This window comes from Helianthus annuus, chromosome 10 (genome assembly GCF_002127325.2).
Source record: "Helianthus annuus cultivar XRQ/B chromosome 10, HanXRQr2.0-SUNRISE, whole genome shotgun sequence".
NCBI classification, from domain to species: Eukaryota; Viridiplantae; Streptophyta; class Magnoliopsida; order Asterales; family Asteraceae; genus Helianthus; species Helianthus annuus.
In genome coordinates, this window is record NC_035442.2 from 94956228 (window position 1) to 95023964 (window position 67737).

Consider the following 67737-nt stretch of genomic DNA (forward strand, 5'->3'; position numbering starts at 1 on the left):
AAAAAGATGGCTAAGCAGGTGGTTAAGCCAAAAGAGAACATGAATGATATCTTTGTTGTTGGACCAAGTGTGGACAATGAAAAAGACTACATTTTTAGTAAAAAAGCCATTGACGATTTCAATGCAGCAAAAAAGCTGAAAGAAGAGACATTCAAATCAACTTTTGTCGAGTATGACAAAAGGGTTTGCTATCGATGTAATGAAATCGGGCACATGGCAAAACAATGCAAGAAAGTGTTTGAAAAACCCGTTTTTGTAAAACCTGTTGTTCAAAAACCTCGACCAAAGTCACCAATTGATACTAAATGTAAAAAAACCAATGGTTTCCCTGACTCGCATCTTAAAGAGAGGTGAATCTTTGAAGTCAGAAGAAAAGCCGAACTCGACCTTCGAGGTTGGCGAATCTTCTAAGTCTCCCAAGACTTCAAAGATTTATCCGAAAACAAAACTTTTTGAAAACCAATCATGGGTTGCTAAGTCGAAACCATCTGTCAAGGAAAGAAAGATAGAAAATATTCTGAAAAATGAAACAAAGGTTTTGAAAGATGATGTTCTCAAGTTTGAATTTGAACTTGATAAGTTTCTTGCTGAGTTCCCCCCAATTAACAACAAAGTAAAACCAATTGTGAAAAAAGATGTTCCTAATGTCACATTTAACTTCCCTAAAATTGATGTACCGTGTGATGTTGTGTTTGGGAGTGTTTCTAAGGTTAAGAAATCATGGGCGTCATTGTTTGAATGATTTGATATGACTGCAGGGGCTGCCCAGGTCGATCATTTCAAAGTGGATCATGGACAGTGGGGCATCGAGACATATGATAGGGATACTAGCTCTACTTTACGACGTCAAATCAATAAATGGAGGTTATGTGGGATTCGCCAGAAATCAAGGCGGCAGAATTGTTGGATAGGGAACACTGACGAATGGTGTCATTTCATTTGAGAAAGTGAACTACATTATAGAGTTGGAAAACAATTTACTTAGCATTTCTCAAATATGTGACAAATCTTTCACTGCACATTTCACAAAAAACGAATGTCTTGTTTTGAAACCGGGGTTTAAAATCCCTGATGATATGGTGCTGTTGCGCGCTCCACGGGAGAACGACTTGTATATTCTTGATATGAGCGTCGCAACACCAACAAATCATCAAAAACAATGTTTTGTGTCAAAATCGAAAGCAACAGAAAAGGAGTCAATTATGTGGCATCGTAAGATGGGCCACATTCATGTTCGAAAAATGAATTTTCTAGTACACAATGATTTAGTAGAAGGTTTCAACTTAAAGAATTTTCATTTGAATGATGATTGTGTAGCTTGTAAAAAAGGGAAGCAGACTCGGAAGTCACACCCACCGAAGATACTTAATTCGATCAGATTACCGCTTGAGAGACTCCACATGGATCTCTTCGGGCCAGTAAATGTAAAGAGCATCAGTGGAGATTTGTACTGCTTGGTAGTGACTGACGACTTTACAAGATTCTCGTGGGTCGTGTGCTTGGAAAGAAAGGATCAGACGTTTGAGTCGCTGATGGTTCTGTTCAAAAAGATGGAGACGCTGTATAAGCTGCCAATCCAAAGAATTCATAGTGATAATGGAACAGAATTCAAAAACAACAAAATGCTCGAGTTATGCAATGAAAAGGGGATTCTTCATGAATTCAGCGCGCCATACACACCACAACAGAACGGCGTTGCTGAAAGAAAGAATCAGACCCTAATAGAGACTGCTCGAACAATGTTAGCCGATTCCAAATTACCGATCTTTTTCAGGAGCGAAGTAGTGGCTGCAGCTTGTTACACCTGGAACCGCGTTCTTACCGTCAAGAAGTACAAGAAGACATGTTTTGAGTTGCTACACCGATACAAGCCAAATTTAGAGTTTCTAGAGCCATTTGGGTCTCTGTGTACGTTTATTGATGAAAATGGAAAATTCGGTGCTAAATCAAATGATGGTTTCTTTGTAGGTTACGCGAGCCCATTGAAGAGGGTGTTCGTACCGTGCCTGGGGAAAGTAATACAAGTTCAGCATGTGGATTGTCAGAAGCACACTGCTTCACCACAACTTCCCGAAAAAAGATTCCTGTTCGATTATGACAAGCTCTGGGAGTCATTTCAACTACCGGTTCTGCCGAGTGACGAGGAACTAGCACTTCTGTACCAGTACCAACAATCAATGTCACAGGAGCAAGTGCCTAGACCGCTAGTAGTTTCTCCACCCACCGAGGGTACTCACAATGATGAAGCCGGACCAAGTGGAACAGCTCACGAACCACCAGAGGAACCAGCTCCGACATTTGACAATTCTGATGACTCAGAGGCGAAACCCGCTCCAACCTTTGACGAGGAACTAAATGTTACTTCGACGGAAGCTGAGGATCAAACCGTTGATCTTGATATATCGAACTTGCAATCGGAAGTGAACGTGCCTGACACCATTATGCCTCGGACCTTGTCTTACCATCCGTCAGAGCAAATAATTGGCGACCTGCAAAGTGGTGTTAAAACTAGAGAACAAATCAACAGAGCTCTTACATGTTTTTATTCGTCTGTTGCACATTTACAGGAAGAGTTCTCATTGAAGTGTTTTATTTCGCAGATCGAGCCCAGAACTTATAAGGAAGCTTTAACTGAAGACAGCTGGGTGAATGCTATGCAGGAAGAGCTGCAACAATTCGAGAAACTGGGTGTTTGGAGACTAGTTGATCTGCCAGAGAATCAAAAGTTGATCAAAACGAAGTGGGTATTCAAGTGTAAGAGAGACGATAGAGGAGTCGTGGTTCGGAACAAAGCACGATTAGTGGTACAAGGATTCAGTCAGCAAGAAGGCATCGACTATGATGAGGTTTACGCGCCTGTTACTAGACTCGAGGCAATCCGGATCTTCCTGACGTTTGCGTCATGGAAAGACTTCAAAGTGTACCAGCTTGATGTAAAATCTGCATTCCTTTACGGAAAGATCAAAGAAGTAGTGTATGTGGGACAACCACGGGGGCTCACTGATCCACTGCACAAGAACAAGGTCTATCTGCTGGATAAGGCGCTCTACGGACTTCACCAGGCCCCGAGAGCCTTGTAAGAGACGCTTTCCCAATATCTGCTGGCCAACGGGTTCACCAGAGGGACAATCGATAGCACATTTTCACAAAGGAAGTTGCAGGCCAGTTGTTGATCGTGCAGATCTACGTTGATGATATCATTTTTAGTTCCACGAACGACGAGCTGTGTAAAGAGTTTGAGAAGGTTATGAGGAAAAAGTTTGAGATGAGTTCGATGGGGGAGATGAAGTTCTTCCTCGGGCTGCAGGTGGAGCAGATGCCCGATGGAATCTTCATTCACCAAACAAAATATGTAAATGACGTACTAGAAAAGTTTGATATGGTTTATTCCAGTCCAGCATCAACCCCCTAGCACAGAACCATGGTATTTGTCCTGACGAAAGTGGAGTGAAAGTGGACGAGACATTGTACCGGTCAATCATTGGATCTTTGATGTATCTCACTGCTTCTCGACCGGACATCATGTACCCGACATGTCTCTGTGCCAGATATCAGTCGAGCCCGAAACAGTCCCACCTGACGATTGTGAAACGTATCTTACGGTATTTGAAACGCTGCCCAAGCATCGGCTTGTGGTATCCTCGATCGGGTGACTTCTCTCTATCAGGTTTCGCTGATTCTGACTTTGGAAGCTGTAAACAGAATGCAAAGTCCACCACTGCTGGGTGTCAGTTCTTCGGAACTCGACTTGTTACCTGGCAGTGCAAGAAACAAACCGCAGTGGCGCTTTCTACGTGTGAGGCAGAATACGTTTCAGCCTCCAGCTGTTGCTCACAGATCCTTTGGATCCTACAGCAAATGCGCGACTTCGGTTTGCAATTCTTGGATACACCGATATATGTGGACAACGAAGCAGCTGTAAGCATAACTAAAAATCCGGTTCACCATTATAAAACAAAACATATCGAAATCCGTCACCACTTCATCCGTGATTGTCATGAGAAGAAGTTAATCCGGATTGAACACATACACACCGATGATCAGAAAGCTGATTTTTATACAAAACCCTTTGACAAAAAGAGATTTTATTATCTTTTAAAATTGAATGGGATGAAAAATTGGCATTTTGGGAGGGTAGTAGAATGTGAAGCCGAGGAGGGCGGCGATCAGATGTGAACCATGTCGTGTTGTCAACTTTCTGTGTAGTTTGTTTTCTGCTTTTCGATAAAAACAAAAACACAAAAATATGTTTTTCTTTTTAGGGGGAGAAATTTACAGAAAATACAAAAAACATGATAAAATTGAAAAAATCCAAAAACATTAGAAAACTTGAAAAAGAGTTTGTGTATAATAGGGGAAATGATAGTACATCAGCTAGACATACACAGTACGCTAAAGAAATGTAATGTTTAAAATGCGTTAAACAGTCTCGCTAATGATGTGCCGATAGGTTTTTACAAAATTAGTAGATTTGTTTGGGATATAAACCTAAAATTTACTTGCTTTTACGTGGGGAATACCTCCAGGATATATGGGTAACCTCTGAAATCTCGTTTGAAAGGTCCCTCTTTCTGAGATACTAGGTCTTTATGCTTAGTGATATCTGGGATATTATCCCGGGACTTCTGCTGAATGGAAATTCTGACCTAGTCCCCGTATAATATTTTATGCATTGCTTTACTTGTAAAGCCTCCCCTGAGCATAAAAAATGATTAAACATTGCAAAATGCCAAATCATGTGCTGTTGTAAAAAAGATTCTCTAAAGGGAACCCACCAAAGTCGAGCCGTCATCTCTCTGCTGAACGGAAGTTCTGACCTGAGCTCTCACGGCCTCGCAATTCACCCCATTACAGATATCATCTAGGTATACTCACCTGTAAGACTGAATATTGGGATCTGGATACGGGAGTATATAATGAGGTGGGACACATGTAAAGGTTTAAGTCCTAAAACACTAAATCCGTATCCCGGACAGATTGAAAGTTGTGTGAAAATTTAAAGAGGATCAGTATATCGACAATCTACGCGAATTGTTTAAAGCTTGGTATGAAATGAAAGCTTAACGGTGCTTGTGTCTTGTCAAATGCTGATATGATCCCCTAACACGCTCGCAAAAATGTTGTGTGTACAGATTTCTGCTTATCGTGTTAAAAAATCCAAAAAGATTTTATTTTTCATCTTATTTTCGACAACTGACGTTGGGGATCAGATGATCAAAGTCTTGTGCAGATCATGTCTGTTTCATGAGGGTTGGGTAAGCAGGAGATTCTGGAAAGTGACTGGTACATGTTTGAACGATAGAAAAAATGTTTGAAAGCTTGAAAAGTTCGAAAGTTCATTAATTTGAACTGTTTACAGATCAAAAGGTCAGCAGACTTCATAATCCGTTCAACCAAGGTCATTAAGTTGGACTTGGTAGGCTGAACAGTTGACCAAGGTCATTAACTTGGACTTGGTTAACTGGGTGTGTCGTTAAAAAATCAGAAAATGTTAAAAAGTTCAAAATTTTTGAAAATTGTTCTTTATTTCGCTTGAAAAAGCATCAAAATGAGATTCCGCTTGAGCTGCATCTTACATGATTCCGCTTGAAAGCTTCCTATGTGATTCCGCTTGAAGAGCTCCATGTTCATCTCAAGCGAAATCAGATGGCCTATAAATAGCCATCTGATTCCGCTTCAACTTCATTATTTCTATTTCGCTTCAAGATTCTCTGAACAAGGCGATTCAAGCGGAACCTTCAAAACTTCGATTTTCAAGCCGAAATACTGACCATTTGTTATCAGATTTTGTGTTATTAGTTGGCAAACTCAACTATTAACATGGGCAAGGTAGGATTGAGGCCCGATTTCACTCAGATATGATTGATTTCGAATTGTCGGTGATGGTCATGAACATAACGTAGATTTAGGGTTAAAAACTGATTAATCTGTAGAATAAATCATACGTATGTTGTCGTATTATCATGTAGATCATGTTTTAAGTGTTGATTGTGACAGATATAGGGTTTATTGTTGTTTGTCGATAACCAGGTGTTACAAACTTATATTTAGGTCGTTTTTGAGGTACAAAATGAAATTTAAAACATATCCTCATGATCGGAATCCACTGATTAACAAGCAAACATGATCAATTTCAACATCTGTAATGGTTTGAATGTTTAATTGTAATTCCGCTCCAAAGTGCATGTGAATCTGGTTATTCCACTTCAAAATGATTTTTTGTTATTCCGCTTCAAATGATATTCACTGATCCCTTGTAATTCCGCTTCAAAACAGATTTTGTGATTTCGCTTCAAATAACTACATGTGATTCCGCTTAAATTGTTGCTGCAATTCATGTGATTTCGCTTGTAGGTTGTTTGATGCTGAAATTTTTCTAAGTGTTGATTTATTTGCACTGTGTTGTGTTGCAGACCTCGAATGTTATCTTTGATCCATTGCACAACAGCTGTTGTGAACTTGACGAAGAAAAGAATACCAAGTTATCAGAATTCAGCAGCATTCTAGAGTTTATGAAGAGAGTTCCAATTCAAAAGGCGCTGACAGATCAACATTTGGTGTATAGATCGCATGTTAAACGATTCTGGAAGCATGCAACGTATGACGAAGCTAACAAAGTGATAAATTCAGTTGTGAAGCAGTATGAAGAGAAGAAGCCGATAGTTGTTACAGAGGCTCTTGTTCGTGAAGTGTTGGATTTCCCTGATGATGCAGACACTCCAACAAGATTCCCGGAAAGAATGGTCAAGGGATGTATGCTGAGAATGGGCTATGATGGAGCATTGAACAACGCGAACTACTTGAAGTCAAAGTTTCAAAAGCCTTACAGGTTTATTGTTCATTCTGTATTGATGGCTCTTAGCCATTGCAAAGGAGGGTATGATACCATGCGTGATTACCAGATGAATATGGTCACAGCATTGGTTCTGAACAAGAAGTACAACTTCTCACACATACTTTTTCATTACATGGCTGAAAATATTACAACAAAGAGTCGGACTTGGATTTATCCAAGATTTGTGCAGATGTTGATAGATCATGCGTATCATGATATTGAAAGAGATGTAAAACACGATTTGTTGGTATTATCACACATGAGCAATGATTCTCTCAAGCAGCTAGCAAGATATCATCCGAATCACCCTGAACCCAAGAAAGTAGCTGCATTTTTCGGTTTCATCAAAGATAAAAACTATGTTGATCCAGATCCAGTGAATCACCAAAACTGGAGGAATGAAGAGGAGATGAAGGAAGCTGCTTATGCTGATGAGTTAAAGGCTCTTACAGAGTTCAAAAGTACATGAAATGATTGGTTTGTGAAAGAACCAAAGAAGAGAGGCAAGAAGACCACCCCTAAAGCATAGAAGGGTGAGGGGTCATCATCACAGCCTAAGAAACGTCAAAAGAAAGTCGCAAAGACTTTATTGATTGATGAGCCTGAGGTTGAAGAACCGGTTGTGAATGTTGAAGAAAATCAGGATGCTGATATTGATGATGTGATGATAAACATTGATGATTTAGAGTCAGAGCAAGCAGCTAACATAGAAGTTGATGTTCGTCTTTCACCTAATTCTCAGAGTTTACTGAAGAAACTGAATGCATTTAATGCTGAGAAAGGTAAAGCTGACGTTGCTCAGAAAGAGAAAGTAATTGATGATGTAGAAGGTGATGACGTTGATAAAAGTACTACAAGTTCTTCTAGTTCTTCTGAAGATGAGATAGATGAAACTGAACGTTTAAAAAGAATTCAAGAAGAGACAGAGAAAGAGAAACAGTTGAGAAAGAGGAAGAGACAAGAAAAGGAGGATGCTCCATATGTCCCATCACCACAACATGTTTCTGGATCTCAATCACCTCCTTCGGGTGGTAGGAAGAAAACAGGAGCAAGAAAAAGGATTGTGTCTCCAAAGATTAAGAAAGTTACTCCAAAGATCACAACGCCGAAGATTGTTCTAAAGAAGAAACCAGTCAAAGAACCAAGTAAACCACCAACACCACCAACTGAACCTACACCACATCAATCACCAATACCATTACCACCACATCCAACACCTCCATGACAACCAACACCTCAAAGACAACCTTCACCACCAAAACAACCAACACCACCTAGACAACCATCACCGTTACATCTCTCACCACCTCATTCACCACAACAAATTCATACTATTACACCACCACAACAACAAACTTTTCTTACATCCCAAGAAATCTTTAAAACACCACCACCCACTCAAATTCAAATTCAATTAACTCCTGGTTCTTTTGGACGCAAGGGATTTCCTACTCCTCCAGAAAATCTTGATGATATTGGAGACTTCGGATTCGCGAATGATGAACAAGTGAAGAAGTTAGAAAAGCAGATGGATGATGTTTTAAAAGAGAACAAAAGGGTGACTGATCGTGAAAAGATTTTGGAAATGCGTGTTAAGAGGGTGGAAGCTGATAACAAAATGTTAATCAAGAAAATGGAAGTTGATAACAAAATGTTAATCAAGAAAATAGAAGATGATCAAACCGAGATTGATTTTCTGAAGGTGAGAGTGGCTGAGTTGGAAGAAGATAAAGCACGCCATGATGAACAAAACCAAATATTTTGAATTAAAGAACAAGGAACTTGAAGCGGCGAAAGCGTTGAAAGAGCATGAGTTCTACATGTTGAACAAAGTGGTTGAGAACATGCTTGTAAAGTCGATCGAGCAAAGATTCGAAGAAATTTAAGTAGAAGAACTTAGAGCAAAACGTCAAGCTGAGATCAATGCTCTAATGAAAGATAAGGGAAAAGGTGTTGAAAGTAGTATAGCAGTAACTGAACGATCGATTGTTCCTTCCTTAGTCGTTGAAAATCCTATACCTTTGTCTGCTGTATCTGCAATCTTTGAAGAAGATGCTTTATTCGAAGATAATCCTGTTGAAGGAGACGATGTAGATGACAGTGAAGAAGATGACGATGAAGAGAAACTTGATGATCCTGACGATGTTTTCTCAGCGAGTAGTCATGATGATGATAATGACGATGATGATGATCAGGGTGGTACGGGAATCAAAGTGACTGAACCATCAAGTGAAAAGACTGTTGATGATTATCTGAATGATAGTGTGAATGAAGAAACAGAGGGAGCTGATGGAAAGGGGGAGCATGGTGATGATCAAAATGTTGAACAAATTGAAAAGTTGATTCTGAGAATAGAACCTCATATGGAGGAAGGTGAGCACAGACATACGTATACATTGGCTGATATTAAAGAAATGACACGTATGGTGGATCCAGATTTCAAGTTTGATTTTGAAGATGAATTGAATGTGTTCGACATCAACCATCAACCTGAATACGAATATAAGTATGTTGAAGATGCTGATGTGTATGACAGGGTTGAGGTTGAAGATTGTACTGATGAGGAGAGTGTAAATGAAGATACTTCTCATTTTCCTACACTGATGGAGTTCTTTAGTGAAGAAAACAGAGATGAACTAAGGAGGAAAGTGGCTGAAATTTTGAAAGATACGAATTTCGATGGTACTCCTAAAGACATGCAGAAGGAAGAACGGCAGAAGTGGTTTAAAGATAGTCATGAAAGAAAGTTTAAAAGGCCGTTGAAGTATTATCAAAGAGATCGAAGTATTTCTCTCGGTGATATCATTAGCTGGGGTTTCCTACCTCATGTTAATGCTTATGCAATCAGAAGAGAGTGTGGAGTACAGTATTTTGAACGTTTGTATGACGTGATGTCCCTACCATGGTGGGATGTCGAAGAGCTATCGAAGGTGAGAACCTTAGGGTATCCTGTAAGGAAAAATGATGTAGCGATGTGGGGATACATATAGTTTGAATCTTTGAAGAATTTCCGACACTGGAAACCTCATTACCCGAAGAGAGTTAAAAGGGTAGATCCAATGACAGGGGTTGAAGAGATTATTCTGAACGTGAAAAAGCCGAAGACGATGAAAAATATACTAGTGCCAAAGATGGAACAAGATTTTTATTTACGACCCGATGTGGTTAGTAAATTGTTCGCCCAAAGATATTGGATGTTTGTTCATAAACAAAATCCATTTCCAATCTAAAGACCGTGAGCAAGCGATGCAGTTTCAACAAGTTGTATCTATTTGCTTTCAGAAAGGCATTAATTCTGATAGTAAATGGAATTCTAAATGGTGGTCGCTTGAAGAGAAAGAAAGGAAGAAAGCTGAAAAAGAACGCAAAAAGTTGGAGGAAAACAAAGGAAAATGGATGAAGATACAGGCCGAAGAGGAAAAGAAAAAGAAGAAAGAGAATAATAGGCTTAGGAACTTGCTGAGGAAAAAGCCTAAGAAACGTGAAGAAAGTTTTAAGTCGATGTGAAGATCTGAAGACCCGAAGACCAAGATTGAAGACTCCGGCTGTATCCAAGGGGGAGTTTGTTAGTGCACGATGTCTAAAGCCTACGTCTTAGTCTTAATCATGTTTGTATAGGGTCTAGGGGTCAAATATGTCAATTATGTATAGTGTAGGGGTCAAAATGTAAATGTTATGTTTTAATGTTGTGATTCCGCTCGAAATGACACCATGTCATTTCGAGCGGAATCACCTAACAACTGATTTCGCTTGAAATGACAACATGTCATTTCAAGCGGAATCACAACATTAAAACATAACATTTACATTTTGACCCCTACACTATACATAATTGACATATTTGACCCCTAGACCCTATACAAACATGATTAAGACTAAGACGTAGGCTTTAGACATCGTGCACTAACAAGTTCTACAGAAGTTGAAAAATTAAGAAAAATCTAAAAAAAAAGAAAATAAGAAAAAACGAGTAGGCCGTTGATTTTATACTTTCTTAAAATTCTTGTGTCCCCGGCAACGGCGCCAAAAACTTGATGTGCAATTAGGTGTTATATATTTTTATGTATATTTTTAGCCCTTTTTAACCACTTTAGTCAAGTTTTAAATTTATAAAACACGATATTTACTAACACCAAACACACATATGGGCAAGTGCACCCATCGTGAGCGTAGTATAGTGTTGGTAAGATACCGAGGTCGTCCAAGGACACAAGAGCTTTTAATACCGGTTTATCCTCAACGTCTAATCAAATGGAAATTTTAGAAAAATGTTTTAAACTAGAAAATAAAAATTAAAAAGCTGAAAAATAAAAAGAAAATAAAATAAAAACAGATAGACAAGATGAATCACTTGGATCCGACTCGTCTTCTACACCTCTGATTATTTCCGCACTTTTGCACTTTTTAAGAGATTATCTTAGTTATTGTAGTAGGCCCCTCTTTTGAAGGTGACGTTACCCTCAACCCAGTAGTTTGAGTCAGCAAGGATACAACCCTAAAGGGTCGGATTATTGAAAGATAATTAATTAAGTTATTAACGCGTAATGTGGTAGGCCCCTCTTTTGAAGGTGACGTTACCCTCGGCTAAGCAGTCTGAGTCAGCAGGGATACAGTCATAAGTAGACGGGTTAATATATTAATAGTAGTTTACATATGAGGGGATCAAGAAATTCGGACCCCCGCCATCCAATACCGGTGGGTATTGAAGGAGATCCTACTAAGCTTGACCCAGGTCATTGCAGGATCTATACACTGAACAAGGCAAGACTCTTACCAAACCATTCCCTTAACCCCCGACCAGGTAGCCAACATATCTCTATATAGATCGTGGAGATATGAATGGTGTAAATCTTTTATTTTATATAGACATTAAAATAATGCCAAGACACCACGGACAAATGATAAGGAAGACTCACCTTCAACATAAGAAACAAGTTACTAAAGTCATTAATACATAACCAAATAAAAAGTGTGAAAAGATTAAAAATAAAAAGTATTACACTAAATGCTTGTCTTCACCAAGTGATGTAAGAGACGTAGGCAAACATGGCCTTTGATTGTCAAGAACTCTTACGATCAATCTTGGATCCCGAGACTACTACACACACTCTATGATGGATGATGGTGTTGTGGTGGTGGTGGTGGTGGAGTGTGGGTGAGGTGTGAGAGAGGTGGTTTGCCAAGGGATGTTTTGCAAGTGAGCCAAGCACCCCTATTTATAGTCTGCACAGAAGCCCGGACACGGCCCCGTGTCCACCCTCTTCTCTTTCTTCATTAAATGCAGTTTGTCTTCATTAGTTGACCATGCCCCCGTGTCCGCTGGGCACGACCCTGTGTGCAGAAGCGTATCTGTACTATCAAGATTTCCTCAGATTCTGTGAATCTTAGAGTTGACCACGGCCCCGTGTCCACTGGGCACGCCCCCGTGGTGGGTGATAGAAGCTTCTACAACTTTGTCTTTTCTGCAGACACTTGGGCACGCCCCCGTGCTCAATGAGAATGGGGCGTGTTCAACCTTCTTTTTCTTGTTTTTGCTTGGGAGGATGCTGTCGAGGGGTCGGGCATGCCACGTTTATTCCTTTTCTTGTATTTATGTTAGATTTAGCTGCCTTTTTGCTTCATTTGTTCATTTGAGCTCATTTAGTCCTGAAAATACAAAAGGAAGACAAAAGCACACTTTTTCCAACATTAGTACTAAAAAATGGTTAGTTTTATGCCACAATTGATGTAATTTATATGTTGTATTTTGCACACATCAGTTACCTTCGTTTCCATCCACTTCGATAACTCTTTGTTTTGAGTGTTTATGTACCATAAATCATCCTTACCCGGGTGTGTCAACCGTAACATCTCCATGTGTTCATTAACATATGGAGCAAGGTATGTCATTTGTTTTAGGACCACTAAATGTGCATCTTGCACGTCTTTTCGTTGTGGCATGGTTGTTTTGATACCAATTACTGCCTAACCCAAAAGCCGGCCCGAATGACGAGTTACTGGAACACCAACACTTTCGACACCCTCCAATAGCCTATGAAAAAAACAAATTATTATATTGTAAATTAACACTAATATATATATATATATATAATATTATTTGTTGTAATATATTATTGATAACATTACCTTGACAGAACTCAACCGCCTCTTCAGAAGTATACCCTTCAATAATATTGCCCTCTGTTCGATTACGGTTTTTTACAAAACCTTTTAGGTAACCCATGTATCTTTCAAAAGGGTACATGTACCGTAGGAATACCGGACCGCATGCTTTAATCTCTTGTACGATATGAGATATCAGGTGAACCATTACATAAAAAATGATGGTGGAAAGTACATCTCTAGTTCACAAAGGGTAACATAAATATCTTTTTGCCATTTATCCAAGTCTTCTTTGTCAATAACCTTTGAGTGAATGTTGTTAAAAAACAAATGAAGTTTTGTGATCGTATGTCGGACATTATCCGGTAACAATCCACGAATCACGATAGGAATTATGAGACTTCATTCCAATCAATTTACAATCTTTCATCGACACCAATCCTCTAATGTTCGCAGAATAAGTTGATGGAACCTTAATATCATGTAAACATTGACAGAACTGCCTTTTTTCTTCTTTTGTTGTGTTATAACAAGCAGGTGGCAGATAAATACGGTCGCCTCTTTGTTCTGGGGCAAGATCTTTACATATATTCAAAAGTGCCATGTCTTTTCGGACATTAATCTCATCTTTAGTTTTACCCGGAATATTTAATAATAAGCCTATCAAGCTATCACATACATTTTTTTCTATATGCATAACATCTAGACAATGCCTAACACTTAAATCTCTCTAGTAAGGTAAATCCCAAAAGATTGATTTTCTTTTCCAGTTGATTCCACTCTCATCACGAGATCTTTTTCCCAACACAGTATTTAGATTTTCAACTCGTGAAAATGCATCGAACCGTGTCCTCATCGTTCCGGTCTCGATCTCTCCATTAAACTCCTCTCTTTTCTTCCTAAAATTATGGCCCTTCGGAAGGAATCTTCGATGTCCCATGTATACAGTTTTCTTGCAATTTTATAACCATATTAAGCTTGTCTCATCTTCACAAACAGGACAAGCTTTCTTACCCTTCGTACTATATCCTGACAAATTGCCATATGCTGGAAAATCATTTATTGTACAGAAAATCATGGCATGCAATTGAAAGTGTTCTTTCTTGTAGGCATCATATACTTCTACACCCGAATCCCAAAGAGTTTTTAAGTCATCAATTAAAGGAGACAAATACACATCAATATCATTACCAGGTTGTCTAAGACCTTGAATCAACAACGACATCATAATGTATTTCTGTTTCATGCATAACCACGGTGGAAGATTGTAGATGCATAAAAGAACCGGCCACGTACTACGACGACTGCTCATGTTCCCAGGATTGATCCCGTCTGAACTAAGCCCAAACCGTATGTTTCTCATCTCCTTCCCGAATTCAGGATACTTGTTATCAGTGGTTCTCCACTGAGGTGAATCCGCCACATGCCTTATTTTTTGGTCAATTACACGTTCATCCGAATGCCAACGTAATAATTTTGCTTCTTTTCTTTTGAAAATAACCATTTCAACCTCGATATAATGGGGAGATACCACAACATTTTAGCTGGTGGTCCTTTTTTTCACATCATCGTCAGCGTCGTCCGAATCTTTTAGTCGTTTATACCTGGATGCACCACACTTAACACATTTATGTTCATTTGCATACTGCTTTCTGTATAATATACAATTATTTGGACATGCATGTATTCTTTCAACTTCCAATCCCATCGGACATGTGACACCTATGTCACTTCAACCATCAAACAAATACCAAACCAATGAAATATTATAATTCATACTTGGGATTTGTATAAATATGTGTATTTGCACATATCAATTCTTATTCGATTTCGAGCTTTAAATCGCTTTCTAGAAGGTTATATGCGATCTGATGCGTAAATATAACCAGTTTAATGCAACAAACACTCCGGAATAGTGACATGGGCTTAACATACCTTAAATAACCTTTACATAACTTAGAAATAAGTTTTGGATGGTTTGGTGTGTCGAAATCAAGTTTATTCGCTTACAGGGACTAATTTCGACAAACTGTGAAAGTATGCTGATTCATATTGTAACGAGCATTCCGGAACTTGATCATAAGTTAAATATGCCCTAAATATCCTTTACATAGCTTAGAAATAGGCTTTGAGGTGTTTGGTGGGCAAAAATAAACTTTCTTGATCAATAGGGACTAAAAGCGTCAAAAAGTGCATAAGTTTGCATTTTCGCGCATATCTTACGTTCTGAATATATCCGGACATCCAAAAATTTATGTAATAATTAAAATATTTTATTTTAGTTGTCACACCCCGACCACGTAAAACAACAAAACGTGGCGGAAACGTCGGGGAGTGTTGTAACAGAATTATTGTTTCACAACCATGGATTAAACAAATTTCGTTTTATTAAATTAAATGAGTTACAATGTCTTAACAACAAGGAAACACAACATAATTAACTAGTCTTGCATCTTTTAATGTCACTAAGGCCTTGTCCATTCCTACGTGAGCATACACCAATATCATCATCATATATCACCAACTATTGTACCTGAAACACATGTGAAAATACGTCAGCATAAAAATGCCGGCGAGTACATAGGTTTTGTTGAATTAGGATTCATGACTTATAAGTTGAGAAAAAGTTGTTTAACAAAAGTCAGTCATGATCCTTGTAAAAAGTTTTGTTTTATAAATCGTTTGAAAAGTGATGATAGATATGTATAGTAAAAAAAACGATGTAAGGTTAAATAAATAACCAAATAAAATGAGTTTGTGTAAAACAAACTGTTTTGTAAAACAAGCCTTGTGAAAAATATGTTATTTGTGTAAAAATGTATAAGTCCAAATTGAATGAATTAAATAACGCTACGGCATGTAATATAATACAAGCACTTATATATAGGAAGTACCAGCGGCGTATCCACCATGCTTATATCACATTACATATGTCTCGTTACTTAAATCACTTACCCAAACAAAACTCCAATGTAAATTGCCCATGTCTAAACCAATTGTCAAATGTCTTTGTGAAAACAATGTCAAAATGTTTATGTCAAAATGTAGTCCATGGAATGTGTATATCGATATCAAAATGTCTATGTCAAATGTCAATCAAATAATATGTAAACATAATGTCATGTATGGCAAGTGTAATATGTATCAACTAAACCATAGGTAAAAATGTACAAACAATGTACTAAGTATGCGACAAATGGGCATTCATAGCATGTGATGTAAAATGTACTAAGTATGATGAACATACAAAGCATGAAATGTCATGTAAAACGATGTACTAAGTATGCACACAATGGGCATACATAGCAAAAACATAGTGAAATCATGTACTAATAGTGTACTAATGAAAATAGCAAGTGTATGATATAAAACATGGAAAGCACGAAAGTAACAAGTAGGCACATGTGTTTCACCCCAAAATGTTTGGAAAATAGTAAAAGAGGGGACTATGTACTCACTTGAGGGTGCTTAGAAATCTTGAACAACAACCAAACAAAGCTAGAGGGATCACGGAAAGCAAACGACACCTAATATAGGTAACTACATTAATAATCGGACCCAACGGAGGATCGGGTAGTATGAGGGTACGTAAACCAAATAAGTGTGGGAACTTATGTAATATGGTTTAACAATGCCTACATACTAAAACAAAACCTAACCTAAGTGCTTACGACCCGATATGACCCGTTTAGGTAGCTTATGCTACTTTAACGCGTCGTTCGCGTAAAACGCGTTCGGAACGCCTAACTAGTCCTATGACAAGTAATATATGCCTTAACATGTCTAATATTATTGTCTAATCAGTTTAGATGTCAAAACTTAGGTTACATATGCTTAAAATGAATTTATGCGTAAAAAGGGCATTTTGGTAATTTTCCTAAGGCATAAGAATTACTTATCATACAACTACTTAAACGACGTGACCATAAGGTATAACCTTAAAAGGTTATTTCATATACAACTTTGGTCACCTAAAGTGTTTGGTCGGATCCTAATGATCGACCAAATGGGTCGGGTTCGAAAGTATAAGCGATTGATTAGATCGCTTACCTTTACGACCCTAAACAAGCACAAATCTAAAAGCGACAAGCTAAACATGCTAGAACATGTTTAGTAAAGTTAGAAAATAGATTTGGTATAAAAAAAAAAACGGTTTTGATACCCTAGAGTAGTTTGGTTATAAAATACGCGAGGAAACGCATTTTGGCCGAAACTACGACTCGTCACTGAGCCTAGATAACGTGGAAATCAGTTGGTATAGTCACTAGGGACTATAACCATTGTGATTACGCTCACGTTATGAAGTTCAAACAAACTTTGATTTGACCATAAAATGGTCAAAGCATAAAGTCAAACGCAGTTTGACTTTAACGATAGAAACGAACGAAAAACGCGAAAGATTACTTACAGAAAGTCCAAGCAAGCAAATCTTGATCCAAATAGCTCAGGTATGAAGCAATGGCTTCAACTTAGAGCACATTAGATCAGATTTGTGTGAGAAGATTGAATGAACCATGGTGGGTATTTATAGGAAATGGACCACCGTTAGGATCGTTTATCGGGAAACGTGCTTCAATCTCAACCTTACATGTGCACCCCTTGTTTTATGAAACCATGGGAGCCTTAATATGAGCCCATGGTATTGAAAATACCATTAAATACCAGCCCATGGTTTTGCAAAACCATGGGTTAAAACCATTAACATTTCAAAATTGGACTAGGTTCATTGAATCTGGTCAGAAATTTCAAAAATGGTCCATGCACTTGTAAAACTTGATTTTTGGCACTTTTAAGCCCCGTTAACCCCATTTCAAAGCTTTAAAATGATGTTAAAGTATAGGGAACTTAAAATATGCTCAAAAACATATCGGCTGTCGGTTCCTTTGGTCGTACGATCGCGTTATTTGCTTAATTACGACGGAAGTCGTAACGAAAGCAAAAACTATCCAAATTAAGCGACGAATGGAATTTTATCATGCCAAACACTAAAATAAAATATTTTAATGCTTACATAAATTTTTGGAAGTCCGGAAGTATTCAGAACGTAAAATATGCGCGAAAATGCAAACTTATACACTTTTTGACGCTTTTAGTCCCTGAATGAGCATAAAGTTTGTTTTTGCGCACCAAACACCTCAAAGCCTATTTCTAAGCTATGTAAAGGATATTTAGGGCATATTTAACTTATGATCAAGTTCAAGAAGGTCTGTTACAGTATAAATTTACATACTTTCGCAGTTTGTCGAATTTAGTCCCTGTAAGCGAATAAACTTGATTTCGGCATACCAAACCATCCAAAACTTATTTCTAAGTTATGTAAGGGTTATTTAAGGTATGTTGGGACTATGGCACTGTTCCGGAGTGTTTGTTGCATTAAACTGGTTATTTTTACGCATCAGATCGCGTATAACCTTCCAGAAAGCGATTTAAAGCCCGAAATCGAACAAGAATTAATATGTGCAAACGATACACATATTTATACAAATCCCAAGTATGAAACACAATATTTCATTGGTTTGGTATTTGTTTGATGGTTGAAGTAACACGGGTGTCATAGTCTCCCCTACTTTAGGAAATTTCGTCCCAAAATTTATTTAGAGGAAATTTGTGAGGGCTTGAAACATGAAGTTGAAAAGACCAAACGAGTAATCCTGTGGTGATTTAACTAGACTTCAATAGAGTCCCTTTAACTAGGTCACCAAAGGATCTTTTTAACTAGATTAACAAACAATCTCTTGAACTAGACCACCCAAGGGCCTCATTAACTATATCAACACATGATATCTTTAACTAGATTGCCGAACCAAAGCAAAGCTGTTGCAAACCCTGCTGCTGCTTAACCTCTAAATTCTGCTTCATGTGTCGCCTTGGCATATCTAGTATCTCAACCTCATGAACTTTCTACCTTGTGTATCGACTTAAGCACATCTAGTGCAAGGTGTCGAAACACCTCTCGTTACACAAATTCCAAAATCCAAAATAGGATCTTTCTATCCTCATAATTAGATCCCCGTGGATAAATATCGCTTAAATCGGAGCCCTTAATTGAATTATTCGTATGCCTTAATACGTATATAACAATTCAATAAGGACAAAGCCGAATTCCTATTAAGATCTTTCTATCTCCATAGTTAGATTCTTGAAGATGTTTAAAGTGCCAAATGAAATCCACGGATTGGATTCCTGGCATGCTTTAATACCCGTGTCCAAAGATAACAAATTAATGATCAAGTTAAACAATTATGTGATTATATGTGCTTATGTGATTCCTTTTATGTCTTGTGTTTTTGTGTAATCTGAATTTTCGTTATCCAAATCCTCATAGAATCTTCCATATTTCCATATGAGGGATTCATAGTAGGATATCCAAACTATCTTAAATCCTTAATGGACTTCTACGTTGTAGTTAAATCCCTTAGGTTATGAAGTACTATTCTATAATTGGACCCCTTGAGTGGTCTAGTTAAACAGATTAATTCAAAAATCTGGTTAGGATATATCATGTAATGATATAATTGAAAAGATCCCTTAAGTGGTCTGTTTAAGGAGATCATACGACGGTCTGGTTAAGAAGATCATGTGTTGATCTAGTTAAAAAGATCGTTCGTTGATCTAGTTAAAAAGATCCTTTGGTGGTCTAGTCAAGTCGCTTCATGTTTATTTAATTGATTTTTCCCCTACGCATTATGAAATGAGTTGTGTAGACTGTGCAAGGAATTACGTAATTATGGATGCATACATAATTATGGAATTCAGTGCCCAGAAACCACAACAAGTTTTGTCATGCGTTAATACCTATAGTGACAAGAATAACGATACAGGAACAATGTAAAAATGGGCATGGTGGATACGCCGCTGGTACTTCCTATATATAAGTGTTCCTTATTACATTGAGAACGTAGCGTTATTTAAGTTACTAGAAGTCCTAAAGCTTGACCAATGTTATTTTTCACTCTCCAATTCTGATTTCAAGCACACACAAGTTTCCTATGATAAGTCTTCATGAGAAACGTTCTTCTGTCCATAGTTCAAAACTCCATGTTTTGTTACTACAAGGACTTCACTTTGATAGTTGACAATTTCGCTAAAAATCCAAACATGGCCCAAAGTTTTACTTAGGGTTCGAGGGATTCATTCGAAAGCGAAACCATCACTGTTGTCTTCACAAGTTTCAACTAAAATTAAATTTCGGGACGAAATTTCCTAAAGTAGGGGAGACTGTGACACCTGTGTCACTTCAACCATCAAACAAATACCAAACCAATGAAATATTTTATTTCATACTTGGGATTTGTATAAATATGTGTATCGTTTGCACATATCAATTCTTATACGATTTCGAGCTTTAAATCGCTTTCTGGAAGGTTATATGCGATCTGATGCGTAAATATAACCAGTTTAATGCAACAAACACTCCGGAATAGTGACATAGGCTTAACATACCTTAAATAACCTTTACATAACTTAGAAATAAGTTTTGGATGGTTTGGTGTGTCGAAATCAAGTTTATTCGCTTACAGGGACTAATTTCGACGAACTGCGAAAGTATGCCGATTCCAACTGTAACGAGCATTCCAGAACTTGATCATAAGTTAAATATGCCCTAAATATCCTTTACATAGCTTAGAAATAGACTTTGAGGTGTTTGGTGCGCAAAAATAAACTTTCTTGATCAATAGGGACTAAAAGCGTCAAAAAGTGCATAAGTTTGCATTTTCGCGCATATCTTACGTTCTGAATATATCCGGACATCCAAAAATTTATGTAATCATTAAAATATTTTATTTTAGTGATTTGCATTATAAAATTCCATTCGTTGCGCAATTTGGATCCTTTTTGCGTTCGTTACAACTTCCGTCGTAATTTACCCAACAACGCAATCGTACGACCAAACGAGCGGACATCCAAGATATATTTGAGCATATTTTAAGTCCCCTATACTTTAACTTCATTTTAGAGCTTTGAAATGGGGTTAACGGGGCTTAAACATGTCAAAAATGCATCGAAAACCAAGTTTGGGGCTTTAGGGACTAAAACTGCCATTTTTGAAAGTTACTGACCTGGAAGGTCCTTACGGACCGTATGGACCTTTGCTTATGGTCTGTAAGCAGTCCCCAGGTTAGCAGAATCATGTTTACAGCCTGTTCCAGCTGTTCCCCTCAATTGCACATGGTTTTGAAGTATATATGGGCTCTTTTGGGGGCTCCCATGGTTTTAGAATTCAGTGGGTGCAAGTGTATGGCTTGGATCGAAGCTCGGTCTTCAAGAAACGATCTTAACGGCTGTATGAAAACTATAAATACCCCCACCATCTTCACTCTCAAACTCACACCTTGGTTCTGAAATTTCTCTAAGTTGATGTGTTTATCACTTCATATCTGAGAATATTTGGAATCAAGCTTCTGTTCTTGGACCCTTTGTAAGTATTCTTTCATTCTTTTACGCGTTTTTATCGTGAAAGTCAAACTTTGTTTGACTTTCTACATTGACCAGTTTATGGTCAATACGAAGTTCGTTTGAACTTCGCAACGTGAGCGTAATCACAATGGTTATAGTCCCTAGTGACTATACCTACTGATTACCACGTTGTTTAGGTGTAGTGACGAGTCGTAGTTTCGGCAAAAATGCGTATTCTTGCGTATTTTGTAACCAAACTACTTTTAGGTATCAAACCTGTTTGTTTTGATACCAAACCTGTTTTCTAAATTCGTTAAACATGTTTTAACATGTTTAGCTCGTCACTTTAGGTTTAGTGCTTATGTAGGGTCGTAAGGTAAGCGATCTAAACAATCGCTTATACTTACAATCCCGACCCGTTTGGTCGATCATTAGGATCCGACCAAACACATTAGGTGACCATAGTTGTATAGGGAATATCCTTTCGAGGTTATACCTTATGGTCACGTCGTTTAAATAGTTATATGATAAGTAGTTTATATGCCTTAGGAAAATGACCAAAATGCCCTTTTTATGCGTAATTGATATTTAAACATATGTAACCCAAACTTTTGTCACTTAACTAATTATGCAACATAATTAAACATGTTTAGGCATATAATACTTGTCATAGGACTAGTTAGGCATTCTGAACGCGTTTTATGCGAACGACGCGTTAAAGTAGCATAAGCTACCTAAACGGGTCGTAATGGGTCGTAAGCACTTAGGTTAGGTTTCCTTTTAGTATGTAGGCTTTGTTAAACCATATCATATGAGTTCCAGTACTCATTTGGTTTACGAAACCTCATCCTATCCGATCTTCCGATTTAGGTCCGGTTTATTTACATAGTTACCCATATTAGGTGCCGTTTGATTTTCGTGATCCCTCTAGCTTGCTTGGTAGTTGTTCAAGACTTCTAAGCACTCTCAAGTGAGTACATAGTCCCCTCTTTTATTGTTTTCAAATTTTTTGGGTTGAAATATGTGTACCTAATTGTTATGTTCATGATTTCAAAAGTATAATTGATTATACATATTAGTACTTATCTTTTGATAAACTGAATGATTATTTATGGTTTAAACTCTAATTTTTCAAAGATTATAAAATTAATTGTTGGATACTACTTATTTTATGTTCACCAGACCGGTTGGTAGTATGATATAGCGCTATAGATTTGACACCCCATATCTGTTGTCATGGAATGTCAGAAACCGATTTATTTTTATCCAAATAGGGATTTCCTTTGTGGTATTCCTATAGTCTCCAAGGTGTAGTTTGATACACTAGGTTTGGTTGAATTCTTAAATCACATTTTTATGGTATATTTTTGTATACCCCCAAAAGTATAGTTTGATATACTCTCATATGTGATAATGTACAAAACTGACATATAATTATAAAACCAAAATATATTTTGATATGTTATTTATAAAACCAAAACATAGTTTGATATGTTATTACTAAAACCAAAACATAGTTTAATATGTTATTTATAAAACCAAAACATATTTTGGGGTTATTTATAAAACCAAAACATAGTTTAATATGTTATTTATAAAACCAAAACATAGTTTAATATGTGATTTATAAAACCAAAACATAGTTTAATATGTTATTTATAAAACAAAAAACATAGTTTAATATGTTATTAATAAAACCAAAGTATACTTTTGATATACTACTGAAAATTATTATTTTACCAACTAAAGTATATATTTAATATACAATTTGTTTAGCGATTGGTTTTTGGTTAGTGTTTAGATAACGGGACGGGTGTAATGTGATGAAAACATGGTAGATACGCCGCTAGTACTTCTTATATATAAGTGTTTTCATCACATTACATACCGTGGCGTTATTTAGTACACTTGGGTTAACGATTTTGGAACTAAAATATATTTTAATGTATTACTTATTCGACTTTCTTAAAACCGAAGTATATTTTTATATATATACTATAAACCTTTTTATCAAAATATTGTTTTATAAACAATATACCTTACACAAATTTATTTTATTTAGTTATTTATTTACCTATGTATTATTATTTTATATCATCTGATTTCTTATAAATTTTAGTATAATTTATAAAAGAAAACATTTTACAAGGATCATGACTACTTTTGTTAAAACATTATTTTAAAACTTATAAGTCATGAATCCTAATTATAATAAAACCTATGTATCTTACAGGCATTTTTATGCTGACGTACCTATTTTTACACATGTTTCAGGTGCTGTTATGTGATGATTGATGATGTATGCTACACTTAGGATGGACTCGTACCTTAGTGACTTTAAAACTTGAAAGATAATATTTATTTGTCTGATTTGTAATAAAACAATGAGTTCAATAATTCAATAAAACGAAATTATTTAATCCATGATTGTGAAAAAATGATTATGTTACAACACTCCCCGACGTTTCCGCCACGATTTGTTGTTTTACGTGGTCTGGGTGTGACAGGACACATCAACTTTTTTGCTTGGTATGTCGAAACTGGTAATTCATTGTCTTCCGGAAGCATGTCATGCAAAAGCACTAATAAATTTGTGAAACTTTTATCACTCCATCCGTTTTTTTACTTCAAGTTCAACAACTTCAACACAGCATCAAGTTTCTTAAATTTAGAACCGATATATAATGGTTTTTCTTCATCTTCAAATAGTGGTTGTAAATTTTCTTTTTCAGCATCACCCATATTAGTCTCCATGTCATTTAACATATCATTTAAATTGTCATTAGGGTTATTTGAATGGTCATCAACGTATAATGAGTCGTTGTTGTATGTACTATCATTAATGTCTAAAGTGGTCGACGAGGTGCTAAAATCAACTAGTGACTCTCCATGCCTTGACCAACACTGATATTGAGGCATAAAACCATATTCGAACTAATGGAACTCTATTTCATTGGTACCATTATAATATCTAAGGTTTTCACATTTGGCACAAGGACAACAAATCAAACGACTTCCTTTCTTTACGCGATGTGCTTCGGCAGCCTTAATAAAACTTCGAACACCCACTGTATAAGTTTTGGATACACACGAAATTTTATACATCCAATAATCACGATCCATCTGAAATTATATAATATATTAAAGAAGAACTTTTTGATACCCTTAGTAAAAGAAAGTTTTAACAAGAAATTAAAAAGCCAAAAAGGGAGTGAGAGTTTGACTAAGGAATGCACTTTCGTGTATCATACATTTTGTTGTGAAATTATTATGCTATGTTTTATTTTTTATTACATGTTTTTGTTATGTAAGTTTTGCCGCCTTTCCTTTTTTCGAACATTATTTACTTCTCGCACGGTGAGTTTCCTACTAGTTTAAAATAAACAAAATAAGTGTGTATATAAGACTATGGGGTATGGGGCGGGGGTGTCACACCCCAACCGATGGCGGAATCATCGGGGCGCGGCACTAGGCGAATCAGATTGTTCAACAGAATCCATAACAACTATATTGCGACAGTACTTAATACGTTCATTATCCCATACTAATAAACAATACATTCACATAAGTTATCACAGATTTCTTGTCCTCTCGAACAATACAAATCCGACAACATAGAATTTAGGCGAGTTTATAGACTTCCTAGCTTGATTAGATGTAGACGGCGACTAAACCTGCAACATACGTTAAAACAACGTCAATACAAAAGTATTGGCGAGTATACAAGTTTTGATACTGTAGCGTAATTAGTTAAAAGTGCTGCGAATTACCAAATACATAAACGAGATACCTTAACATATATGCATATAAGACAGATACTACCAGCTAAGTCACTTGAGCTGCGATTACGATTGCTATTCATCCTAACTAGACCCCGTCGGGTGCTATAGTACTATACTAGTTAAGGCGGGACCTCGCGAGTATAAGTCCTAACACATATGTAACTAGCATCACGTGTAAATATGCATAACAGTTATTCGCAAGTGATAGTCAGTTTGATTGAATAATTCGTTTTGATAAATTCGATTTAATAGGAATGTATATTACCCCCAAAATGCGATAAAAAGGGGTTCGAGTATACTTACAGTCGGTGTTCAGCAAGTAATCACAACTTGGTTGGATTGAAGGGAACGCGTCTGAGATTAGCCTGATTACAGATTGATAGCGTAAGCGTTGGATAATGCGTTAAACGATGACGGTGAACCAAGCGTCGGATGGCAATCCGATCGAATGGCCACTCGATCGGGTGGCAATCCGTTCGGATGGTCATCCGATCGGATGGCCATTCGATTGGATTGTCACCTCGTTTGGTAAGGATGTGTTTGTGTGTGATGGCTTGCTTTTGAAGTTTTCGTTGTAGTATTATGAAAACAGAGAAGTATCTCTACTTTTCAGGTCGTTCGATCGAACAGCGGTCCGATCGGGCGACAATCCGATTGGTAGGACACCTTAGTGAGAACAAGTTCACAGTAGTTTGTCACTCGATCGGATTGCAATCCGATCGGGTGGCAATCCTTTTGGAATCTCATTATGTTGAAAATTTTTTAAGTCCAAAACGTCACACGATCGGACGGTCACTCGATTGGGTGGCAATTCGATTGGGTGGTAATCCGTTTCAATGTTCAGATCCCTTGAATAGTTTGAGAAAAAGTTCAAGTATGGAACCAAGTGCAGCTTGATCGGACGGCCGGTCGATCGGGTGGCAATCCATTCCGACGGTCTGATTGTCCTAACCCTTGTTTCCGTTTGAAGTGTTGTAGCTTTGAATGAGATGTTTTGATATCTTGCTTGAACAACAGGACCCTTATCTCGTCCCAAGTGACTCGGCCGAACAGGAATCACCCTAGTCCGAACAGTTCACGGTTCGAGTCAGTTGTTCATATTCAAACCCAAAATCAGTAATCTCTTGAATAGAATACTGATCTTGAACCAACACAACACTAAGAGTGAGTAGGAGGTCAGAACAAGCTCCGATTCCATCGGTTTTGAGTGTATTGAGTGTAAAAGAGTTGAAAGGAAGTTAGAAACCATCTTTCAATTCCTTTTCACCATGAATATGTTCAGATCTATTCAAGATCTTTGTTTATTTATGTGGAAATCGTTCAGATCTAAGTTGTTCGTGGTGGAATGAGGCCAACACTTGAAGTTCATAAGAACTCCATGATGACATCATCCCAGAACGCCTCAAATCCATTGATTTCACTGTTAAAAGTTAAGATTCGAAAGAGAAGATGGTGGAGAAGTGCGTGTAGATCATAGAAGTAAAAGATTTGGGGTAGAAACTTACAAGAATCGCAAGAAATCGAGAGAAAATAGTCCCAAAGCGTGCTGGTCGGGCGTGAGTTGTCACATCACTTGAACAGTAATGTGACAAGGGCTATTTATAGGTGGAGAGGAGGAGAGGTGAAGAAGTGCCATGGATCGGGTGGCAGTCCGTGTCACACCCCCAAAATCCACCTGCGGAGTATCACCGCTTGGGAGCGTGACATGACCAGGATCAAGCCACCAATCATATTGAACATGTAATTAAATAGTAAAAGTTATCCATCAATACGAAAGGTGTTTATCAAAACCAACAAAGTAAATATAGCGGAAGCATTAATGTAGAAAACCCAACATAAGTATTAACGTTTGAAATGTCAATAGTGTTTAATAATTAACCACGATACTTTGCCCACAACGACTCGCCCCTCCTTGTGCAAGCTCCAAAAGTACCTAAGGTCCTGCAAGGCATGCAGCAGAGAGTCAACAACTAGTTGAGCGAGTTCACAGAAAGTAAATGCGTAATAGTAAGTTCATGAGTATCAGGTGGCTCTACTGGGCCGATATAGGTTTCTATTGGTGGGGGCTTCCCATGTTATTAATCCACTAGACTATGCGTTACCATAAGTGTTCTACATATCCCGAGAACAGTAATACGTACAATTTACGTAGGATTTACGTAAGTATCCTTCACAACCGAGGATAGGGGTACGTGGGGGTTTACGTAGGTTTTACGTAAGTGCCTGACACAACCGAGGCAGTAGTGAGTATCCGTTCACGTAGGTTTTACGTGAGTGTCCTTCGCAACCTGAGGACAGTGAGTAACTTAGGTATACGTAGGTTTTACGTATGTATCCTGCACAACCGAGGACGATGGTATAGTAGTCTAGTAATGGTATCCGTATGAATTTATTCAACCTTATCCCTTCAATCCCATTCCCAACACCCTGGGAATCCCATGCCTTGGTAAGAGTGTGAACTCACCTTGGGTTGCTCGGCAGATACACAGACAAGTTAAATCAAGCTATTTGGCGGTCAACCACGTCCTACCATGGTTACCATATAAGTTAGGTTCGTATTCAAGTATAGCCCGTATGTTCTACACGTATGGTAACAAGTATAAGCATGGCATGCACAAATATTCATAGCAGTTCAAAGGCAATCACGTAAACAGTCCAAGTATCCGGCCCAAACAGTTGGGCTCGTAACAGTGCAAGGTCCAAACAGTGTGCATGTGTAACTGGTCTCGAGTCGCAACAAAGGAGATCTCGACTTGTGCCTATATCACTCGAGACTAGGTGGTCTCGAGTCAGGTCTCGAGTCGCAACGGGACTCGCAATGCAGGTCTCGGGTCGTCATGTTCAGGTCGAGATCACACGGTCCCGAGTCGCAACCGGACCCGCAACCGTAGTCTCGTGTTGTGCTGTTTGTGGTCTCGAGTCGAGACTGTGAGATCTCGACTCACAATTTATGTCGCAACTAGGTGTGTAACTGATTTCCTGATTTGCAGCTTATGATTTCCGTGATATCAGCAAACATCTTTGGCAGTTTCCCAAATCAGATCAAATCAACAGTTAATCCATATTCAAGCATGTTCATAATCATCATCAAGAACAATCATCAATTAACAACTTTTAACAGTTTCTGGTCATCCATTAATCGATCAAAACAAGATTTGTAACATCTAAATCGTATGAACCCTAATCATGAACAAGCTTGAATAATAATACCTTTCCATCAACAATCAATCCGATCTAACCCTATAACGTAACAACCTCAAAGCCGACCAACTCTACTACCCGAAACAATGACATATCATCCGATTGACATAAACATATAGCCAATTTTAACAAACATTCGGTTTACAATCAACTTAACAAAATCCAAACAACATATTGCGAGACATCCGATTTATCATGCAAACAACCCTACTCATGAAATCGAACACATAATCATATACAATCAAAACATCATCTATTAAAGCAAACAACATCAAACACTAACCGGTTAAGAGTGGATGAGGGTGATCCGAATAAAGATCCTCGATATAGGGGGATGTTCGGCTGCCTTTGATTCCGGTCGAGAGAGGGAGAGAGTATGTGTTCTAGGGTTTGTGTGTGTGTAGTGGTTTTTGCAAGTAAATGAAAATCTAAACCCCTAATGGGTATGTGTTTGCGAATCAAGGGGAGTGGGCCGAATCCCATCACTTGGGCTGCCCTCGGTCCGTGTGCAAGTGTAAAGCCCGAATGGCTTGTGCGATTGATTGTGCACGTTGTGCGGTTCGGTTCATGTAACACGTATACTCATTCACATATCACCTAGTCATGCATTCATTCAATAAGTACTATTCACATAAGCACGTAACGTTACACAAAAATTGGTTCGAATTACGAGTTGTCACATTATCCCCAACTAAAAAGAAATTTCGTCCCGAAATTTGGTATGCACTCACTGAGGAAGCTAGGTAAGTTGTATTGTTTACTGGTTTTCCTGGGGTGTCACAGTCCGATCAGGTGGCAGTCCGATCGGGTGGCAATCCGATCGGGTGGCCACTCGATCGGTGGTCTCCGGCGAATTGCGTTTCGATGTTTCGTTTTGTTCGTTAAGCTTCGCGATAGTTTGGTCACACATCTTCATACCCACATTCATATATTTATTATAATTAGTCACACAAGGGTCATATATATATCATATTGCAAAGTCTGAGTTGCGATAATCGAGTTGCGCGTTTCGAATATGCATTGCGTTGGGACACATCACGGCTATCGAGGAGGGTAGAATAGGTCCTCACTCAACGTTATCATATTGCCCGAAGCATGTCTTCAAGAGTTTGGATTGTTCGCTCAGACTGCCCATCCGTCTGAGGATGATATGCTGTGCTCATGTCTAACCGTGAGCCGAAGGATTTGTGCATTGCTTGCCATAGCTCTGACGTGAATCGTGCATCCCGATCCGAAATGATGGAAGTGGGCACCCCGTGCCTCGAAACAACTTCTTTAAGGTAGATGTCTGCGAGAGTGGAGAACTTATCCGTTTCCTTTATAGCTAGGAAGTGTGCAGACTTGGTGAGTCGATCCACGATTACCCATATGGTATCATTCCCACGCTGAGATCTAGGTAGGCCTGTAACGAAATCCATGGAAATTTCTTCCCATTTCCATTGCGGTATCTTGGGTTGCTGAAGTAGGCCCGCTGGTTTCTAGTATTCCACCTTGACTCTCGCACAGGTCAAGCACTTGCTGACATAGGTAGCGATGTGGGCCTTCATGCTAGGCCACCAATAAGTAGTTCTGATGTCGTGGTACATTTTGTCCGATCCTGGATGTACCGAGTAGCGAGACTTGTGAGCTTCATCCATTACAAGTTCGCGTAGACCGCCATAAAGTGGGACCCAAATACGCCCCGTTACATAGTAGGCGCCGTCTGCCTTCTGTTCTAGTCGTTGCCTTGAGCCGCGTAGGGCTTCTGCCCTTACGTTTTCTGGTTTCAATGCCTCTGCCTGTGCATCTCGTATCTGTGCAGGAAGGCTAGACTGAATCGTAAGCTGCAGCGCTCGCACGCGCCGAGGTAAAGTGTCTTTCCGACTGAGAGCGTCAGCCACAACATTGGCTTTGCCTGGATGGTACTTGATGGCGCATTCGTAATCGTTCAGTAGTTCGACCCATCGTCGTTGACGCATGTTCAATTCCTTCTGCCTGAAGATATGCTCGAGACTCCTGTGATCGGTGTAAATTGTGCACTTGGTACCGTACAGGTAGTGTCGCCATATCTTGAGCGCGAAGACAACAGCTCCCAGCTCTAAATCGTGCGTCGTGTAATTTCGTTCATGTATCTTAAGTTGACGTGAAGCGTAAGCGATAACCTTATCCCGTTGCATCAATACACATCCAAGACCCTGGATGGATGCATCACAATAGACCACAAAATCGTCCGTGCCCTCTGGCAATGAGAGGATAGGTGCACTACAAAGTCTATCCTTTAAGTGCTGAAAAGCAGTTTCCTGCGTGTTGCCCCAACGGTAGGTGACACCCTTCTGTGTCAGTAGTGTAAGCGGCTGAGCAATCTTTGAAAAGTCTTTAATAAACCGTCTGTAGTAACCCGCCAAACCCAAGAATTGGCGTATTTCCGTTGGCGTACGAGGTGCAGGCCAGTTCCTGATCGAGTCTACCCTGGATGGATCGACATGGATCCCATCCTTGTTTACCACATGGCCTAGAAAGTGGACTTCACGAAGCCAGAAGTCGCATTTCGAAAACTTAGCGTACAGCTGTTCCTTTCGAAGAAGTTCCAGAATAAGGCGTAGGTGCTGCTCGTGTTCCTCCTGACTCTTGGAGTAGATCAGAATGTCGTCGATGAAAACAATGACGAACTTGTCAAGATAGGGTTTGCACACCCTGTTCATAAGGTCCATAAACACGGCAGGTGCGTTCGTTAACCCGCACGGCATGACAAGAAACTCGTAGTGGCCATAACGAGTTCTGAATGCGGTTTTGGAGACGTCCTCATCCCGGACTCTCAGCTGATGATAACCAGACCTCAAGTCTATCTTGGAGTAGTAACACGACCCTTGCAACTGGTCGAATAAGTCGTCTATGCGTGGAAGAGGATAACGGTTCTTCACCGTTACCTTGTTCAGTTCACGGTAGTCGATGCACATTCTGAACGTACCGTCTTTCTTTCTCACGAATAACACTGGAGCTCCCCAAGGCGAAGAGCTTGGACGAATGAAGCCCTTTTCCAAGAGCTCTTGTAGCTGCTTTGACAGTTCCTCCAATTCTGATGGAGCTAGACGATATGGTGCGCGAGCTATGGGCGCTGCTCCTGGAGCGAGCTCGATTTGAAATTCGACCTGACGGTGAGGCGGTAATCCAGGTAAATCTTTAGGAAACACCTGAGGGTAGTCGCGTACAACTGGAATATCCTCCAGTTTCTTTTCCTTCACTGATGCATCTGAAACGAGTGGCAAGATTGCGGTGTGACCCTTCCGCAGACACTTCTGAGCCTTCAAGAAAGAGATGATGCTAACCACAGCACCACTCTTGTCGCCTTGGACTTCGAGAGGTTCTTGACCAGTACGGGGAATGCGAATGATCTTCTCACTGCATAAGATTTCAGCCTGATGCTGGGATAACCAATCCATCCCAATAACGATATCAAAACTTCCCAAGACTATGGGAATAAGGTCGATCGAGAATGTTTGACCGGCTAAGACGATACTACAGCCCCTGACTATTTGCGTGGCTTCTAAACTCTTACCATTAGCTAGTTCTACGACGTGTTTGGTGTTTAGAGGTGTTGATGTACGTTTTAACAATTTACTCATTTTCAAAGACATGTAACTTGTATCCGCACCCGAATCAAACAAAGCAGTAACATAAATGTTGTCGAGAAGAAACTTACCCATAACGACGTTGGGATCATTCCTGGCATCACCCTGCCCCAACACAAACGCACGACCCTTTGCCTCGTTGCCGTTGTTGTTTCCCCCGTTGTTGTTGTTGCCATTGCCCTGATTGTTGTTATTGTTGTTGTTGTTGTTCCTGTTCAGCTGAGGACAGTGCCTTTTGAAGTGACCTTCAGCACCACAATGAAAACATCCCTTATTGCCCTGATGCTGATTCTGCTGTGCTTGGGGTTGCTGCTGATTCTGGTTCGCAGGTCGAGGGCTTCTACAATCCTTGGCCTCATGACCCATCTTGAGGCATCTTTGACAGCGACCCTTGTTACACTGGCCACTGTGGTGTCTGCCGCAATTGTTGCACTTTGGGAGGTTCCCTCGATATCCGCCCTGCCTGTGACTACCTGAAGAGTGCTGGCTGGGACTCTGATAACTGTCAGTCTTTCGCTGCTGGGCCTGAGACTGAACTGAAGCTGATCCCTTGCTGGAATCCCCATCCCATTTTCTCTTACTGTCACTGGGAGTAGCAGGAGTAGCTGAAGTAGTAGCGGTAGCAGTAGCGCTGATACGTTTAGGCAGTCTGCTCTGATCCACTGCCTGGTCTGTGATGCGGTGAGCGAGGCGTTGTATAGCCTGGATGTTATCAAGATTAGCCGAAGTAACATGGCTCTGGATCTCTGGCGCCAACCCTCTGAGATACAACTTAATGCGCTTAACTGGAGGGTCCACCATAGTTGGACACAGCACGGCCAGTTCGTTTGACCTTTTGGTATAAGCTTCGATCTCTGACCCAGTCATCTTCAAGTGATAAAGCTCGTCCTCCAACTTATGGATGTCTTCCCGAGTGCAGTACTCTCTCTTGATCAGTTCCTTGAAATCATTCCAGGGTGTGGCGTTAGCAGCTGCCAACCCTAAAATCTGAACTTGGGCGTTCCACCAAGTTAGTGCTATTCCTTCTAGCGTGCCAGTGGCGTATTTCACCCTGCGAGCCTCAGGGCATTCACACATCTCGAACACAGACTCGAGCTTTTCAAACCAGTGGAGGAGTCCAACCGCTCCTTCAGTGCCACTAAAGGTACTTGGACGACAGTCCATGAAGTTCTTGAAAGTGCAGACTGGTTGCTGTGCTGGTTGACCTATTGTGTACAAATAGGACAAAGTTTAATTACAAAGGCTATTTTAGGAGTGTAGGATCTAAAGATCCTAGTGTGTGCTATAACCACAGGATATACCTCCTGCTTGTGCGGCTGCAAGTGCCGCAGCAACTTGAGCTTGAACGAGAGCCTCTAGCTGGGCTTGAGTCATGTTAATTCGTCCAGACATGATCTTCATTGTAAAAGTAGCGTAAGTGAGAATGGTTCGCGAGTAGGGCGATGACAGAAAAGCGTAAGCACGTAGGTATTCTCATGTAATAGTATCATGTGTATCTAAGTGTACTACGAGCAAAGTTCTATACGTTTCTAGCAAGCAGGTAATAAACATAAACCTTATTACATAAGATGTCGAGTCTTGCACGTGGAGCGAAGCGTCGTTGTGGATCGTTGAGAGCACTGTTCTGGTTATAGTCTGGTTTTAATAAAACGTTTCCCATATTAAAACCGAGTTCTCTATAACCAATGGCTCTGATACCAATCTGTCACACCCCCAAAATCCACCTGCAGAGTATCACCGCTTGGGAGCGTGACATGACCAGGATCAAGCCACCAATCATATTGAACATGTAATTAAATAGTAAAAGTTATCCATCAATACGAAAGGTGTTTATCAAAACCAACAAAGTAAATATAGCGGAAGCATTAATGTAGAAAACCCAACATAAGTATTAACGTTTGAAATGTCAATAGCGTTTAATAAATAACCACGATCCTTTGCCCACAACGACTCGCCCCTCCTTGTGCAAGCTCCAAAAGTACCTAAGGTCCTGCAAGGCATGCAGCAGAGAGTCAACAACTAGTTGAGCGAGTTCACAGAAAGTAAATGCGTAATAGTAAGTTCATGAGTATCAGGTGGCTCTACTGGGCCGATATAGGTTTCTATTGGTGGGGGCTTCCCATGTTATTAATCCACTAGACTATGCGTTACCATAAGTGTTCTACATATCCCGAGAACAGTAATACGTACAATTTACTTAGGATTTACGTAAGTATCCTTCACAACCGAGGATAGGGGTACGTGGGGGTTTACGTAGGTTTTACGTAAGTGCCTGACACAACCGAGGCAGTAGTGAGTATCCGTTCACGTAGGTTTTACGTGAGTGTCCTTCGCAACCTGAGGACAGTGAGTAACTTAGGTATACGTAGGTTTTACGTATGTATCCTGCACAACCGAGGACGATGGTATAGTAGTCTAGTAATGGTATCCGTATGAATTTATTCAACCTTATCCCTTCAATCCCATTCCCAACACCCTGGGAATCCCATGCCTTGGTAAGAGTGTGAACTCACCTTGGGTTGCTCGGCAGATACACAGACAAGTTAAATCAAGCTATTTGGCGGTCAACCACGTCCTACCATGGTTACCATATAAGTTAGGTTCGTATTCAAGTATAGCCCGTATGTTCTACACGTATGGTACACAAGTATAAGCATGGCATGCACAAATATTCATAGCAGTTCAAAGGCAATCACGTAAACAGTCCAAGTATCCGGCCCAAACAGTTGGGCTCGTAACAGTGCAAGGTCCAAACAGTGTGCATGTGTAACTGGTCTCGAGTCGCAACAAAGGAGATCTCGACTTGTGCCTATATCACTCGAGACTAGGTGGTCTCGAGTCAGGTCTCGAGTCGCAACGGGACTCGCAATGCAGGTCTCGGGTCGTCATGTTCAGGTCGAGATCACACGGTCCCGAGTCGCAACCGGACCCGCAACCGTGGTCTCGTGTTGTGCTGTTTGTGGTCTCGAGTCGAGACTGTGAGATCTCGACTCACAATTTATGTCGCAACTAGGTGTGTAACTGATTTCCTGATTTGCAGCTTATGATTTCCGTGATATCAGCAAACATCTTTGGCAGTTTCCCAAATCAGATCAAATCAACAGTTAATCCATATTCAAGCATGTTCATAATCATCATCAAGAACAATCATCAATTAACAACTTTTAACAGTTTCTGGTCATCCATTAATCGATCAAAACAAGATTTGTAACATCTAAATCGTATGAACCCTAATCATGAACAAGCTTGAATAACAATACCTTTCCATCAACAATCAATCCGATCTAACCCTATAACGTAACAACCTCAAAGCCGACCAACTCTACTACCCGAAACAATGACATATCATCCGATTGACATAAACATATAGCCAATTTTAACAAACATTCGGTTTACAATCAACTTAACAAAATCCAAACAACATATTGCGAGACATCCGATTTATCATGCAAACAACCCTACTCATGAAATCGAACACATAATCATATACAATCAAAACATCATCTATTAAAGCAAACAACATCAAACACTAACCGGTTAAGAGTGGATGAGGGTGATCCGAATAAAGATCCTCGATATAGGGGGATGTTCGGCTGCCTTTGATTCCGGTCGAAAGAGGGAGAGAGTATGTGTTCTAGGGTTTGTGTGTGTGTAGTGGTTTTTGCAAGTAAATGAAAATCTAAACCCCTAATGGGTATGTGTTTGCGAATCAAGGGGAGTGGGCCGAATCCCATCACTTGGGCTGCCCTCGGTCCGTGTGCAAGTGTAAAGCCCGAATGGCTTGTGCGATTGATTGTGCACGTTGTGCGGTTCGGTTCATGTAACACGTATACTCATTCACATATCACCTAGTCATGCATTCATTCAATAAGTACTATTCACATAAGCACGTAACGTTACACAAAAATTGGTTCGAATTACGAGTTGTCACATTATCCCCAACTAAAAAGAAATTTCGTCCCGAAATTTGGTATGCACTCACTGAGGAAGCTAGGTAAGTTGTATTGTTTACTGGTTTTCCTGGGGTGTCACAGTCCGATCAGGTCGCAGTCCGATCGGGTGGCAATCCGATCGGGTGGCCACTCGATCGGTGGTCTCCGGCGAATTGCGTTTCGATGTTTCGTTTTGTTCGTTAAGCTTCGCGATAGTTTGGTCACACATCTTCATACCCACATTCATATATTTATTATAATTAGTCACACAAGGGTCATATATATATCATATTGCAAAGTCTGAGTTGCGATAATCGAGTTGCGCGTTTCGAATGTGCATTGCGTTGGGACACATCACGGCTATCGAGGAGGGTAGAATAGGTCCTCACTCAACGTTATCGTGAGTGTTAGTACGTGCGATGTGATGTGTTATAGTGATAAAGTATGCGTAATACGCGAAAATACTGCGAAATAGCGATGTATGCGATATAGCTACATTATGATCTGAATCTCTGGTTCTAGGCGTAACGAGTATAACGAGTAGTAACAATGCACGAATTGTTACAGGGGGTTGGGGCCTGGGTTGGGTACAAACGCCCAAGTCACCACCCCGGGTGGGCCTGGGTTTCGGCGTGGCCCCTTGGGCGGGGGTTTCAGCCCGGGCGTTGGGCGGGCCTAGCGGTCTTCCGTGGTCGGCTCTCATTGGCTAGGCTGGCTACGCTATAGGTGGCTAGGATTTAAATTCAAAAAACCACCGTTTGGCCAAGCCAAACCCATACCCCAACTACTATAGAACCCCCCACCGCCTGTCCACATCGCTACCCCAACCCTTCACCCCACCTACCCGAACCCGCTACTCACACTTGAAAAATGGCCACATGGACGCACGAGGAAGAGATATCACTTGTAACGAGCGTTGTGGAAGCGATGAAGGGCCGCCAACCCGGTGAGACCCGTTACTGGCCGGAAGCTTTCGCTAGCTACCGGCACAACGTGGGGAACGACCGACACAATCTAAACGCGTGCCAACACAAGTGGCGCGAACTATGACCGAAGCTCGACCATTTTAAAGCCTACTACGACAGCGTCCCGGGCGGTGATATAAGTCACGAAGACTGGGTGGCGGTGGCCAACATCGAGTTTCGGGGCAAGGAGCAGAAGCCGTTTGACAAGCTCGCCCTGTTCGAAATCTACCTAACGCTTAATTAGGGGTTTTTTTATATGTCTAATTATGTTTTTTTAGATTTGTAATCCTTTTTTTGTAGGATTTTGTAATTTTTAGGAAATTTTAATAATAATTTTAGGTTTTTCTTTTTTTAATTTTGTGTGTATTTTTATAATAATTGAAAAAAAGAATTATAACACGTGGCCAACCCATGCGGGCTAGCCACGCCCCGCCATACCAACCCAACATGCAACTGACCAGCGGTGTCCCTCGAAGTCCACGTGTCAACCCATGCTCCAAATCCCCACCTCACCATACCCCACGGTCTAAGACGGGGATCCTAACCATATTTACCTCCAAAACAAATTCCTAAAATTTTCACTTTCCCTCCGATATTAACTAAGTTTCCCTCATTCTTCAATTCGGTTTTCAAAAATTATCATCAACACCACCCTAACCCTAATTGAATCACACACATAGGTACTTATCAGCCACCATCGGAGGAAATATGCACTTTCTCTTTTGAGGTAACTTATTATTCAAAGTTCAAACTCTAGTTCGATAACAAGTTGCCAAATTATTATTCTTAGGTTTATAGATTTCAGAACTGTTTTTTTTTATATGCTAGAAGAGATGAAGTATTAATATGCGTATCAGAATTTATGTGAATGTTTTGGATTTAGTTGATCTGATTAGTTTTCTATTTTACTTAATTAATTGATAAATGTTGACTAGTTTAGTTGATTAATATGTGTATCGGAAGTATCAGAAGAGGGTCAATCATGGGTCGCTAAGCCCGTTAGGGGCCAAAGTTGTTTATTCATGGCATCGCGTCAAGGCAGCGTGGTTGCACAAATGATGGATCCAATGGGGACTCTATTCGGAAGTGTTCACGAGAAACAGAACGAAACCGGAAGCATGATCTTCCCAAATTTCGGAAGCATGTTTCATGGCGAACAACATAAAGCCGATAACTGGGATGTAGAGAGTAACCACGAAAAGGGGAACTTATCCGTGGACGAAACTAATGATAATGTAAAAAGCCCGCGTAATTCAACTGGTGTAGATAAAGACATGATTGCTCCTGTTTCTAGGAGTATGTTAAACGCAGGTCAGCCTAACGAGTCGAATAGTGTGATTATATAATGCACACATGCATTTTATTCTATTTAGTTGACTTGTAAAAAACTTTGTTTTAATTTTTGAACATTTTTCTTTTCTAGACATCAACGAGTGTGACGATAAAAGCAACCTCCATTGTTTTGGGCGTTGCATAATTATTAATATAGCAGGGAGCTACAACTGTACATGTTGGCCAGGATACACCGGTGATGCAAATATACCAGATGGTTGTCGACCAATCTCTAATGGTTCAAAATTTACAGTCATGGTATTCACATTAGGTGCGTGGTTCTTTATTAGTAACATCGGCCATCGGCCATGTTAAAACTTAATTACTTAGTAAATGGTCCAATATAGTTAGTGTTGTACCTATATATGTATGTATGTGTGTGTGACGTGACTTATGCCTAGCAGTATCTAAATGGAAAGATTTTTACATGTCTTGCCTTTGTTTGTCTTTCCCAAACCTGATTATTTTGCATTTTGTTTTAAGTTAACTGCTACTGATGAGATGATTTTTCCTTTTTTATTTCACATGCAGCTCTAGTGTTTGGTTTCCTGGCAACATTATTGGGGGTCACTGGAATTTTCTTTGGCATAACGTAGCCTACCCATTTGGTATCGGTGTAGGCTCCGGTTGCTCCATAGACGAGTCGTTTGACCTAACGTGCAACACGACTTACGACCCACCGAAGCTATTCACACTAGTACAGTTGTTTGACCTAAGACTGTTTTGTCTCGATTGCTTTCTAATGTGACCGACGAGTGTAAAGCTAGTTTGACTCAGGTACTTTGTTTATTATTGTCTTTCTATACCTAGAACAATCGGTTATTAATGTATGGTTTCTTGCAGGTAATTAAAATGTTTGAGGAGGGAAAACTTTTGTTTGAGAAGTATTGTTCACTTTAAGGGATATGATGGGCCTCGATCTTCTTGTACAAGCTGTAGCTATTGGTAAAGGAAAACAAGACCTTACTATCAAGACCAGAACGCGATTAAGAAGTAAAAAAGTTGAATCTACATGTTCGTCTCTTAAAACAGAAGAAATTGTTAATATTTTGGAAGATCGAATTGGATTAAGCAAAACGTGGCTAAATGAGTTCTTCTGGGCCACTGGGTGGCCTCGACTTTTGGCTAGAGGATGGCACTATGAAAAGGCTAGAAACTAGGCGTTCGAAAACTCGAAGAATTTAGTGTTTCTTGCACCTGGTGTGACAAAGTTTTCAAGGAGGGATCTGGTCAAAGGAAGTCAATATTTTGACTCGTTGACTGAAGTGCTAAATAACGTTGCATCTGAACCGCACCTTCTTGAACACAAACCTGACAAGGGCCGGTGAGTCGCGCCACATGAAACACACGGGTCAGATGATGAACAAGATTCAATGAAATGTACGGTTGTGGATACCAGTTTGGCTGGGCTTGTTAAAGTTAGAGAGCTCAAAAGTTTGACTGATTTTAGACCTACAGATATGCAAGCATCGGTTGGTGTTTCTGGAGAAAGCGAACATGACACAACAGAAGAATCTCAAAATGAAGATGTGAACCTTAACACACTGGAAAACACCAAAATGGATCTCCCTACAGATGGCAGCCAGCAAGAAAACTGAAGTTGGTATTTAAACAAAAAACAAAATGTCAAACTGTTGACGATATTAAAAATGACAACACTCGTGGTGAAGATGAAGATATGCTACATGTTCCAAACATCTTTACACGCACGTTACAATACTTTTCACTACATTAACAACGCTTAGGGTTGTAACAGTTCCAATCGTGCACATGTTAGATTTGAATTCGTTTTTTTGGCTGAAAAAGTTTATGTATCTAAATTTTAGTATATTGTTTGTACAAATAACTATCCAATAAGAAATTATATTTCATATATGTTCTTATGTGTTTTCTAACATTCTTAGTTTACTCATTTCAATATGGTATTCATCTTAAATATGAATGGTAACTTAAGAACATTAAAATTGTTTTTGGCTAAAGTCGGTGGGTAATGAAATTTACCCATTTGACATGTGATTGATCTAAGCAATCTGCACCACAGTTTCCCTTTTTGAGAACAAAACATATTTGCATTGTTTGCAATCTTTGACCTTTTTCATTCATAATTGCTATATTTTGATCATTTTAATATAGAATCACTATTCTGACCTGTTTCAATTATAATCGCCACTTCAATTATAAATCGTTATATTATTGACCTGTTTCAATTACAATAGCTGTATTTTGACCCATTTTAATTATACTTGTTCTAATTGCTTCACTTCAGTCCTTTTAATTACACTTCTTCTTGTAAGAGCATTCACATCCTAACCATCAAATTATGTGAGGAGGGGTTTTTATATTATAAAGGGTATAAAAAGTGGTTGTGAGTAGAGGAGAGAGAAAATGTTACTGTTCATCTGTATATTTGGGGGGACACTGTTCACCCGTTATAATTTTTTAATATATTTTGAAAGTGGTTGTGAGTGGAAGTTAGAGAAAAATGTAATTATAATATTATTTAATTGAAAGGAGAGAGAAAAAGTATTTGTTTTTAGTGGAAATATATTGATATAGGAGTTGTTTTTTAGTGGAATGTATGTATAATTTGATGGATTGGATGTGAATGCTCTAATTGCTTCACTTGAGTCCTTATACTAATATGACATTTCTTAAATCCTTTGGGTTGTGTATGTCATCTGTCTAAATATTAATATCTCAATTCAAGTATAAGACCATGTTGAATATATCTATAAATATGGGTCAAAATATAGAATCTAATCATGTTTATTCAGTTATAACGTAAATATAGATACCAAGTTAGAGACACTTACTTGTGGGAGTGGTCATCTTTGAAGACAAAGATAAGGTCATGATTCCTGTTATGGTACCTTGGGTTGATGGATCACCTTAGAGAGAATTTTAGTATTGGTGTTCTTATGAAGTTGTTCATCTCTTATGATCAAATATATATATAACATCAAAATGAATGATGATCATGAATAGTGATCGTGTGACAACCGGTAAATTTACGCCTTTAATTACGTGATTAACAAGTGATTACGCGATAATAAATAGTGTTTACATTGCAAATAAACTTAACTAGGCCCTTGGAGTGCCTCGGAGCGTCTATACAACTTTACAGTGCGCGAACGGTGGTTTACAGGAAACCTGTGAAACGTTAAACGGCAACAGATTGAAACCGAACATAATACTGACAACGCCAACAAATATGAAGGTTACACGAATATATTTGTGTTTATGGAGTTTGGGTTGCGATAGTGGGTCCCGTAGAAATTACGGACCACTTACACATGAGATGGGCTTGGGGTCCCTGGGCCCAAGCCCGAAACCCACAAGCCTAAACCTACACATAATAGGCAAAATCCCTGCAAATCTTTGCAAAATCTATACAAGATTTATAAAATCTTATCAAATCCTACCAAAATCTCTAAAGAGATTTTTGTCTCTAATTTAGAAACACAAGATCTTACAAGAAATATTTGTGAGATCTCTAAAGATCTATATACACGGGACAAAAGGAAATAACTAAGTAAATACCCACATGAATTATTACAAAAGGAAATAACTAAGTCAATACCCACATGAATTATTATAAAACCCTTCTCCCTCTCGGTCATAAGTTGCAAACACAGAGAACATCATATTCCATATTTGAAACCCCATAAAGAACACACTCAAAGTTGCACACACATAAAACACAAACACACAGGAGGTGTCATCTCTCCCAAACACCCTCACCCTACCAATTTTCCTTATACATTCAACAAAATAAACACCTTTGAGCTCCTACCTTTCCTCTCGATCTGTACAACAAACACACACATAACCAGTCAACACCACACATCAACTCTCTCTCTCATGCGAGTCCGGCGACCGGACTTACCGGCGGAGCCGGTGACGTGGCGGCGGAGCACGGCAGTCAGCGATAACCACCAACCACACCCCCTTCTGTTGCACGAGATCAAACGGCCGGCCACCACCAGATGGTGGTGGCGTACGACGGCGATAAGAGCGAGAAGAGGGAGGAGAGAGAGAGAGGAGTGGCGGAGAAAGAAAGAGACCAAGAGAGAAAGAGAGATTGGAGCCACGGACCGGCGGTCGGAGCCACGGAGCAGCGGTCTTCGTCATTATCCGACGGGTTTGCCGGTAAGTTGTTTCGACCGAATCTGTTCCTTGCACTCAGATGAAGATGATGATATTTTGTTGATGTTCGGCGATTCAAATCTGGGAGTTTTGGCTTCTTAGTTCAGGTTCTGGTTTCGCAGCGGGTCAAACCCGGTCGACTCGGTCAAACCGAGTCGACTCGGTCAACAATCAGTCAACTCGGGTCAATGGGTCAGACCTGGTGTGGTTCGGGTTCAGCTCAGATCGGGTCCGGTACGGTCAGATTTGTTAGTGACAGAAGCGGTTCGAGTTGACTCAGTCAACTCAGCGAGTTGACTCAGGTCAACTCAGTCAACGGCAACAGTCAACCAGTCAACAGGTCGGTTCTGGTTCGGTCAAACCTGGTCAGCAGCAGACAAGTTTAGCTCGGGTCAAGCGCGGAGCATACGGGTCAGATTTCGCGTTCGAGTTCGGTCAACTCGGTCCAACTCGGTCAGCCGAGTCAACTCAGTTGACTCGGTCAACTCAGTCGGCTCACTCGACATATTGACGGAAGACTTGGTAAAGATTTAACCACAAGATTATTTACGTTATATTATGGTTTTATTACGTGAAACGAGCTCTCGAAACCGACTGATTATAAATTACATTCGTCATATAATTGACAAAGTTTGCATATAGTTGAATCTTGATTAAATTGTGTTGAATTTTTGAAAATAAAACGACAACTTGTGTTGTCGGGGGCGTCCAAAGCCAGAGGAAACTCTGCCCGTTTTTTTTTTCGAGAAAAACCCTTAAACACGACACGTATTGTATTTCAAAAACGACGCTTAATGGAATTCGAGTTTATAAAACTTCAAACTTTGATAATTCCAAACGCTTTTACAAATAAATATAATGTTATATTTATTTCGAACGTCGTTAATTCGTATAACTTCTATAAAATAAATATAGCTTATATATTTATTTCAAGTATCAAACAACACGATCTTGTTTTATAAAATAAATATAGATGTATATTTATTTCAAACACACGAATTCTTTTACAAAATAGCTACAGTCTATCTATTCAACGACTCGATGAAGTTCTTATAGAATAAATATAATATTTTATATTTATTACGAACGCCGAAATGGCGTATACATATATTTTGGCAAAATATACAAGACGCAATATATATATAATACAAGCTTATTATATAATACTTTCATACGAATATTCCTACATACTCAAACGACTTCTCGCGGCAATTTAACTTAGTCATTTTCATTAAGTTAACTATTTACCGTCAAATCATTCGATCAATGATTCGGTAGAGCTCGGTAACACGTAGATTAGTTACCACATTATTCGAAACTTATTAGATATTCCGTGTTAGGAATACTGTAGAATGCACGCTAGCAAGTCGAGCCTTGGATTATATATTTCTAAATCATGTTACAAAGAACACAAATGGTTTACGAAAAGCTTATGATTTATACCGGTTTTCCAAACAAGCGTATTTTTCTGAAAATACAAATACAAGAGTTTAAAAATACATGAGTTATGGTATGAAAATATAAAAATATAAGATACGCACTTGGTGAGGACGAGAACCAAGTAGGATGCGTTATGAGAAATTATAACAAGAAACGCACTTGGTGAGGACGAGAACCAAGTAGGATGCGTTATGAGAAATGATAACAAGAAACGCACTTGGTGAGGATGAGAACCAAGTAGGATGCGTTATGAGAAATAGTGTCACGAATAGGGTACAGAAGCACCATTAATCAACAATATACCTAGACCGCAGAACAAAAGGTTAGATCTAACGGGTGCCTGGCAGCCACACTCTCGGTGAGGGCGAGAATCGAGTAGTGCTTTTGTGTCTCAGAATATACCAATTAAATGCCTTAGGTTTGGTGACTTCCTATGTCGTGTCACATGTTAATGGCCTTGCAACCCATTAACAATCCTGAAATTTACAGGAATACTTTAATTACATGAAATTCATACCATACTAAAACTGGATTAATACTTGAAGTACGTGGGGTACTCAAGAAAATTAGAATTATACTTGAAGTACGCGGGGTACTCAAGAAGAATAGAATTATACATAAAGTACTTGGTGTACACATGAATACTTGATTCATATATGAAAACATGATTTATACATGGATACATGATTTGTACAAGAAGATGATATTAAATTCGTTTTCTCAACAATACTTCAAAAACCGTTTATTCAATAAGATTTATTTCAAATCTTTTACAAACAAAGTATGAACTCGCTCAGCTTTATGTTGATTTTTCGCATGTTTCTTTCTCAGGTTGCATTTCTAAGACAAGGCACAGTTGGAATAGGAGGACCATGAAGAGTCGAGTACTTAGTGGCGTTCATTTTCTAAAAGACTTAGCTTTAAGACAAGGCACAGTTGGAATAGGAGGACCATGAAGAGTCGAGTACTTAGTGGCGTTCATTTTCTAAAAGACTTAGCTTAGTTGCTTCCGCTGTGCAATGAAGATACCAGTCCAGTCACGCCAATGCTCTGATATTTCGGGGTGTGACAGATTGGTATCAGAGCTATAGGTTACAACGAATAGGGTTGTCTGTAGAGATACCTAGGCTCTAACCTCAATTTCTCTCTGGGACTTAGATTATTAAAACCTGAATACATACAGAACGCCTAAGACTCGAATATGGTCTCCAACCGTTGCCGAAAAGCAAACAGTCAAAATTATGTTTCCAAACATACGCTAAAGTGGTGTTTTATACACGGTACATAAAACAATTACATACAGTACACAAAACTCTGAAAGTTTAGGGAACATCAATTTAAGACCTTCGGAAACTCGTGTTGAAGTTTATTAAAGGTCATCACGTAGGAACCACGTTTATTAACTCAGGAAAAACGCCATTATTGTGTCGTCTATGCTATTTTTAACCGAGCAGGTAACCTACGCAAAACAAAGTGCGGGCGTGCAAGATTTCACGAAACTCAATCTACATGACGACAGAGGTTGAAGTACGTTACATACGACTTTCGAGGAAGCGGCAGTTGGCACGCGGTGCTGCAAACGACACGAGTCATGCTAAGGAGAAGACGTATGTCTCCGCGTTCCCCCTAACTCAATAATGACAAATACGCTATGTCCGACACTCCGTGGTAATGTCACCTAATAACTGGTCGTCACATGCAACCCCAGGTAAAGTCCTTTAATTTCTTTTATTGAAATTTCGACTTTCACATTTACTGAGTAGATTTTCGTATCTCTGCTCCTCTTGATGGTCATTGTGTCACGACCATTTCTCTCAGCATAGCGAATATTCATTTGCTTCATTTCTTGAAAATTCATATGTTACGCATGCATCGTTTGTTACGCATGTGGTTCCGTTTCGAATAAAGCGTTTCATTGAAGTTCAAATATTGTTTCGCTAAATCTTATTGTTGATTTGTGATTCGAATGACCTGCATGATTATAATTTTTGGCTCCTTTGTTATCAAGTCAACACATTTTCTTGAAATTTATTTTCTTTTCAAGTTACATACATGGTTTTCGTTGTGACCATGCCGAAAGTCTTCTTGTCAATACATGCAATTATTGTCGGCTTGCGCCGAAGTCAGATTCAATTGTTGAACTTGTTCATTTCACATATTCAATCCAAGACACCATATGATGTATTGAAAACATCATATTCGAATTTGTTTTATCAATTGTTTCATTGTTCTGAGTCGTAGTAGATTTGCTTGATCTACGACTCCATTAGGTCATTTGTTGATATCGACACCTTGTGGTGTCAGTACAGACTTGTAGCTTGGGCTAATCATCATTGAACGTTTTATGCAAAACACAGGTGATACTTGTTCGATCACCACTATATTTGAATTGTTTCATTCACTACGATACCTTGTGGCGTCGGTAGAACTTGCAGCTTGGGCTGATCATTATCGAGCGTTTCATGCAAACTATTACATTTGAGCTTGTTGAAATCTAAATTCATTCATGGGATGCAATCATTTCTAGAATTCATTTGCATCTTGCGATACGTCCTTGAATTCACATCATTCGAATAAGTCTTGATTCGATTTCATGATCGTTCACTCTGGTACTATTCGTAATTACTTACATATAACGTAACTCTAAGGAGTTGACGTAGTCTAAATTTCGAGGACGAAATTTTATTAACAGGGGGAGACTGTGACGACCGGTAAATTTACGCTCTTAATTACGTGATTAACAGGTGATTACGCGATAATAAATAGTGTTTACATTGCAAATAAACTTAATTAGGCCTTTGGAGTGCCTCGGAACGTCTATACAACTTTACAATGCGCGAACGGTGGTTTACAGAGAAACCTGTGAAACGTTAAACGACAACAGATTGAAACCGAACATAATACTGACAACGCCAACAAATATGGAGGTTACACAAATATATTTGTGCTTATGGAGTTTGGGTTGCGATAGTGGGTCCCGTAGAAATTACGGACCACTTACACATGAGATGGGCTTGTGGACCCTGGGCCCAAGCCCGAAACCCATAAGCCTAAACCTACACAAAATAGGCAAAATCCCTGTAAATCTTTGCAAAATCTATACAAGATTTATAAAATCTTATCAAATCCTACCAAAATCTCTAAAGAGATTTTTGTCTCTAATTGAGAAACACAAGATCTTACAAGAAATATTTGTGAGATCTCTAAAAGATCTATATACAGGGGACAAAAGGAAATAACTAAGTCAATACCCACATGAATTATTATAAAACCCTTCTCCCTCTCGGCCATAAGTTGCAAACACAGAGAACATCATATTCCATATTTGAAACCCCATAAACAACACACTCAAAGTTGCACACACATAAAACACAAACACATAGGAGGTGTCATCTCTCCCAAACACCCTCACCCTACCCATTTTCCTTATACATTCAACAAAATAAACACCTTTGAGCTCCTACCTTTCCTCTCGATCTGTACAGCAAACACACACATAACCAGTCAACACCACACATCAACTCTCTCTCTCATGCGAGTCCGGCGACCGGACTTACCGGCGGAGCCGGTGACGTGGCGGCGGAGCACGGCAGTCAGCGATAACCACCAACCACACCCCCTTCTGTTGCACGAGATCAAACGGCCGGCCACCACCAGATGGTGGTGGCATACGACGGCGATAAGAGCGAGAAGAGGGAGGAGAGAGAGAGAGGAGTGGCGGAGAAAGAAAGAGACCAAGAGAGAAAGAGAGATTGGAGCCACGGACCGGCGGTCGGAGCCACGGACCAGCGGTCTTCGTCATTATCCGACGGGTTTGCCGGTAAGTTGTTTCGACCGAATCTGTTCCTTGCACTCAGATGAAGATGATGATATTTTATTGATGTTCAGCGATTCAAATCTGGGAGTTTTGGCTTCTTAGTTCAGGTTCGGGTTTCGCAGCGGGTCAAACCCGGTCGACTCGGTCAAACCGAGTCGACTCGGTCAACAATCAGTTAACTCGGGTCAATGGGTCAGACCTGGTGTGGTTCGGGTTCAGCTCAGATCGGGTCCGGTACGGTCAGATTTGTTAGTGACAGAAGCGGTTCGAGTTGACTCGGTCAACTCAGCGAGTTGACTCAGCTCAACTCAGTCAACGGCAACAGTCAACCAGTCAACAGGTCGGTTCGGGTTCGGTCAAACCCGGTCAGCAGCAGACAAGTTTAGCTCGGGTCAAGCGCGGAGCATACGGGTCAGATTTCGCGTTCGAGTTCGGTCAACTCGGTCCAACTCGGTCAGCCGAGTCAACTCAGTTGACTCGGTCAACTCAGTCGGCTCACTTGACATATTGACGGAAGACTTGGTAAAGATTTAACGACAAGATTATTTACGTTATATTATGGTTTTATTACGTGAAACGAGCTCTTGAAACCGACTGATTATAAATTACATTCGTCATATAATTGACAAAGTTTGCATATAGTTGAATCTTGATTAAATTGTGTTGAAATTTTGAAAATAAAACGACAACTTGTGTTGTCGGGGGCGTAAAAAAACAGAGGAAACTCTGCCCGTTTTTTTCGTGAAAAACCCTTAAACACGACACGTATTGTATTTCAAAAACGACGCTTAATGGAATTCTAGTTTATAAAACTTCAAACTTTGATAATTCCAAACGCTTTTACAAATAAATATAATGTTATATTTATTTCGAACGTCGTTAATTCGTATAACTTCTATAAAATAAATATAGCTTATATATTTATTTCAAGTGTTGTTTATAAAATAAATATAGATGTATATTTATTTCAAACACATGAATTCTTTTACAAAATAGCTACAGTCTATCTATTCAACGACTCGATGAAGTTCTTATAGAATAAATATAATATTTTATATTTATTACGAACGCCGAAACGGCATATACATATATTTTGGCAAAATATACAAGACGCAATATATATATATATATATGTATATATATATATATATATATAATACAAGCTTATTATACAATACTTTCATACGAATATTCCTACATACTCAAACGACTTCTCGCGGCAATTTAACTTAGTCATTTTCATTAAGTTAACTATTTACCGTCAAATCGTTCGATCAACGATTCGGTAGTGCTCGGTAACACGTAGATTAGTTACCACATTATTCGAAACTTATTAGATATTCCGTGTTAGGAATACTGTAGAATGCACGCTAGCAAGTCGAGCCTTGGAAACGACATCAAGAAGTCGTAAATTAGCTAGCTTTGCACAGGAATATTCAGGTGAGTTCATAACCCCACATTTTTACACTTTTATAAATGTTTTCGGGGTGGAAAGACATGCACTTTTTGCAAAGCATACAAGAATTATATATTTCTAAATCATGTTACAAAGAACACAAATGGTTTACGAAAAGCTTATGATTTATACCGGTTTTCCAAACAAGCGTATTTTTCTGAAAATACAAATACAAGAGTTTAAAAATACATGAGTTATGGTATAAAAATATAAAAATATAAGATACGCACTTGGTGAGGACGAGAACCAAGTGGGATGCGTTATGAGAAATGATAACAAGAAACGCACTTGGTGAGGACGAGAACCAAGTAGGATGCGTTATGAGAAATGATAATAAGAAACGCACTTGGTGAGGACGAGAACCAAGTAGGATGCGCTATGAGAAATAGTGTCACGAATAGGGTACAGAAGCACCATTAATCAACAATATACCTAGACCGCAGAACAAAAGGTTAGATCTAACGGGTGCCTGGCAGCCACACTCTCGGTGAGGGCGAGAATCGAGTAGTGCTTTTGTGTCTCAGAATATACCAATTAAATGCCTTAGGTTTGGTGACTTCCTATGTCGTGTCACATGTTAATGGCCTTGCAACCCATTAACAATCCTGAAATTTACAGGAATACTTTAATTACATGAAATTCATACCATACTAAAACTTGATTAATACTTGAAGTACGTGGGGTACTCAAGAAAATTAGAATTATAATTGAAGTACGTGGGGTACTCAAGAAAATTAGAATTATACTTGAAGTACGTGGGGTACTCAAGAAAATTAGAATTATACTTGAAGTACGCGGGGTACTCAAGAAGAATAGAATTATACATAAAGTACTTGGTGTACACATGAATACTTGATTTATATATGAAAACATGATTTATACATGGATACATGATTTGTACAAGAAGATGATTTTAAATTCGTTTTCTTCACAATACTTCAAAAACCGGTTATTCAAAAAGATTTATTTCAAATCTTTTACAAACAAACTATGAACTCGCTCAACTTTATGTTGATTTTTCGCATGTTTCTTTCTCAGGTTGCATTTCTAAGACAAGGCACGGTTGGAATAGGAGGACCATGAAGAGTCGAGTACTTAGTGGAATCATTTTCTAAAAGACTTAGCTTATTTGCTTCCGCTGTGCAATGAAGATACCGGTCCAATCACGCCAATGCTCTGATATTTCGGGGTGTGACAGATCGGTTATGAAAACTCTTTACTTTCTCTATTAAAGGTACCTAAAGGGAAATCATAATTGCCCCTTAAACTAATCAATAATTACAATTACTACTGTCACACCCCCAAAATCTACCTGCGGAGTATCACCGCTTGGGAGCGTGACTGACCAGGATCAAGCCACCAATCATATTGAACATGTAATTAATATCAAGTATAATAAATGTAAACCAATCATTCAATACGATAGGTGTTCAAAACATAGTCATAGTTTCAAAGTATAGCGGAAGCATAAGTATGAAAACCCAATGTGTAACATAAGTTCAAATGTTTAAATGTTTTAACATGGCATCCACGATCCATGCTCCACAACGACCTGCTCCTCCCTGTGCAAGCTCCATGTATCTAACGACCTGCAAAGCATGTAACAGAGGATCAACAACTAGTTGAGCGAGTTCACAGTTAACAGTTCAGTAATAGTATAGTGCGAGTAGTAGTATGTTCGTTCGTTATGTCATGTATCGTATTAGTTTCCATCGCGGCCTCCCAGGCAGGTGTGCGAAGATATTAGGGGATGTTTGTCACACCCCCAAAATCCCACCTGCGGAGTACTACCGCTTGGAGGCGTGACTGACCAGGATCCAGCCACCAATCATACTGAACAAGCATATAAATAGTTATAAAAGTTTAACCATTCACGATTGGTGTTCCAAAACAAATAAGTTTAAGTTGCAAGCGGAAGCATAAGTTTAAAGTTATAACATAAGTTCCAAAAGTTTCAAGTTTAACATAGTCTTGTAGCAATCCCTGTCCCACAACGATCTTCCTCCATGCAAGCTCCCACTGAGTACCTATGGTCCTGCAAAGCATGTAGTAACGAGTCAACAACTAGTTGAGTGAGTTCACGGGTGGGCGTTCGTTTTAGTTGTTTCGAAAACAGTTTACTTTATCTGGCATCCTGCCGTGGGGGTTACCCCATAGTTTTAAAAACGTGACCAGTTCGTTCCCAGTTACTCCGGCACTCCGGCCGTGGGGGCTACCCCATGTAGTTATCAGGCATTTCGGCCGTGGGGGCTACCCCATGTACATCATCTGGCTCTCCAGCCGTGGGGGCTACCCCATGTGTATACTAGACTCGTTACCGTATCGATTGCTGACTGTAGTCATGTTTATGTGCCCTGAAAACATCAATGTCTATCATCATTGACGTGCCCCAGATCCATTAGTTCACGCCCGTCCTCTGCGGCACGGTGTGAGGCTTGTCAGACCTAAATAGCGCTATCTAACTAATGACCCGCTCGCCATTGGCCCGGCGATTAGTCGATACAAAAAGGAGGGACTTCGTGATAGAGTTTTAGTCTAGTACGTTTATCCGTCCATCCGGACGAGGAATCACATTCCTGAACCACTGACGTCCTACCCAAGGTAGACGAGGAACCACGTTCCTTAACCCCGTTCCCAACCCAGGGAATCCCATGCTTTGTAAAGGGTGTGAACTCACCTCGGTTTGCTCGGCAGTTAATCACAGAAAGTCAATCAAGTCGCAAGTATTCAATAACGTCCTATCACGGTTATCACGTATAATCATAACATGAACATACTATCACTAAGCATTTAACAATAATCATCAAGAACACTAACAATAAACATCATCTCATGCATTTTATCATTTAACATGACTAACATAAATCCATAAACATTAAAAGCACTAACCGGTTGTGTGTGTGTGTGTGCCGATCCGAAGTTCCAAATCCGAGAGTTTCTTGTGTCAACCGAGTGGATCCGAGAGTCTTGGAAATGTGTTTGTGTGCTAGAGCTCTAGTGGGAGAGAAGATAGAAGTGTGTGTGTGTTGTAATGTTCAACAAAATGGTAACACTAACTAAGGTAGTGTATTTATAGTCAAAGTTCCAAGTGTGTGCACCCTATGGGTTTCGGCTAAGGGTTTACGGCCCAAAGGCCCAACCGGCCAAAGGTTCTCGGCCCAAGGCCCAAAACCGATTACTAGTCACTCGAGACCTCATGGTCTCGAGTCGGGTTCCTTGTTGTTTCGTGTCGGGTTCTCGGTTCACATATAACACACATACATATATACATACAATGCACACAAAACAAAGCACATAAAAGTTCACGTTATCATTTTAACTAGTCACATAACGTACAAGCAAGTTACAACGAAAGGTTCTAGATTTCGAGTTGTCACATCATCCCCAAGTTGAAAGAAATTTCGTCCCGAAATTTGATGGCACTCACTGAGGAAGCTAGTTAAGTTGCATGGTTTTCCTGGTTTTCCTGGGGTGTCACATCCACCCCCCGTTGATCTGGAATTTCGTCCCGAAATTCCGTAGCTTCAGCCTCAGTAGCGTTTGTACTGTTCTCAAACAGTTGGGGATACTTTTGTTTCATCCGATCTTCGCGCTCCCAGGTAAACTCTGGGCCGCGACGTGAGTTCCAACGAACTCGAACAAGAGGTATTCTAGTGCTCTCGAGGACCTTAACATCCCGGTCCGTGATCTCGACAGGTTCTTCGACGAATTTCAACTGTTCGTCGATCGTGAGTTCCTTCAGAGGAACTACGTGCGTCTCATCTGACAGACACTTCTTCAGATTTGACACATGGAAAACGTTGTGAACTGCCCCGAGTTCTGCTGGTAATTTCAGTCTGTAGGCCACCTTGCCTATTTTCTCAAGAATTTCGAAAGGTCCAACGTACCGTGGGTTGAGTTTCCCTCGTTTACCAAAACGAACCACACCCTTCCAGGGTGAAACTTTGAGTAAAACCCGCTCCCCAACCTGGAGCTCGAGTGGTTTCCTGCCCTTATCGGCGTATGCCTTCTGACGGTCACGAGCGGCCGCCATGCGTTGTCGTATTTGAGCGATCCGCTCAGTAGTGTCTACCACATGTTCTGGACCAGTGATTTGACTATCCCCCACCTCTGCCCAACAGAGGGGTGACCGGCATTTACGTCCGTACAATGCCTCAAACGGAGCAGCTTTAATGCTGGTGTGGTAGCTGTTATTGTACGAGAATTCTACGAGTGGCAGATGCTTTTCCCAGCTGTTGCCAAAGTCGATTACACAAGCGCGAAGCATGTCTTCTAGTGTTTGGATAGTACGCTCGGACTGCCCGTCCGTCTGCGGGTGGTACGCTGTGCTCATATCAAGACGTGAGCCAAAAGACTTGTGCATTGCCTGCCACAGTTCCGAAGTAAAACGTGCATCTCGATCAGAGATAATAGAAGTGGGCACCCCGTGCCTCGAAACAACTTCCTTGAGGTATATTTCTGCTAAAGTGGAGAATTTATCCGTCTCCTTGATTGCCAAAAAGTGTGCGGATTTTGTGAGTCGATCCACGATCACCCAAATAGTATCGTTCCCGCGCTGTGATCTAGGTAAGCCAGTAACGAAATCCATGGAAATTTGCTCCCATTTCCATTGTGGTATCTCTGGTTGCTGAAGTAGGCCTGAAGGTTTCTGATATTCCGTCTTGACTCGCGCACAAGTCAAACACTTGCTGACGTAAGTTGCTATGTGGGCCTTCATGCTAGGCCACCAATACGTAGTTTTAATATCGTGGTACATCTTGTCCGAACCAGGGTGTACCGAGTAGCGAGATTTGTGCGCTTCATCCATCACAAGTTCTCGTAAATCGCCATAGTGCGGGACCCAAATGCGTCCTGTTACATAATAAGCACCGTCTTCCTTCTGTTCTAAGCGTTGCCTTGACCCGCGTAGAGCTTCTGCTCTAACGTTTTCTGGCTTCAGTGCTTCTATCTGAGCAGCTCGTATTTGCGAAGGTAGACTAGAATGGATCGTGAGTTGTAAAGCTCTTACGCGCTTAGGCGTAGTGTCCTTCCGACTGAGGGCGTCTGCCACAACATTGGCCTTGCCCGGGTGATACCTGATAGAGCACTCGTAATCATTCAGCAGCTCGACCCATCGTCGCTGCCGCATATTCAGTTCCTTCTGCTTGAATATGTGTTCTAAACTTCTGTGGTCGGTGTAGATGGCGCACTTGGTTCCGTACAGGTAATGCCGCCATAGTTTAAGTGCGAAAACAACAGCTCCCAGCTCTAAATCATGTGTCGTGTAGTTCTTCTCGTGAACTTTGAGTTGTCGTGAGGCGTAAGCTATGACTTTATCTCGTTGCATCAATACACAACCAAGACCTTGAATTGATGCATCACAGTAAACCACAAAATCTTCTGTGCCCTCTGGCAATGAAAGGATAGGTGCACTGCAAAGTCTATCCTTTAGATGCTGAAAAGCTAACTCTTGTGCATTTCCCCAACGATAAACAACGCCTTTCTGCGTTAGTAAGGTGAGAGGCTGCGCGATCTTAGAAAAATCCTTAATGAATCTCCAGTAGTAACCTGCCAATCCCAAAAATTGGCGAATTTCCTTTGGTGTGCGAGGCGCAGGCCAGTTCTTAATAGATTCCACTTTGGATGGATCAACGTGAATCCCATCCTTGTTCACCACATGCCCTAGGAAATGGACCTCTCGAAGCCAGAAGTCGCATTTCGAGAACTTTGCGTAAAGCTGTTCCTTCCGGAGGAGTTCCAAAATAAGTCGTAGATGCTGTTCGTGCTCTTCTTTACTCTTAGAATAGATCAGGATGTCGTCGATGAAGACTATAACAAACTTGTCCAGGTACGGTTTGCACACTCGATTCATCAAATCCATAAAAACTGCCGGTGCGTTCGTCAGCCCAAACGGCATGACCAGAAACTCATAGTGCCCACATCGAGTCCTAAAAGCCGTCTTAGAGACATCCTCTTCCCGAACTCTCAGCTGGTGATATCCCGATCTCAAATCGATCTTCGAATAGTAGCTCGACCCCTGCAACTGGTCGAACAAGTCGTCAATACGCGGTAGTGGATAACGATTCTTCACAGTCACCTTGTTGAGTTCGCGATAGTCGATACACATTCTGAAGGTACCATCCTTCTTCTTCACAAATAACACTGGAGCTCCCCAAGGCGATGAGCTAGGACGAATGAAACCCTTATCCAAGAGTTCTTGTAGTTGCGTGGAGAGTTCTTCCAACTCTGATGGCGCTAAACGATAAGGTGCACGGGCTACAGGCGCGGCTCCAGGAGCTAGATCAATCTGAAACTCGACTTGGCGATGGGGCGGAAGACCAGGTAATTCCTCAGGGAATACCTCAGGATAATCGCGTACAACCGGAAAATCTTCTAGCTTCTTCTCCTTTTCTGTGGTATCAGTAACTAGAGCCAAAATCGCAGTGTGGCCCTTTCGTAAGCATTTCTGAGCCTTAAGAAGAGAGATGATGTTCTCAACAGCACTTCTCTTGTCGCCACGAATCATGAGAGGTTCACTACCTAAACCAGGAATACGAACGATCTTCTCGTTGCAAAGAATCTCTGCTCGGTGTTGGGATAACCAATCCATCCCAATGACAACGTCGAAACTACCCAAGACAATAGGAATAAGATCGATGGCGAAGGTCTGATTAGCGAGAATAAGCTGGCAACCCTTGACTACGTGCGAGGCTTCCAAACTCTTACCATTAGCTAGCTCTACGGTGTGCTTGTCGCTCAGGGGTGTAGGAATACGCTTAAGCATCTTACTAACTTCTAGTGACACATAGCTAGTATCGGCACCCGAATCAAATAAGACTGTAACATAAAAGTCGTCGAGAAGGAACTTACCCGTCACCACGTTGGGATCATTCCTTGCTTCACCTTGACCAATCACGAACACACGTCCCCTAGCACCATTGTTGTTGTTCCCATTGTTACCATTCCCCTGATTGTTGTTGTTCTGGTTCAGTTGGGGACAATCCTTCTTGAAGTGGCCTTCAGCTCCACACTGAAAGCACCCTTTGTTGTTACCCTGCTGCTGTCGCTGGTTCTGCTGAGGTTGCTGACGATTCTGGTTGACGGGGTATGCGCTTCTGCAATCCTTTGCAACATGACCAGGCTTGTTGCATCGATGACAGTTGCCCCTGGTGCATGGCCCACTGTGGTGTAGGCTGCAGCGATTGCACTTGGGGTGATTCCCCTTGTATCCACCATGACTTTGACCACCAGACGACTGCTGACTGGGGCTCTTGTGATCGTCCGTCTTTCTCTGCTGAGACTGAGTTTGCACTGAAGTTGAACCCCTGCTTGAAGTTCCATCCCATTTCCGTTTATCCCCACTAGAAGTACCAGAAGTAGTTGCAGCACCTATACGCTTCGGTAACTTGTTCTGCTCCACCGCTTGGTCAGTGAGACGGTGAGCCAACTGTACAACCTGCTGGATAGTAGTCAGCCTCGCTGAAGTCACATGACTTTGGATCTCTGGCACCAAGCCCTTGAGATAGAGTTCAATTCGCTTATACGGAGGATCCACCATAGTAGGACACAACAAGGCAAGCTCATGCGATCTCTTAGTGTATGCCTCAATTTCTGATCCTGACATCTTGAGATTGTAAAACTCATCCTCCAGTTTGTGAATGTCGTCACGACTGCAGTATTCCTCCCTGATCATTTCCTTGAAGTTTTCCCATGGGGTGGCGTTGGCAGCAACCAACCCTAACATCTGCACTTGAGCATTCCACCACGTGAGAGCCAAACCCTCGAGAGTACCAGTAGCATACTTCACCCTGCGCGCTTCAGGGCATTCGCACATTTCGAACACAGACTCCAGTTTCTCAAACCAGTGTAGGAGACCTACTGCTCCTTCAGTGCCGCTAAAAGTTGTGGGTCGACAGTCCATAAAGGTCTTAAAAGTGCACACCGGTGCCTGAGCATACTGACCTCCTGCGTGTGCAGCTGCGAGCGCTGCGGCAACTCGTTCGTTGATCAAAGCCGTCAACTGGGCTTGTGTCATGTTAACGCGTCCAGACATGGTTCTTCATAACAAGAGTAACACGTGTGGGAGAGGTTCGCGAAAGCACGATAGTAGGACAGAGTAAGCACGCACGTGTTCAAACAACAGTAGCTATACTAATCAAGCATACCATGAGCAGTGTACTACGCAACTAACAAGTAGGCAATATACATACATCATATTACCTAGAACGTCGAGCCTTGCATGAGGAGCGAAGTGTCGTTGTGGACCGTCGAGCGCTATACCGGTTATAGTCTGGTTTTAACAAAAACGTTTCTCCTTTATTAAAACCAAGTTCACTATAACCAATGGCTCTGATACCAATCTGTCACACCCCCAAAATCCCACCTGCGGAGTACTACCGCTTGGAGGCGTGACTGACCAGGATCCAGCCACCAATCATACTGAACAAGCATATAAATAGTTATAAAAGTTTAACCATTCACGATTGGTGTTCCAAAACAAATAAGTTTAAGTTGCAAGCGGAAGCATAAGTTTAAAGTTATAACATAAGTTCCAAAAGTTTCAAGTTTAACATAGTCTTGTAGCAATCCCTGTCCCACAACGATCTTCCTCCATGCAAGCTCCCACTGAGTACCTATGGTCCTGCAAAGCATGTAGTAACGAGTCAACAACTAGTTGAGTGAGTTCACGGGTGGGCGTTCGTTTTAGTTGTTTCGAAAACAGTTTACTTTATCTGGCATCCTGCCGTGGGGGTTACCCCATAGTTTTAAAAACGTGACCAGTTCGTTCCCAGTTACTCCGGCACTCCGGCCGTGGGGGCTACCCCATGTAGTTATCAGGCATTTCGGCCGTGGGGGCTACCCCATGTACATCATCTGGCTCTCCAGCCGTGGGGGCTACCCCATGTGTATACTAGACTCGTTACCGTATCGATTGCTGACTGTAGTCATGTTTATGTGCCCTGAAAACATCAATGTCTATCATCATTGACGTGCCCCAGATCCATTAGTTCACGCCCGTCCTCTGCGGCACGGTGTGAGGCTTGTCAGACCTAAATAGCGCTATCTAACTAATGACCCGCTCGCCATTGGCCCGGCGATTAGTCGATACAAAAAGGAGGGACTTCGTGATAGAGTTTTAGTCTAGTACGTTTATCCGTCCATCCGGACGAGGAATCACATTCCTGAACCACTGACGTCCTACCCAAGGTAGACGAGGAACCACGTTCCTTAACCCCGTTCCCAACCCAGGGAATCCCATGCTTTGTAAAGGGTGTGAACTCACCTCGGTTTGCTCGGCAGTTAATCACAGAAAGTCAATCAAGTCGCAAGTATTCAATAACGTCCTATCACGGTTATCACGTATAATCATAACATGAACATACTATCACTAAGCATTTAACAATAATCATCAAGAACACTAACAATAAACATCATCTCATGCATTTTATCATTTAACATGACTAACATAAATCCATAAACATTAAAAGCACTAACCGGTTGTGTGTGTGTGTGTGCCGATCCGAAGTTCCAAATCCGAGAGTTTCTTGTGTCAACCGAGTGGATCCGAGAGTCTTGGAAATGTGTTTGTGTGCTAGAGCTCTAGTGGGAGAGAAGATAGAAGTGTGTGTGTGTTGTAATGTTCAACAAAATGGTAACACTAACTAAGGTAGTGTATTTATAGTCAAAGTTCCAAGTGTGTGCACCCTATGGGTTTCGGCTAAGGGTTTACGGCCCAAAGGCCCAACCGGCCAAAGGTTCTCGGCCCAAGGCCCAAAACCGATTACTAGTCACTCGAGACCTCATGGTCTCGAGTCGGGTTCCTTGTTGTTTCGTGTCGGGTTCTCGGTTCACATATAACACACATACATATATACATACAATGCACACAAAACAAAGCACATAAAAGTTCACGTTATCATTTTAACTAGTCACATAACGTACAAGCAAGTTACAACGAAAGGTTCTAGATTTCGAGTTGTCACAATGTTCATCCCGAGTATTCTAGACTAGGTTTACCTGTATCGCGGCCTACCAGGCAGGTGTGCAAAGATTAGTAAATTCAGTTCGCGGCCTTCCAAAGGCAGGTGTGCGAAGTCAGTCATAATATCGCGGCCAACCCTTGGCAGGTGTGCGAAGATCAGTTCAATAAGTGTTACTAGTCTAGTCATATTCTTATCGTTAGGTTCTATCAACTGAGTATGTACAATAAAGTAATCCAATCCCATTCCCACCCTGGGAACCCCATGCCTTGGCTGTGTGAACTCACCTTGGTTTGCTCGGTATGCTAAAGAATACACACGCTCACAGTTAGTCAATCGCGACCTATCGTATGCACGTATATTCAATCAGTTCACGTTCGTAACAACCCGCATGCAATCTAATGTCACATAGTGCTTGATAGCTAATATCATGTATCAATCATGTATCACGTAACAGTTTACCCATTCATACAATTCACGCTTCGCATCAGTATCTTTCACAGTTTGTTCTAATCATGGTTAATCAATTGCATGCTTGACAGAGTTAACGGGTTCAACAAAGTTTACAACTTAACAGAAATCAACATACATACTAGAATATATCTAATAGTGTTGATTATCTAATAAAGTTCACAAACAATTAGGTTACTAGCTTACCAACTTAACCGGAGTTCGCTTGTTTAACAGAGTTGCATACCTGAAGTTAACTACTCAATTAACAAGTTAACATATAAAATTCTAATTGTGTTAATTATCTAAACTCGGACCAGAGGCTTCCCCATATAAAATTCGGATAAGGGCTCCAAGGCCCAAAAACTTGGACAAGATCACACAAAAGGTCGGACCTATTTGCTGTGATATCAAAACTCGGACCAAGGGGCAAGGGGGTCACAAAGTCGGACCACCCTTTGGCCTTTAAAACTCGGGCATTACCTATGATAATGAAGCTCGGACCAAGGGTGTGGGATTAAAGATCGGACAAGCATAGGTAGGGGGTAAAAAGTCGGACCACACATGGTGGGGTGTCAAACACGGACTACATGTGTGACAATAAAAACTCGGACCACTAACACTTTAAAACTCGGACCCCTTGTGGTTTCATGAAACTCGGTCATATGTTACACATAAAACTCAGATAGAACTTGAATAATAAACCTCGGACTCCATTATAATCAAAAAGGTCAGACAGTTAAGAGCCATTACAATATTCGGACAAAGCTTCATAACAAAACTCAGACTATTTTTTCTTGGTTACAAACTCAGACAACACGTGCATACGAAATTCGGATGAAACACAATTCATGAAACTCAGACAAGTTCATTGATTCGTTTCTGCATCATAACAATTACGTTTTTCTTGGTTTCTAACCCTAATATCATCCACAGTGACGGCAGAATCATAATCAATCCACGTATGATCAACAATAATCAACCTATAATCATTACAGGAACCATCTATCCATCAAACAACTAATCACCATCATCAATAAATTCAGAATCAAATCGAAATCACAGCCTATCACATGAAGAACTAGGGTTTTAACATCAATCAATCAATCAACAATTAACATCAAACAATGATTAAACAATTACCTTGATTCGATTCTAGATGGATTGGCAATCAAACTTGATGCAAAGGACTTGTGAATCCAAGAATGAGAAGATGGTTGTAGAGAGGATTAGGGAATGTGGGTGTACGTGTTTTGATTCTTGTGATGATTAGGGAATGATTAGTGAAAGAGATTAGGGTTAAGTATGGTTTAATTTTCACTAATTACTCTATACACCCTGAATTATTATATTTTACACAAGCATACCATCTTACAAGCATTTCACAGTTTCACCATCAAGTTCACATAATTGGCAAGTCTATCACAATTAATCAAACAACCATGCACAATCACACAATACGATTTATTGCATCAACGCGTATATCATTCCATAGCAATCAATTGTGCAAATAATTAACTACACGAACAATGAACGTGCAATAAATGCGAAATAGAAATCTTGGAAATTCGAGTTGTCACATTATCCCCAACTTAAAAGAAATTTCGTCCCGAAATTTGGTACGCACTCACTGAGGAAGCTAGGTAAGTTATATCGTTCACTGGTTTTCCTGGGGTGTCACATCATCCCCCCGTTGATTTGGAATTTCGTCCCGAAATTCAGTAGTAGTAGCTTCTGCCTCAGTAGTGGTTGCATTGGTTTCGAATAACTGGGGGTACTTTTCTTTCATTTGGTCTTCGCGTTCCCAGGTGTACTCTGGGCCACATCGGGAGTTCCAACGAACTCGAACAAGAGGGATTCTCTTGTGCTTGAGGACCTTAACATCCCGGTCTGTGATTTCAACTGGCTCCTCGACGAACTGCAACCGCTCGTCGATAGTGAGTTCCTTAAAAGGAATGATAAGGGTCTCATCTGACAGGCACTTCTTCAGATTAGACACGTGAAAAACATTGTGAACTGCACCGAGTTCAGCTGGTAGGTTTAATCTGTAGGCTACTGGGCCTATTCTTTCTATAATCTCGAATGGTCCGACATACCGCGGATTGAGTTTGCCTCGTTTTCCAAAACGAACCACACCCTTCCTGGGTGAGACTTTAAGTAATACCCGGTCCCCGACCTGAAATTCCAATGGCTTTTTACGCTTATCCGCGTAGGCTTTCTGAAGGTCGCGTGCTGCCGCCATGCGTTGTCGTATCTGTGCAATCTTTTCTGTGGCGTCCACTACAATCTCTGGACCCGTGATCTGACTATCCCCCACCTCTGCCCAACAGAGAGGTGACCGACATTTACGTCCGTACAATGCCTCGAATGGAGCGGCTTGTATGCTGGTGTGATAACTGTTATTATACGAAAACTCCACCAAAGGGAGATGCTTTTCCCAGCCGTTGCCGAAATCAATAACACATGCCCGAAGCATGTCTTCAAGAGTCTAGATCGTTCGCTCAGACTGCCCATCCGTCTGAGGATGATATGCTGTGCTCATGTCTAATCGTGAGCCGAAAGATTTGTGCATCGCTTGCCATAGCTCTGACGTGAATCGTGCGTCCCGATCCGAAATGATGGAGGTGGGCACCCCGTGCCTCGAAACAACTTCTTTAAGATAGATGTCTGCGAGAGTGGAGAACTTATCCGTTTCCTTTATAGCCAGGAAGTGTGCAGACTTGGTGAGTCGATCCACGATCACCCATATAGTATCATTCCCACGCTGGGATCTGGGTAAGCCCGTAACAAAATCCATTGAAATTTCTTCCCATTTCCATTGTGGTATCCTGGGTTGCTGAAGTAGACCCGCTGGTTTCTGATATTCAACCTTGACTCTGGCACAGGTCAAGCACTTGCCAACATAGGTGGCGATATGGGCCTTCATGCTAGGCCACCAATAAGTAGTTCTGATGTCGTGGTACATTTTGTCCGACCCTGGATGTACCGAGTAGCGAGACTTGTGTGCTTCATCCATCACAAGTTCTCGTAAACCGCCATAAAGTGGGACCCAAATACGCCCCGTTACATAGTAGGCGCCGTCTTCCTTTTGTTCCATACGTTGCCTTGAGCCGCGTAAGGCTTCAGCCTTGACGTTTTCGGGTTTCAATGCTTCTATCTGAGCAGCTCGTATCTGTGCAGGAAGACTGGACTGAATAGTAAGCTGTAGCGCTCGCACGCGCTTAGGTAGGGTGTCTTTCCGACTGAGGGCATCAGCCACAACATTGGCTTTGCCTGGATGGTACTTGATGGCGCATTCTTAGTCGTTCAGTAGTTCAACCCATCTCCGTTGACGCATGTTCAAATCCTTTTGCTTGAGGATATGCTCGAGACTCCTGTGATCGGTGTAAATCGTGCACCTGGTACCGTACAGGTAGTGTCGCCATATCTTAAGCGCGAAAACAACAGCTCCCAGCTCTAAATCGTGCGTCGTGTAATTCCGTTCATGAATCTTGAGTTGCCGCGAAGCGTAAGCAATAACCTTATCCCGTTGCATCAATACGCAACCAAGACCCTGTATCGATGCGTCACAATAAACCACGAAGTCATCTGTGCCCTCCGGCAATGAGAGAATAGGTGCACTGCAAAGCCTATCCTTTAGGTACTGAAAAGCGGTCTCTTGGGAATCTCCCCAACGGTAGGTGACACCTTTCTGTGTCAGCATAGTAAGCGGCTGCGCGATCTTCGAAAAGTCTTTGATGAATCGCCTGTAATACCCCGCCAAACCCAAGAATTGGCGTATTTCCGTCGGTGTACGCGGTGCAGGCCAGTTCCTGATCGAATCTACCTTGGATGGATCAACATGAATCCCATCCCTGTTCACCACATGGCCTAAGAAGTGGACTTCACGAAGCCAGAAGTCGCATTTTGAAAACTTTGCGTACAGTTGCTCCTTTCGAAGAAGTTCCAAGATAAGGCGTAACTGCTGCTCATGTTCCTCCTGACTCTTGGAGTAGATCAGAATGTCGTCGATGAAGACAATGACGAACTTGTCAAGATAGGGTTTGCACACCCTGTTCATAAGATCCATGAAAACTGCAGGCGCGTTCGTAAGCCCGAATGGCATAACAAGAAACTCGTAATGGCCGTAGCGAGTTCTGAATGCTGTCTTGGAGACGTCCTCATCCCGGACTCTCAGCTGATGATACCCTGACCTTAAATCAATCTTGGAATAGTAACTCGACCCTTGCAAATGATCGAATAAGTCGTCAATACGAGGAAGAGGATAACGGTTCTTCACCGTCACCTTGTTCAATTCACGGTAATCGATGCACATCCTGAAAGTGCCATCCTTCTTTTTCACAAATAATACTGGAGCTCCCCAAGGCGAAGAACTTGGACGAATAAAGCCCTTTTCCAAGAGCTCTTGTAGTTGCTTTGAAATTTCTTCCAGTTCAGTTGGAGCTAAACGATACGGTGCGCGGGCTATTGGTGCTGCTCCTGGAGTTAACTCAATCTGAAACTCGACTTGGCGATGAGGCGGTAAACCGGGTAAATCTTCAGGAAACACCTGAGGAAAGTCACGTACAACTGGAATATCCTCCAGCTTCTTTTCTTTCGTCGATGCATCCGAAACAAGAGCCAAAATGGCTGTGTGCCCTTTACGTAAACATTTCTGAGCCTTCAAGAAGGAGATGATGCCAACCACTGCACCACTCTTGTCGCCTTGTACTTCGAGAGGTTCTTGACTAGAGCGAGGAATACGGATGACCTTTTCCTTGCATAAAATCTCTGCGCGATGTTGGGATAACCAATCCATACCGATGACGACGTCGAAACTACCCAAAACTATGGGTATAAGATCAATCGAGAAGGTCTGACCCGCTAGAACAATACTACAACCCTTGACTACATGTGCGGCTTCTACACTTTTACCATTGGCTAGTTCTACGACGTGTTTGGTGTTTAGGGGTGTTGGTGTACGTTTTAACAATTTACTCATTTTCAATGACATATAACTTGTATCAGCACCCGAATCAAATAAGACAGTAACATAAATATCGTCGAGAAGAAACTTACCCATAACCACATTGGGATCATTCACTGCGTCACCCCGACCTAACACAAACATACGACCACGAGCCTCGTTGCCATTGTTGTTGTTGTTTCCCCCGTTGTTGTTGTTGTTGTTCCCGTTGCCCTGGTTGTTGTTGCGATTCTGATTCTGGTTCAGTTGAGGGCAATCACGTTTGTAGTGGCCTTCAGCCCCACACTGGAAACATCCCCGGTTTCTACGCTGTGGCTGCTGGTGTTGGTTCTGTGGAGCTGGCGGTGGGAGTTGCTGGTTCTGATTTGCTGGCCGTGAGCTTCTACAATCCTTAGCCTCATGACCCATCTTGAGGCATCTTTGACAACGTTCCCTGCGACATCTTCCGCTGTGGTGTCTGTTGCACTTATTACACAGTGGGTGAATTCCCCGATATCCACCCTGCCCCTGACTGCCAGATGATTGCTGACTCGAATTCTGGTAGTCATTTGTCTTGCGCTGCTGAGACTGAACAGAAACTGATCCCTTGCTGGAATCCCCCTCCCATTTCCTCTTGTTGTCACTGGGAGTAGCAGAAGTAGTGACACCAGCAGTGGTAGCCTTGACACGTTTTGGCAGCCTGTTCTGATCCACTGCCTGATCTGTAATACGATGAGCAAGGCGCTGAATGGCCTGGATATTATCAAGATTAGCCGATGTCACATGGCTCTGGATCTCTGGCGCTAACCCCTTAAGATACAACTCAATGCGCTTGTATGGAGGGTCCACCATAGTTGGACACAGAATGACCAGCTCGTTCGACCTCTTAGTATAAGCTTCAATCTCTGACCCAACCATTTTCAAGTGATACAGTTCATCTTCCAGCTTGTGAATGTCTTCACGAGTGCAGTATTCCCTTTTGATCAATTCCTTGAAATCATTCCAAGGGGTGGCGTTAGCAGCTGCCAACCCTAGGATCTGTACTTGCGCGTTCCACCAAGTCAACGCGATTTCTTCCAAAGTACCAGTGGCGTACTTAACCCTGCGAGCCTCAGGGCATTCACACATTTCGAACACAGATTCTAGCTTCTCAAACCAATGGAGGAGTCCCACTGCCCCCTCGGTGCCACTGAATGAGCTTGGACGACAGTCCATGAAGTTCTTGAAAGTGCAGACGGGCTGCTGAGCGTGTTGACCTATTGTGTACGAATAGGACAAGGTTAATCACAAGAGTTAATGTAGGATCTAAAGTGTCACACCCCCAAAATCCACCTGCGGAGTACTACCGCTTGGAGGTGTGACTGACCAGGATCCAGCCACCAATCATACTGAACAAGCATATAAATAGTTATAAAAGTTTTACCAACACGATTGGTGTTCAGACAAAACAAAGTTTAAGTTGTAAGCGGAAGCATAAGTCTTAAAGTTAAAACATAAGTTCAAATGTTTTCAAGTTTAACATGGCACGCAGCAATCCATGTCCCACAACGACTCTTCTCCATGCAAGCTCCAGCTGAATACCTATGGTCCTGCAAAGCATGTAGTAACGAGTCAACAACTAGTTGAGTGAGTTCACAGTTGGGTGTTTGTTTTAAGTTGTTTCGATAACAGTTTCCTTTATCTGGCATCCTGCCGTGGGGGTTACCCCATAGTTTAAAAAAAACGTGACCTGTTTGTTCCCGGTTACTCTGGCATTCCAGCCGTGGGGGCTACCCCGTGTTAGTTATCAGGCATTTCGGCCGTGGGGGCTACCCCATGCGTTCACTAGACTCGTTACCATATCGACTGCTGACTGTAGTCATGTTTATGTGCCCTGAAACTGTCAATGTCTATCATCATTGACGTGCCCCAGATCCATTAGTTCACGCCCGTCCTCTGCGGCACGGTGTGAGGTTTGTCAGACCTAAATAGCGCTATCTAACTAATGACCCGCTCGCCATTGGCCCGGCGATTAAGTCGATATAAAAAGGAGGGACTTCGTGATAGAGTTTTGGTCTAGTACGAGTTGTCCGTCCATCCGGACGAGGAATCACATTCCTGAACCGTTGCTGTCCTACCCAAGGAGGACGAGGAACCCACGTTCCTTAACCCCATTCTCAACCCAGGGAATCCCATGCTTTGTAGAGGGTGTGAACTCACCTTGGTTTGCTCGGCAGTAACACAGAAAGGTCAATCAAGTTGCAAGTGGTCAACTATGTCCTAACATAGATACCATTTATATCAGATTCAAACCAAGCAGTGCACGTACAAGTAACAATCATGGCATACAAGTAATGGTGTGCAAGCCCAAAACACGCATTAAACAGTAGCACAAGGAGTCCATAAGGCCGGCCCATTAACTTAGGCCCTTAACTAAGCAAGCCCAATAAGCGTGGTCTCGAGTCGAGACTGTGCGGTCTCTAGTCGAGACTGTGCGGTCTCGAGTGTGGCTGACAGGGTCTCGAGTCGCAATCGGAGGAGGTCTCGGGTCATGCATGTGTTGGTCTCGAGTCGCAACCGGACTCGTAAGCATGGTCTCGAGTCATGCTGTTTGTGTTGATCACATGTGGTCTCGAGTCGAGACTAGGGGTTCTCGACTCGCAACCTGTGTCGCAACCTGTGGTCTCGGCTTGTCATGCTATGGTCTCGAGTCGAAACCAGGGGTCTCGACTCCCCAGCACCTGCTGATCCTTCACAGTTTGTACTATCCAATGAAATTCATGCAGAATTATGTACTATCCACTAAACATGTTTTGTTGTCTAATATTTACCCAAAATGGATCAAACAATTCAGATTTCAAATATTCAAAGCACATTCAAAGCACATTCAAGTTGTTCTTCATATATTCAAAACACATTCATCAAGTTCTTCACATATCCATAACACAAACAACCCTTATTCAACCAAATTTATGAACCACAACTCACTAGCATGCATCCTATTATGACAAGCATTTGGTTTCCATTCATCAATCAATCCAACTTGTATGAACACCCAAACCCTTCGGATCCAAACCCAAGTAAAACCGATAACACCATTCATATTCAAGCATATTACACATTTTTAACATGACAATGCATTAACTTATTATCATCATCAACCGATTATAACACATAACGAAAAACACCTATGAACCGATTGCTTTGTACATCAAATCATCATGCATAACTCAACAAACAACATATTGTCAAATAGCTTTATCATACATCATCAATCCAAGCACAAAACACAACATGAATCACTAATATTAATCAATAAATATCAAGAAACACTAACCGGTTGATGGGTTTCAAAGGTGTGTATGAATCTCCTAGCCGAGTGTGTGTGTGA

General features: G+C 40.9%; 2 protein-coding genes across 6 annotated transcripts; both read left to right on the forward strand.

The window, feature by feature from the left end:
- Positions 1 to 37411: 37411 nt before the first annotated feature.
- On the forward strand, positions 37412 to 40029 carry LOC110885358. 4 transcript variants are annotated; one of them, XM_022133037.2, is made up of 5 exons: positions 37412 to 37549; positions 37763 to 38133; positions 38246 to 38425; positions 38686 to 38931; positions 38998 to 40029. In XM_022133037.2, the coding sequence occupies exons 2-4, from the start codon at positions 37845 to 37847 to the stop codon at positions 38748 to 38750; spliced, it is 534 nt and encodes a 177-aa protein (XP_021988729.1). In that variant the 5' UTR covers positions 37412 to 37549; positions 37763 to 37844; the 3' UTR covers positions 38751 to 38931; positions 38998 to 40029. The 4 variants fall into 4 exon arrangements, with proteins under 4 accessions (XP_021988729.1, XP_021988730.1, XP_021988731.1 ...); XM_022133038.2 differs by having other exon boundaries at positions 37418 to 37549; positions 37786 to 38133; XM_022133039.2 differs by having other exon boundaries at positions 37418 to 37549; positions 37792 to 38133.
- A 1681-nt stretch (positions 40030 to 41710) lies between these two features.
- Positions 41711 to 48215, forward strand: LOC110885356. 2 transcript variants are annotated; one of them, XR_002562118.2, is made up of 3 exons: positions 41711 to 42822; positions 44572 to 47560; positions 47629 to 48215. XR_002562118.2 is itself a non-coding variant. In XM_022133036.2 (2 exons), the coding sequence occupies exons 1-2, from the start codon at positions 47273 to 47275 to the stop codon at positions 47852 to 47854; spliced, it is 483 nt and encodes a 160-aa protein (XP_021988728.1). In that variant the 5' UTR covers positions 47005 to 47272; the 3' UTR covers positions 47855 to 48215. The 2 variants fall into 2 exon arrangements, 1 of the variants encoding a protein (XP_021988728.1); XM_022133036.2 differs by lacking the exon at positions 41711 to 42822 and having other exon boundaries at positions 47005 to 47560; positions 47660 to 48215.
- The last annotated feature ends 19522 nt before the right edge of the window (positions 48216 to 67737 follow it).

What these genes read in the sequence shown, in the direction of transcription:
- LOC110885358 (XM_022133037.2), top strand. Translation starts at nt 37,845, where the DNA reads ATGGCATCGCGTCAAGGCAGCGTGGTTGCACAAATGATGGATCCAATG. An exon ending in TAGGAGTATGTTAAACGCAG is followed by an intron (nt 38,134 to 38,245) that starts GTCAGCCTAACG and finishes TTTCTTTTCTAG; the next exon opens with ACATCAACGAGTGTGACGAT. An exon ending in AGTCATGGTATTCACATTAG is followed by an intron (nt 38,426 to 38,685) that starts GTGCGTGGTTCT and finishes TTTCACATGCAG; the next exon opens with CTCTAGTGTTTGGTTTCCTG.
- LOC110885356 (XM_022133036.2), top strand. Translation starts at nt 47,273, where the DNA reads ATGCGAGTCCGGCGACCGGACTTACCGGCGGAGCCGGTGACGTGGCGG. An exon ending in ATTATCCGACGGGTTTGCCG is followed by an intron (nt 47,561 to 47,659) that starts GTAAGTTGTTTC and finishes TTGGCTTCTTAG; the next exon opens with TTCAGGTTCGGGTTTCGCAG.